This window comes from Raphanus sativus, chromosome 6 (assembly GCF_000801105.2).
Source record: "Raphanus sativus cultivar WK10039 chromosome 6, ASM80110v3, whole genome shotgun sequence".
NCBI classification, from domain to species: Eukaryota; Viridiplantae; Streptophyta; class Magnoliopsida; order Brassicales; family Brassicaceae; genus Raphanus; species Raphanus sativus.
This window is the reverse complement of record NC_079516.1, coordinates 46,668,595-46,729,542: the sequence shown is the minus strand read 5'-3', so window position 1 is coordinate 46,729,542 and position 60,948 is coordinate 46,668,595. Positions and strand designations below refer to the sequence as shown.

The 60,948-nt window shown below is 34.3% G+C and overlaps 5 protein-coding genes and 3 long non-coding RNA genes across 16 annotated transcripts; 5 read left to right on the top strand and 3 right to left on the bottom strand.

Moving 5' to 3' along the window:
* Positions 1–1,068: 1,068 nt before the first annotated feature.
* Positions 1,069–4,771, bottom strand: LOC108806965 (protein trichome birefringence-like 45). The gene is made up of 5 exons (XM_018579188.2): positions 4,323–4,771; positions 3,469–3,640; positions 2,705–2,886; positions 2,430–2,588; positions 1,069–1,522 (listed from the first exon to the last, which is right to left on the bottom strand). The coding sequence occupies exons 1-5, from the start codon at positions 4,664–4,666 to the stop codon at positions 1,174–1,176; spliced, it is 1,206 nt and encodes a 401-aa protein (XP_018434690.2). The 5' UTR covers positions 4,667–4,771; the 3' UTR covers positions 1,069–1,173.
* Positions 4,772–18,384: 13,613 nt separating this feature from the next.
* Positions 18,385–19,448, top strand: LOC108810597 (LOB domain-containing protein 12). Its single transcript, XM_056987990.1, has 2 exons — positions 18,385–18,650; positions 18,884–19,448. Exons 1-2 carry the CDS (start codon positions 18,489–18,491, stop codon positions 19,289–19,291), a joined length of 570 nt encoding a protein of 189 aa, XP_056843970.1. The 5' UTR covers positions 18,385–18,488; the 3' UTR covers positions 19,292–19,448.
* Positions 19,449–22,181: 2,733 nt separating this feature from the next.
* LOC108808691 (UDP-glycosyltransferase 87A2-like) lies at positions 22,182–24,277 on the top strand. Its single transcript, XM_018580802.2, has 3 exons — positions 22,182–23,001; positions 23,172–23,600; positions 23,912–24,277. Exons 1-3 carry the CDS (start codon positions 22,503–22,505, stop codon positions 24,244–24,246), a joined length of 1,263 nt encoding a protein of 420 aa, XP_018436304.2. The 5' UTR covers positions 22,182–22,502; the 3' UTR covers positions 24,247–24,277.
* A 4,627-nt stretch (positions 24,278–28,904) lies between these two features.
* On the top strand, positions 28,905–31,240 carry LOC108809614 (uncharacterized). The gene is made up of 7 exons (XM_018581756.2): positions 28,905–29,269; positions 29,472–29,845; positions 29,927–30,218; positions 30,311–30,541; positions 30,628–30,785; positions 30,872–30,958; positions 31,050–31,240. Exons 1-7 carry the CDS (start codon positions 29,029–29,031, stop codon positions 31,089–31,091), a joined length of 1,425 nt encoding a protein of 474 aa, XP_018437258.2. The 5' UTR covers positions 28,905–29,028; the 3' UTR covers positions 31,092–31,240.
* Positions 31,241–38,378: 7,138 nt separating this feature from the next.
* On the bottom strand, positions 38,379–39,258 carry LOC130496098 (uncharacterized). 2 transcript variants are annotated; one of them, XR_008935122.1, is made up of 4 exons: positions 39,012–39,258; positions 38,804–38,913; positions 38,546–38,700; positions 38,379–38,409 (listed from the first exon to the last, which is right to left on the bottom strand). It is a non-coding gene; the product is annotated as an uncharacterized LOC130496098 (long non-coding RNA). The 2 variants fall into 2 exon arrangements; XR_008935121.1 differs by having other exon boundaries at positions 38,546–38,913.
* A 7,173-nt stretch (positions 39,259–46,431) lies between these two features.
* LOC130496353 (uncharacterized) lies at positions 46,432–47,710 on the top strand. 2 transcript variants are annotated; one of them, XR_008935455.1, is made up of 4 exons: positions 46,432–46,866; positions 46,949–47,236; positions 47,324–47,475; positions 47,627–47,710. It is a non-coding gene; the product is annotated as an uncharacterized LOC130496353 (long non-coding RNA). The 2 variants fall into 2 exon arrangements; XR_008935456.1 differs by having other exon boundaries at positions 47,624–47,705.
* A 5,070-nt stretch (positions 47,711–52,780) lies between these two features.
* On the bottom strand, positions 52,781–53,916 carry LOC130495857 (uncharacterized). The gene is made up of 3 exons (XM_056987412.1): positions 53,911–53,916; positions 53,413–53,760; positions 52,781–53,350 (listed from the first exon to the last, which is right to left on the bottom strand). Exons 1-3 carry the CDS (start codon positions 53,914–53,916, stop codon positions 52,781–52,783), a joined length of 924 nt encoding a protein of 307 aa, XP_056843392.1.
* Positions 53,917–57,980: 4,064 nt separating this feature from the next.
* LOC108837598 (uncharacterized) lies at positions 57,981–60,649 on the top strand. Of its 7 annotated transcripts, none has more exons than XR_008935983.1 (7): positions 57,981–58,218; positions 58,306–58,435; positions 58,584–58,913; positions 59,019–59,073; positions 59,161–59,219; positions 59,306–59,975; positions 60,298–60,649. It is a non-coding gene; the product is annotated as an uncharacterized LOC108837598 (long non-coding RNA). The 7 variants fall into 7 exon arrangements; XR_008935980.1 differs by having other exon boundaries at positions 59,154–59,219; XR_008935984.1 differs by having other exon boundaries at positions 59,154–59,381; positions 59,474–59,975.
* Positions 60,650–60,948: the final 299 nt, after the last annotated feature.

Below are 60,948 nucleotides of genomic sequence, written 5' to 3'. Positions count from 1 at the left end.
AATATTCAGATATAAAATTTAAATTTTCTAACTAAAATAATATAAAAGCGGGTCATATTTTTTTTAATTCTAAAATCTTAGCATCTCTTATAAACAAATAAAATAAATTTATAAAAATATAAAATATATAAACATATTTAGAACTATAATTTCTATTAAAATAAATTTATTAAAGAAAATAATCTTGCGCTGTTGTTATTTATTTATAGATTCGACCCGTAACTGTATAAATATTTTTTTCACTTTAATTTTTTCTGTGTACTAATGATATATATATATATATATATATATATATATATGTATGTATATTAAACTCTATAACATTATTGTTAATATTACATTTTTAAAAATATTTTTTATTTATTATGTTAAATAATTATATTTTATGATTTTAATTGTCTATTATATCACAGTATATCATATAAACAAATCCAATATTTATAACTAATTGAACTTATATTTTGAAACCACTATACTAATAATATATGAATAAATTATTTTATATTATATTTATATGTTATATAAATTGATTATGTTATGTGATTTTAATATTTAATAAGTTAATACAAAATATATAGAGAAATCGATTTTGGTTAATATATGATTAAGGAAATTTATTATTTAAATTAGAAAAATATTAAATGTTTAAATCTATTATTTAAATTCAAATTAGGAAAATACATTTATTAATCAGAAAAGACAACAATAATTAAGGAATCTAAATCAGAAAAGACAACAATAATTTTGGAAAACACATTAAATAAACTGAAAAAGACAAGCATTAAAATAGGAAACCTAATTAATTCTCAGTGGCATGCCATTGTAAACAAAACTGAAAATTATGGGGTATTTTTTATTGGGTACTTCTCTTTTAATAAGATAGATGAGCCCAATGTAAGAGAATTCTTTTGAAATCAGATTAGAAGTTTTAGGCTTAATGAATGGGCCTTTCATCTTTCTTTTGGATCTTAGACCTTTTATCTTAAGTGTTTGGTTATTCACCAAAACAATTTTTTTTTGATTAATTAAGATGCATTTCTTAACAACAATCAGTGAACAAGTGTCACAGAGAGAACCCGAGGATTATAGGTTGAGTTAAACGTAACAACTTGCAATAAAAACAAAAACTAGAATTCAATAGATACATTTGGATGATATTTGATTAGTCAAATCTTACAACAGCAAAGCAGCATAGAACAGTTGGTTCCAAGTATCGGGAAGACCAGGAAGACACCAATGGCTACAATCCGATGAACGGTCAGGAAATCTCTTTAGTGAAGGATTGAGATCTCCACTGTAGATGGAAGGATGACCGTCGATTCGTAGAGCAGAGAGCATAGATATATCCATCAAAGAAACATGAGAATTCATCTCTTTCACCACTTCATCAATCACTTTCTTCTGGTTCACGTATGAATTTGTTGGGTACGTTGTTCCACTAAACGGTGTCGTTTGTCCGTAGCAGCTTTTTCCTCCTTGAGCTATCGTTGAAGCTTTTGCTCTTGAAGTCCACTCATTTGGACTGCATCACATTTTCACATCAAGTTTGGATAAATTAATATCTACTTATTATCTAGATTTTAATTAAAGCTGCAATTTCGAAATACAAGAAGTTAATATCACAATTTGATAAAACATGACTAGATCTTTTATAAAATTATAGCAAGTGACTGTATTATAAATGACTATAGAAATGGTAGGATACAAAATTAATTGCTATGTTTGGTGGTACATTATATATCCAACTTGCAATGAGGAGAAGTTTCTCATTGGCAAAACTAAATTAATAGGACTGTTATTTGGGCCCTAAATAAACATACACAGCTCATATGTGGACCTGTATCAGCAGACTAGTCTCATCGTTATCCTATTTCTAATGAAATAATTGTTTATAAACACGTATTTTATTCACGTATAGACTTTTTTGGCTAGTTAGCAAATTTGAGACTCTATTTCATATTAGGTATAGTGTTAGCTTTTAAATTTTGTTTTATAATAAGTTTCGTTTTATATTTTCAAGAGAAATATTAAATGTTTTTCAGTTTTTTGCATTTATTTTTAATTCATATGAAAAATTTTAAACAAACACTTGTAATGTAACGGAATGAGTATTAGTTTGGTACTAGATAGTATATACTGTATTTAATATGGTTTGGCAACATCTAGCCAAACTCTCAATTCAATGCATGTGTTTTATTATATATGTAGTTTTCAAAAGTTACTTCGCCGTTAACAACACGGTGATTTATTTATTAACTAGCAACACTACATGTGCTTATATATGAGGCAATCTCATCAAAGAACCCACCACGTCATATAATGTGAGTTACTAACTTGAACATAAAAATGGTGATATAAAACAAAATGAGCTTAGAAAAAGAAAAAGAGAGGCTTTTTCAAAAAAAAAAGAGGGAGAGAGAGGTACATACTTGTAGTGTGTGGGTGAGACGGAGAGGAAGAAAACTCTAGTGAGAGGAGACTTGGTATAACGAATGACCCAGTTAGACCATGTTCTTAGTCCTTTTGTTAGTGCCACCAACCTATCCATGTCGCCGTAATATCTCCCTCCTGTCTCCATCTGCTCCCACCTGTTTAACTCCCCCCAAAAATTTCACTTTTCACTCAGATTTTATTTACCCAAAAGATCTTTTCACCACCCCCTTGGCCCTAGCTACGTGAAAATAGAGGTAACAATTTAGCTTACCCTCGTAGAGACCCTGTATGGCTCCACCAATGACCAGTGTTGAACAGCAGAACGTCGGCCGTCCGCCAAGCGTCCGATGCATCAACAGAGATTTCGTCTAGTTTAAGAGTTGTCTTTCCGTGAATTTTTTCTATGTCTACAAGATAAGGAGCTCTATAGAATGACACTTTGACGTTGTAATCCTGCCATTGATGCATCCATGTATTATCAAAATTCGAAATTAGTAATCATTATGATTTGATTATACATAAATGAGACCCAAAGTTGTATTATCTTATATACCAATTAAAACTTTAGTATCGTAAACGTACCTAAAATATATATAGTTTAAAGCTAAAACTGATTTGCATAACATCCTGAAACAAAGATTAACTAAGAGAACATGTTTTGTTACATTTAGTTAGTAGTTTTCGTTCTAATAATCCGTATGTCTTCGATTTAAGTAATCAAAAATATAAAATATTTCAAATGCACACAGAACTGAAGAAATGTAAGCGAATACGATAATATAAAAGATAAGTGCTAGTGCATATTAGAATAGTAACTGATGTTTGGGTATCAGTTTTTTTCTTGTCCTTTTACTGGACCAGGAAAGTTCCACACCGACGACGTCATGTTGATCAGCTAATACCTTTTGACAACGACGTTTGTAAATATACAACTTCTGACTCAATTTTCACGAGTTATTCTATCCAATTCGGCCTACTCAAAAAAAGAAAAAAAGATTGATTAAACCGACGGTAGAAAGTAGTGCTGGAACTTACAAGGATCTTGAAGGTAGAGAGAGGATCTTCATGAATAAGATTTGTACGAATGAACGGTGCTGATGAAGAGATCATACACATCAACGACTCCCATTGGTTTCTACCCAACGAATCACCAACAAACATTACTGTTTTGTTTCTCATTTTCTGTAGAAACTTCACCCCATTGAACCTGCTTTCCAAAAATTCAAACTAATTAAATAATTACTGTGCCGACCCTACAACTAATAATGACTAATCATCTTAATCGCACCAAAACTTCCCCAACAACAGCAAATCAATTCGGGTTTGTTAATAAAAACGAATCTACTAAACTTGTACTTATTACTCAACTCGTAAAGGCGAAACTTCGATAAGATTTTTAAGTAACCTCGACTATATGTTTAAATATAAAAGTGTTAATAACCATAAGAAATTGTATGTGGTCAGTGGCGGATGTAGAGGGTTGGGAAGGGGGGCAGCTGCCCCACATGAATTTTCAAAAATGTGTGGATAAGTGTTAAAAAAAAAATTATTGCCCCCCGTAATTTTATGTCCGAACTTTGTATTGCCCCGGGTGAATCTCTCGGCTGGCTCCGCCACTGTATGTGGTTGTCGTAGATATATAATAATTTCTGGGACCACAGATATATATATGATCCAAATACTATTTATGATGTGAATCTTAAGAGTAAATTAATTTGTCTTTAAACATAAGTTTGGATGTGTTTAAATACTCGAGGAGAAATGATAAACTCGATAACAATGTCCCTCAAAGCAAAGATAATAAACAAACAACATTAACTTAAATCAATGTATTAGTCTAATGAAATAGCCTGCTAGTGACTAGTGACTAGTGAGTGAGTTTTGTTAACCTTGGGACGTCGCAATTGAAAGGTTTCCACCGGAACTTAAGATAGTCGGAGTCAGGTCTGCCGTAAGTCTGACAATCAAATCCCGGATCTATCATTCCTTTGCCGCATTCCTCGGTCCGGTAAAGTGGGTACGTCTCGTCCCGCACCCACTCGCCAGCGAACAAGTCGCAGCTACTTCTGTTCACCGGAAAAACTACTCTTCGTCGTGGATGCTTAGCGAAGTTGCTGTGAGTGCTGTTGTTGTGAACCGGTCTCCGGCGGAGAGGGAGGGGTGAAGCTGACGTGGCGTCTTGGAGAAGGAAAAGAAACAAGAAGAGGAAAGTGAGACACTGAAGGGCCGACATTAAAGAAGCTTGGAGAGAAGAAAGAAAGAGAGAGAGAGAAAAGGAAAAGTGAAGTGTTGTTATTATATGTTGTCCTTTTGCATGGAACTGCTACCATATCGTATATTTAAGCCTTCAACGAGCTAACATCTTTAAAGAGGACGAAAAAAACTATGGGGTCGGGTTTTTTACCCATAAATAACAGCATTAATGAGTTTTAGCCCTAGTGTCTTATACAATCGATATATGTCAATACGTTACGTTTATTTTTTTTTGAAAAAAATTAGCTAGTTAAGAGTTAGATATGATATCATATATGTAATCCAGATACAAAAATTATAGCTAGTTAACTTCTTTGTATCTGGTTCTTGAAATTCTGGATTACTTATACAGTCGAATCTTCGATTTCGTAATATAGTGTGTCTTAAGTGTTTTTTTAATGGAAAAACATAAATATGAAAACCTTATCCCAAGGTATATAGTTTGTGTCTATATATATTCTTTGCGTTACTTGGCGTTCATGTCTACAATAAAGCTACGTTTATCTGAAACGGCCACGTTCCGTATTTAGGCCCAAGCGTTAAAGCTACATTAGGCTGGTCAAAGGCAGTCAAAGCTCACGGCGCGGCCAGGGAAATAAAATTTGATATATTTAAATCAATCTGGTATTGAGACTGACGTTGGTCTGAACTATAAATGAAACCGCAAATTGCAATTTGATCTGGTCTAAATACGGTTACTGGGTCTGTTGGTTGGGCTTTGGTTTAAAATTGCTGCAGGTTTTGTTTGGTACATAATTGTATACAGCCCAAAATAATTGGACCGAACTAACTTATCTGGATAGTTGGTCGTTGATTTAAAATCCGACCCGATTCGTTTTACTTATCCTCCTGCTTCATTCACCTTCGTTCGTTGATCTTGGCAACATTCTTCTTGAACTCTCTTAACTCGTAAGTTCTATCCCTAACTAGGCTATCTAGAATTTCAATTCTATGTTTTAATTGTAAGATCGCATGGTATATGGTAGGCTCATATGCGCTAAGATTAAATGTGATGGAAGTGGTCATTTTGGTGAACACAGTAAATCCTAGTGTTATAGAATATTTATAAGTGGATATATCAGGTAGTTTCTAATTTTGACGAAAGCCGGGTTAGAAACTAATACTCTATAGATATGGATCAAATGTTCAGATGACCGTATAGATAACCGTAGAGTGTTTCAAAAATTCTAAAATAGATCATTAGAATTTTATTTATATTACATGTGTTTTGAACTACTCACATTATGTTCAACTGAATTTTTTTGTTGTTTGTTTCAGATTTTAGGAGCGAGGACGACGGAGGGGGTTTTATAATATTTGATTTGGATAGTGTTTCGTTTTTATAAAATTTGATGTAACTATCTATTATATAATAACAAAATTTATTATAACATTTTATTCTTGAACAGAAAGTTTTCTCTTAGGTTATTTGATATTTGGTTTTATTTGAAATTATTATATATACAATTTTATTATATCAAATATTTTAAATAAAAACATAATTGAAATATTAAATTATATAAAACATACACATTGTGTTATATATATTTGGTTAGATTTATATAAGCACAATCATAATTTTTTATTCTTTTTGAATTTTTTCAATTAAAATTGTATTAGTTAGATTTAATTTTGTGTGATGGGTTGTTGCAAAATTAGAATACTAAAGATGATGTGCCATCATTGGAAGAGAGAAAACACTAAGAGCATCTCCAACCTTACTCCATTTTCTACTTCAAACATCATTTTGGAGTAAAATCTTCTCCAACCCCACTCTATTTTCAATTCCAAAATAGAGTAATGGCTAGAGTTACTCCATTTATGGAGTAATCTTACACATTACTCCATTTTGGAGTTGAACTTTTTTTTATTTATGAAATGGTACTTTAAACTTTTAATCTTTTATTTCTTACTTAAACAATATTTTAAAATAACATAAAAACAAGATATTTTAATATTTTAATAATTTAATACAAAATGCATAACATAATTAAAAAACATAAATAATATAAAATAAAATAACATAAAATAAGTGATTTAATAATCTGGCAAATCGAAGTTGTAAGAGAAACTCCACTTCCAGAGGTTAAAACTGCAGAAGATGAAAATGTCTGATTTCAAAAAAAAATTGCTCGATTTAGGAATATTAAAGAAAGAAGCTCATTTTTCATTACGAAATGCATTAGTTGATCATTTGTGGGAAAATTATTCTAATGCTCATTATTGAATCCACTACAAGAAAACAGCACTTTGGCGAGGAAAATTAACGACGAAATATAATCCTCGTAACTTTACGACGACTTTACGAAGAAATTACAAAGAAAGAAGTAAACTCGTTATTTCCTCGTAAATTAACGAAGACAATATTTCGTCGTAAAACCAACGTAACTTTACGTGGTCTTAACGAGGAAATACACTTTCCTCGTGAAGACCACGTAAAGCTTGCATTATCTTTACGAGGAAAAGAGGAAATATACTTTCCTCGTTAAATCAACGTAAGATTACGTCACCTTTACGAGGAAATGATATACGTGAACTTAACGAGGAATTCTGAAGCACGTTTTTTTTGGCTACCTACCTATTCCTCGTAAATTCATCGCAAAACTTCAATTACCAGATTCAAAAAATTTCTATAAATATGGAAGTTTCAACATCATTTTAAACACACCAACAAGAAAAAAAAGAAAAACGTGAAAGAAAAAAAATGTCAGGCTCCGGGAATGTCTACGAGTTGCGGAGGTGGATGTATATGCATAGAGATGCTAACGGGAGAGTGACGAAAGAATATATTGCGGGACTGGAGACATTTATACATCAAGCAGATTCCACACCGCTCGCCCTAGAAAGCGGTAAGATGTTATGTCCATGTCGGAAATGCAACAATTCGAAATTGGCAAATCGTGAAAATGTTTGGAAGCATTTAATAAATAGAGGTTTCACGCCAAATTACTATATCTGGTTTCAACATGGAGAAGATTATAATAATTATGATCAGAATGAAGCTAGTAGTAGTAATAGCAATTTTTCAGGAAGAACCGGTTGCTCATCATTTGCATAATGAACATAGTTACCATCAGGAGGAGCAGATGGTAGATTTTGATAGGGTTCATGATATGGTAACTGATGCATTCGTAGCTCATGATGAAGATGAAGAACCTAACATAGATGCAAAAAAGTTTTATGAAATGTTAAATGCGGCGAATCAACCACTTTACAGTGGTTGTAGAAAAGGTCTCTCTAAATTGTCGTTGGCTGCTAGAATGATGAATATTAAAACTGATCAAAATCTACCTGAAAGTTGCATGAATGAATGGGCAGACTTGTTTAAAGAGTATTTGCCGGAAGACAATGTGTCTGCTGATTCTTATTATGAGATTCAGAAACTGATTTATAGTCTTGGGTTGCCTTGGGAGGTGATAGATGTTTGCATCGATAACTGCATGATATACTGGGGAAATGATGAGAAGTTAGAAGAATGTTGATTCTGCAAGAAGCCACGATTCAAGCCGCAAGGACGGGGACGTAATAGGGTACCGTACCAAAGGATGTGGTACCTACCAATTACAGACAGATTGAAAAGATTGTACCAATCAGAGCAGACTGCTGGAAAGATGAGATGGCATGCCGAGCATACTCAGACGGATGGTGAGATGACACATCCATTAGATGCAAGAGCCTGGAAACATTTTAACAAAGTATATCCGGAATTCGCTAGCAATATCCGGAATGTGTATCTCGGATTATGCATAGATGGATTTAGTCCATTCGGAATGTCAGGGAGACAATATTCATTGTGGCCAGTCTTTCTTACGCCATACAACCTGCCACCGGAGATGTGCATGCAACGGGAGTTGCTATTCTTGACCATATTAATACCTGGTCCGAAACATCCTAAAAGGTCGTTGGATGTTTTCCTGCAACCACTGATAAAAGAGTTGAAGGATTTGTGTGGTCAACAGGGGAGAGGACGTATGACTGCTCAACGAAGACGAATTTCACGATGCGAGCGATGCTTTTGTGGATCATAAGTGACTTTCCTGCCTATGGGATGTTGTCGGGATGGACTACACATGGGAGATTAGCTTGTCCATATTGTAATGGAACAACAGATGCGTTTCAACTGAAGAATGGGAGGAAGACAAGTTGATTCGATTGTCATCGTAGATTTTTTTCCCATTGGCCATCCGTACCGAAGAAACAAGACATTGTTTAGGCACAAAAGGGTTGTGAGAGACACTCCTCCTTCATATTTAACTGGAGAAGAAACTGAAAAGCAACTCGATTACTATGGAGCTTTGGAAACAGTTCCTCGTGGTGGTAATTGGCATGTTCCCCCTAATATGCCTGATTCTTACGGTGTTCATCACAACTGGCACAAGAAGAGTATATTTTGAGAGTTGCCATATTGGAAGGATCTTCTTCTGCGCCACAACATCGATGTGATGCATATAGAGAAGAATTTCTTTGAGAACATCATGAATACAATATTGAATGTCCCGGGGAAGACAAAAGACAACATAAAATCGAGGTTAGACTTGCCGGATATTTGCTCAAGAAGCGAGTTACATATAAACAGGAATGGACAAGTTCCTGTTCCGATATTCAGATTGTCTTCAGAAAAAAAGTCGGTGTTGTTCAACTGGGTAGCATCAGAAGTGAAATTCCCGATGGGTATGTTTCAAATCTGTCTAGATGCGTTGAAAAGGGTCAAAAGTTCTCCGGGATGAAGAGTCATGACTGTCATGTCTTTATGCAATGACTACTTCCCTTTGCTTTTGCGGAGCTACTTCCTACAAACGTACATGAAGCACTTGCAGGTATTATATTATATATTGCAGTTATTTTATATATAATGATTTAGTTTGAAATATATATGACTAATATGTGTATAATTGTTTTTGGAATATACAAGGCATTGGAGCATTTTTCAGGGATCTGAGCATCCGCACCCTTAAAGTAGAAGTCGTGGAACTGAACACCCGCACCCTTACATCTGTCGCAAAATGCACCCGCACGCCATTGCAATGATATCTCGAATCAACAAAAGAAAAACATTTTACTTGTTGTTTCTTTGTTGTTCCATGTCCATCCGCGAATTTATAGCAATTTAGGGTTTAAGAAACAACAAGGAACTCGGCAAACAGAAATGCAGAACCTAGACTTTTTTTTTTGCTTAAACTTTGGACCTAGACTTTAACCACTAAAAGAAAGGCATCATCATATTATGATGTTATGAGAAGGAATCATACGAGAATATTCCATGATCTCTGCAACATCCATATTTGAAGCTATAAGGCTAAATATGTGAGTTTACGTTTGCTGAAACTTTTGATGTTATGTAACCTTATATATTATCGAAGTTTATGATGTACGCAAGTTTTACATTTAACTTTATCACCATTTATTAATCAAATTTATCGGATAACTATGGAACCACACTATCAATAGCTCAGTTATATATGGCTATATATATAACCAGATCATGAATAGGCTCATCTGCTGATTCCCTTAACTATAGCTACCACATGAATTTCGAAGGGTTGACTGATCATGGTTGTGTGATATTATAGTACTATAGTAATTATTAGCAAATGCTGCTTTTAAATCAGTATTAGTTATATCCATTTGTTGCGTGGTATATAGCCGGGTATATAGTAATCTTGTACTATATCATTGACAAAATATTATTTTGCAGTTGTCTTAATAGCACTTGTAAGTTTTTCCCATAATCAACTATAAAATGTTAAAAATGTTAAGAAAAACAAACTATGACATGTTTATAAAATTATTCACACATGATAACTAAAACTAAAAAGACAAACCAACAAAAATAGGATTTTCATTCAAGTTTACATATATATATTAGTTCAAATTTACAGTATAGTTAGCACAAATAGAAAAACGAATGCCTTAAACTTACAAACAGTTTCAAGCCGATGAGAGGTATAACATTATAGTATTATAGCCTTTAATTGTTCATTGTACTGTTTTCGTTTATAGTACTGTCGTTATAATAGTTTTAATAATATATATATATATATATATATATATATATATTGGTTTTATGTATTTTTTGGTCTTGTTTGTATTTTAAATTCAAGAAAGAAAAAGATAAAGTTTTCGTTTTTGTTTTAGCTATTTCAACCCCTGAAGTATTTTTTGTTTTATATTTTTCTAACCTCTGAAATAGTCAGAGAATTGTTTTAGGTTTTTTTTTTTTTGAGAATTGTTTTTGGTAGTATATCGTAAAAGGTATAGAACGACTGAATGAAATGGTAATTTTCAAAACTGAAAACTAGAGTTAAAATTCTAAAATAACTAAGATGAGGCGGTGACTGCTAGAGTCCAAGTCTACGGATTAGCACGAAGGCCTGATGTTTCAGATATGCATTTTTTGTTTCTTACAGAATCTCACAGTTACAAGACTTAAATTTTTTATAGAAAAAGGTCTTTAATTTGGAGTTCCGCTAAAAAGAAACTCATTTTCAAAAAAAAAGTACTCCATATATAAGTAAAAACCCGTCATGTATTTTTAATTTCTTTTCAACCTCTTTAAAGCACAGAAGAGACTTTAATAGTTTTACCGAACTCGTCAAACATTGCTTCTTGTCTCCCATCGTTTCCAAAGAGATTTTAGTTTTTCCTTTGATAAGAAAATAGAAAGAAAAACAAAAGAGCAAATACCGAGGACCGAATCTCCCATGTCATTCGTAAAGCATTTAATGATGTGCATCGAGTCTCACATGCTTATTTTTCTCCGAGGTGCCCAAAGATGTTTGTTTTCTCCTCTTTCTTTTGTTCTCTTTTAAATTTTAAATTTTAGGTTTTCTTCTGAATGAATCTAAAAGTACATTAACAAGAACCACTTCCCAATGTGACAGTTCTAATTCTAAAATATATCCATCCATTACACCTAAACAATTTGTTCATCCTCTATATATGGTAGTATGTAAAAGAGATATCTCATTTTGATTAAACTAGTATGTAAAAGAGATATCTCCTTTTAGAATGCTATAATGCAAGAAAAGGTGATAAACTCTTCCACTAAGTACTTAAGGATTTTATGTTAGATAAACTTTGGTTAGAAAGAGCTTTTGAAATTTCATGACTGTAAAAATATAGAAAAGATTGTTTACCCAATTAGGCTTGTTAGTTTTCCTTAAAACTTCTTGTGTGTATACTATATTTATTATTTGTGAAAAAAAAAATACTATATTTATTATTTAATAAAAGTTCAACAACCACTATATGGCGTTAACACATATCTGCAAGAACTAAAAACCGAACACTGAAAATTCAAAGAGAAAAATAATCCATGGACAACTAATGTTGGCAATCAGATCAAAATAGTGTTATTCAACTAGTTGGAAACTCAGTAGAAGAGATCTATTCATTCATGGTGTAGTAGAAAATGACAGGTTTTGTAGGCAAATCTTTAGATGCGTGCTATTTTGATCATAGGAGTTGATCTGAGTTTGGAGGGGCAAAGCGACGATTCTGGATAAATCTAATGCATGATACATTGACTGTGGGTGCCCAACACATCCAAGTTGATAGATTTTCGTGAATAAAAGCTACTCATTGATTAACATATACATAAAATATATGAAATCGTGCTATCAAGCGAATAACTTTGTAGAGAATATAAATAGATAAAAAACTTTGTAGAGATTATATTGTGGGCGATGGTCACAAACTAGTCAAATGGTTTTTCATGCATGTCCCCGGCATTTTTGGTTTAAAAAACATTCCTTAGATGCACCACATGAACTGATATTTTATTAAGAATCATAACCACTTTCTAGCACTATGGTTTCTAGGGTTTTGGTATGGAGCATGTTTTTCTTAGTAGATGATATTTTATTCTTAATCCAAGAATTTTCTTAAAATTTTGGATTAAGTTCACGTACCATATCAATTTTGGTTGGACATGTATATAATTTTGGTAAGGAGTGGACATTTTATCCTTCGTTATCCGTTTCGGTTCGATCCACAAAATCTGGATATCAATAAATTTCTGAAACAAAATAAATATTAAAAATCACTATCCGCTAAAAATGAAGCCAAATCACAAATATTAAAAAAAATAGAGCCGTATATCCAATCCGCTTCGACTTTTATACAAATATATGTATATATACAATTAAATATAGAAATATAAATTTATAACTTTAGATAACTATTATTTTAACATTTAACTTTATTATTTTTATTTATAAAATTACTTATATAAGTATAAAATTAAGAGTTGACCAAAAAAGTATAAAATTAAGAAAGGAATATAAAATCTATAATTCTTCTAAATTTTATGTTTTATATAAACATTTAGTTAGTTTTTAAATTTTATGAAACATTAGTTTCACTAGTCTTTATTTCATATGTAAAATGTATTTTTGGAAGATAAACTAGTATGTTTTCTAATTTTCACTTGAATAAAGTAATAACATATCCGTAAATATTCGTAAATATCTGTAAATTTTCTAGATATTCGAAAAACCAGATATCTAAAGTTTTTCAAAGCAAATCAAATCGAAAAATTAGATATCCGTAAAATACAAAACAAATTTCAAATAATAAAAACTAGGTGACACTCTGATTCACGCTCACCCCTAATCCCACATGTCACAATCGTAACAACTGGAATATTGGGAACTTAGTTCAGGCTGATCATCCTTTTCTTCTTATGAAACATATAATAAGGCTGTAAATGAGATAACTTAGATATAGTAAATGAATTTAAATGGGGGAGAGGGAGTCCAAGAAAAACTATGAGAGTAAAAGAGAAGAGTTTCACTTCGGAAACAAGGATTAGAAAGAAGCTTGGACTGACGTGGTTTTCACTTAATGTGATGGTTGAAACTTCTCTTGAGGTTTTTATCAAAAAAACAAAAAAAACCATTATTTTAAGAATCTCTTCAGACATTAACTAGGGTTTTCTTTTAAATAAACTAACTTTGTGTCGGATCTTGTTTTGTGGGTTTTGCATTAATTTCCTTTGAAGTTTTTTACTCTATACGTATACAAAACACTGATGTTTTAGTTTTTTTTTTCTTGTATACAAAAGATTGATGTTCCAATTTAATTAATTATCATTTAAAATTAAAAAAAAAATTAAAATTTCAAAATGTAAGTTGTTGAATTTTATAGGAGATCAAATAATACTTTAAACTAATTAAAAGTAATAAACAAAAGAAAATATTTTTAAAAAAATATGTGTGAAAAAATTTATACATGAATCTTTTGCATAGAGAAGAAATATTATTTTAAGAGAATTATATTTAAGGCATATACTCCTCCGTAAGTTAAATTTTGAGATCATTAGTTTGAAAATGCATGATCGGTCTACAAAACGATCAATTAGAATATATACTTTAAAGAGGTATTTTTCATTTAAATTTATCATATTAAGAATTTTTTTAGTATTAATATGTGAATAAAATTTATAACTTTTGATGATAGTAATATTTATGAGATACTTTAGCAATATTTATAGAATTTTCACTGATAAATTTATGAGATAGTAATTAAAATAAATTAAAATTTTTGTATAAACAATTTTAAGTAAAATTATGATTGACTATAGTCAGATGTCTATAATAACATTTAATAATATTGCTATACAGATAACTTAATGAAATTATCTTCACCAATTACTAATAAAATATAATTTGGTTTGTAAGATATTTTTGAATATGTATAACATCATCATAAAGTTGTAATAAAACCTTCCTAAATTTGATATCTAAAATTTATAAAGACACTATACATATTTAAATATGAATGTAAGTCAAATTCAGGAATGTTATACACATTTATGAAGACTTTTCTACATATACATATAAGTTATACTCAAAGTGTCTAATTACATGTTATGAAAACATTACTGAATTTGAGTTTTTTACAAATTGATGAAGATATTTTACATATTAAAAAGGTTTTCCTAAACTTTTTTAAGAAAAATGTTTCCAAAAAATAGTCGGAAATTTATTTTTTAAAATATATATTAATTTTGTTGTTTTTGGATTTTTATATATATATTTATTTTCATATATTTACTAAATAATTATAAAAAACCATAAATCAGGATATAACTGTTTTTACCATTTTTATGAAACCTAATTTGATTATTTTGACTTTTAGGTTATTTAAATTATTTAGAAGATTTTTCCTTGTTTTTATGTATCGCATTTAAGTATACTAGATAACTATAATAAGATAACTGAACCGATATATTTAGAATGAATTTAATAAGGAGCATTTTACAAGAACAAACAAGATTGTGAAATAGATATCAACATTCAGCTGTCCTATTAGATATTTTTATTGACAAAGATCTTTGTGTTTTTGGTACGTAGATAGGCATTACTCATATAGCTAGCAAATCGAAGAAAATGTGCACAAATACTTGTTCTTCTTGGATTCAAAAAGGTTAGGTCTTTGAATACTGTGTAAAGAAACTACATCTACAATTTTTGAACGTTAATTAGGTTATTAATTAGATTGTTCAAAAAGATGCTGAAGGTCTGTCTTGTTGCGAATTTGTATGGATTAAATATTATCCCCATCTCCCATTATATTAAGAGTTCTTATATTAATCACATCTCCAAACTTCACATCCATATTATTAACGATGTCATTTAACTTTGTGGTGATAGAGTCAGATAAATGTATTTATAATGTCTAAAACAGAACTTTAAATTACTTATATTGTTTTTATTTTTTACATTTCCATTAGTTAAATTAACCTCGATTAACAAGTCGTTAAGGACTTTCAATGTATTTATGTGCAAAAAGTTAGTCTTGATTTCGTCCCAATGGTAAAAGCAAGACCACTTTTTGACTACCATCGTACAACCACACGCATTCGTTAATGCTATATAGACATTAATCTCATTTGTGGTGCCATTGTGCCAAGAAAAAACATTGGGCATCATTATCTATTATAAAATCTTACCTTAAATATATTTCAATATTTAAAAATGTTAGCCATTCCAAAATGACAAACGTTTTAAAGTTTATAATGAATTTGATAGTTACCATTTATAATAAGAAATACCATATTTAGCGGAAAAATCATATGATAACATTTTTTCGGACAAATCATATGATAACATTAAATACTTTTTTGTTCCAAAAATAATATACAGAGAATTTTGTATTTTTCAAAATCTTATTAACTAAATTAGAAAAAAATGGATTTGATTTTAGTTATTAAGATTTAGTATTACAAACATGGTGGTGTTAAGGTAAAGATCTAGAGTTCGGAGAAATAGTCACTTAAACATTTAATTAACCCTACTTTAAATAATATTATTTGTATGTTATCTTTATCATAATTTTTGTGCTATCTAAGATATTTTCCTTTTAATATATTATAATTTTATTATAAATTTTTTAAAGCCTTTAAATCTTAGATACTAAAGAGTGATGCTATTTTCTCTCTTCCTCTTCTAGTTTTTCTATTTTTCAAGATTCAACCAAAAAAATTCCAACAGTACTGATGGCCTAAATCTGGTGTATATTATTATTTTTCTCCTGTAAAACAGTTGAATGAATAAAATAGTTGATGCGTTTACCATGGTTTTGTCTTACTTTGGCTTTAGTTAAATAAGACAAAGGTTTATCACCTAAGATGGAGTTTATGAAATTTTATATTTCGCTCTCCGTAATCCGACAAAAACAAATGTTGCTTTTCACGCTTCGAGGGCTGTCCTAAGATGCTTCGCAGAGATTCTGTCCTCATGTATTTCTCTATCTTCTGTACAAGGAGAAATAATTATAATTATCCCAAGTTCTTAATTTAATCAGTGTTTTATCATGAAAAGTCGGGCCTCTCCAACATTGTTATTCTCATAATCCCTTCACAGAGTTTAAAATAGTATGAGATGAATTAAGTAATAGTATAAAGAGGAAGTGTTCTGTGAAGGAGAGATTGGTTGAAGTTTTGATGTGAATGTCTTTCAAGCCAACAAACATTCACATTGGAGGCCAATTCTTAAGTGTTCTCGGTCCTAATTAGGGTTTCACGTCATTCTCACTTCCATAGTGTATTATCCTAACATTAACCACTTCCTCTCTCTTGATTTTATTCCATTCTTATATTTATTAATTAATTGCCTAACTAACTTTTTTGTTTCGGTTTTCCTTTTGTGTTAGGAAAAGTCAAATATAGGCCGTCATATAATTTTTTTTTTCAAACCATGAAATAATATATATGCATTATATACTGTTAATTGTTTTGGTTATGTAGAAGGTGAAATTTGTTTTAGTTTAGTATTAACAAATAAATCGTTTTAAAACCATATTGTGTAAGGAATGTGTTTTTTTTATATAGTATTGGTTCTTTTCACTTTTGATATATAAGATCTCTAACTTAGTTTGTTCAAAAAAAAAAAAATCTCTAACTTGTTTTCGTCAGTTGACAAAACATTAGTATTCATGATTTCGTTTCAGATCAGTTATATCTATTAGGACTACTATGATAGTATATAATTTAAGGTATTAACGATTTTTTCTTATGAAATTTACTTCGAAATAATACATACTTTTTTTTATAAAACAGAAGAATACAGGGTTGCTTGTATAGTATCAGCTCAAAAGCCCATATATTATTACACAATATAGTAAAAAAAAGTTTTTGTAACCCACCTTCCTCGACTTTTTTTAAGAGAGAAGACTGAGACATCGAGAACCTATTAATATTGTTGACATATTTTTATACATGATAATAAAGAAATATAAGAGGTTAGTATACGACTGTCGTTGTTAAAGAAAAGAGAAGAGTCAAATAACAACGTGGGGATCCTTCTCAAAACTGCATTGAGCGCCAACCTATCACGCGCCTTTGCGGTACTCACTCCGTTTTCCTAATTCACCGTATTGTTCTCGCTCAGTAACGTCATTATTGAACACGTATATTTTCAACACCATCGGTTATTAACGTGTAATGTGTATGTATTCGTAGTCCAAATTATGGATGTTTTTATGGATGTTTTGAAGAAAAAAATACAAAGGATATTCAAACTCTGCATAAATCAGTAACTTACGACTAATTGTAGAATAAAATACATCACTAGGTTGTTAACCCCACTTATATCATCAAAGTTACCATTTATATGAAACTTTTTCTCTCAAATGATTTTTTCTCTCAATAACTATATATCATCAAAGAGTATGAAAGTTGAATATAAAAATATCTGTAAAATATGTACGAAGGAGAGAAAAATTATTAAAAAAAAAATCACAGGAATAATGTAAAAATGATAATTAATTAAGATACAAATTTTTAAAACATATCATTTATAATAAAAACTAACTAAAAAAAATAGTGGACCAATTTTCTGGCCAAATCCTAAATGGATCCAGCAAAAGAATATAGCAAAAACAAATTATAAAAAAGAAGAGAAAAGAATATATAGCAAAGAACGAAAAAATAAGATAAATGAAAAAAAAAAAGCAATATAACTTTTTTTGTAACTAAAAGCAATATAACTTTGTCGCAAAAGAAAAAAAAACTTTTTCGCAAAAGAACATAAAATTGTAACTTCTTATTTAGACACTATTATAAGCGAAACATTTAAAGTTAAAATTAAATGAACACATGTGAACACCAACTTAGCTTAGTACTCAACTTAGCTCGCTCCCTTATAAATACACGCCTCTCGGACTAATCCCTTTAACTCTAAGCTTTCATTTCTTCCTTCTATATTCACAAACTTCAAAAGAACTCTCTCCTTAAGCTGTAACGATTTGACTTAATTACTTTGTTAACTAAGACCGGCGTGACCGTGATAAAAGTAGACATGGGCGGTCCTGGATCATCACCATGTGCTTCGTGTAAGCTTCTTCGACGACGCTGTGCAAAAGATTGCATATTTGCACCTTATTTCCCTCCTGACGATCCTCACAAATTCGCCATTGTTCATAAGGTCTTCGGCGCAAGCAACGTCAGCAAAATGTTGCAGGTTCTATTTCGTTCTTATTTGCCAGTAACTATATAAATATTATTATTTTTTCTTCCATGAAAATTTATTCCGTTGAAAGCTTTCAACATTCTTTGCATATGCTTCTTTAATTATATATTCAGTTGAACTGGTTGACGAAATATGCTTAAAAACTATATGAAGACATAAGAATTAATAATGGCAACTTCGTTTATATACAAAAATGGTTACATGGTTGGTATAAATTGTTACAGGAGCTACCGGTTCATCAAAGAGCTGATGCGGTGAATAGTCTGGTTTTCGAAGCAAACGCACGAGTTAGAGATCCTGTATACGGCTGCGTAGGAGCAATCTCTTACTTACAAAATCAAGTCTCACAGCTTCAAATGCAACTAGCAGTGGCTCAAGCCGAGATTCTCTGCATCCAGATGCAACACGAGCCAACTTTACAGTCTCACCATCAAGTACTTGAACTAGACCAAGACGATAAAGCTCTCTTGCTACACAACAACATCGATAACTGCTGCAACAACAATAATAACAACTTGGGTTATGCCATGTCTTCTGGGCAGTTCAACTCTAACTTTGCTTCTCCAAGCAGTATAATGCAAATGCAGATGCAAATGCAAGACCCTCTGAAGCAAGAATCTCTTTGGACTTGACTTAAGCTATTACTATAATATTAATCTTTGTTGTTTGGAGAACTCTGTGAAGTCTCGATAAGTTTGCTTCTTGGCTATGTTGGAAAAGAGAAGATGGGAACAAGTTTCGTGTAAGGAAAGTAATCGTATAAGTCAAAAACTTAAATACATGCATGTGATGGTGATAAGATTAGAAGCTCTACAATTAGAGATCTCTTTTTATTTTTCCCTCTTAATTTAGTTACACCATTTCTATTTTTCATCTTCACATCGTTTGAACAGTGAAAATTAGATCTCTTTCCAAACCCCAGTTTAATTTTCACGTCTTCAGGACTTTTTATGATTTGTCATTTTGCTAAAGAAGTCTGCAATAAACCAACTACACTACTTTTTCTCAAAAAGCGACTCAAAACTTTATAAGCGTTCAAATTACGAAATTTACATGATTTAATGGCTGGTTTAAAGAAGAAGATAATCGATGTTTATCTAATAAAATTATAATATAAAACCAAGCAAATAACTTTTCACTATATATAATATATATATATGGTTCAACCTTTACAATTTGTTTGACTTACTATAAATTTAACCTACTTGACTTACGATGTAGATTTTGTTTCTACTTGCGACAAAGTGAAGTTGAAATTGAAATCAACATTTTATTCAAAAACAAATCTACATGATTCAACCTTTACAATTTGTTTGACTTACTATAAATTTATTCGACCGACCGATTTGATTAATCATAAGCAACACGTCAGAACATAAAGTCGCCTGTGCTGTTTCTTTTGTACTAATTATTTTTTAAGCATATGAATTTTAATTCACAAATTCGATTAGAAAAGAGGAGGTGGTGGGTTGAATTTGATTATGTTATCTCCATTCCTAGTGTTCATGTGATCAGTAGATGAAAATTTATAATATTGCCTGTCGACACGAAAAATGAGAACCCTTTCTGCAAAAGAAAAAATGTTCTCTTAGAATTGTAGATGTATACGTTAGTCATTTACTCATCTATATTATTAAAATAAAAGTACACTTTAAAAATGTTCCTAAATTTTTAAAGTTATTTACATTAGAATGTCACTGAATTAATAAATTAATTTTCCTTAATTATAGTTGTCTTTTCTGATTTATAAATGCATTTTCCTCAATTATAGTTGTCTTTATTGAACCTATATTTAAGTATGTTTGTCTTTTTTCAATTTAAATAATAGATTTAAGCATTTAATGCATTTTCTTAATTGAAATAATAGATTTTTTTAATCAAATCTTTACAAAAAATAGATTTCCCAATATACTTCGTTTTAACATATTTTTTTTAATATTTATTAGTATAAATAATAAAATAAAAAATCACACATCATAATCCATTTATATAACATATAAATAAAATATAAAATAATTTATTCATATATTATTAGTATAATGGTTTCATAATATAAGTCTAATTAGTTATAAATATTGTTTTTGTTTATATGATACATTGTGATATAATAGACGTCAAAATAAAAAATATAATTATTCAATGTAATAAATGAAATTTGTATGTTTTAAAATGTTCTATTAATAATTATGTAATACATTTAATTTATATATATATATATATATATATATATATATATATATATATATATTATACCATTAGTACAAATAAAAAATTTAAAACGAAAGCAAACATTTATACCGTCACGGATCAAGCTCTAGAAATAAACAACAACAACGCTAAATTATTTTTCATTAACAAATTTATTTTGATAGAAATTATAGTTCCAAATATATTTATACTTTTATATATTTATAAATTTATTTTATTTGGGATGCTAAAATTTTGGAATTGGAAAAAAAAATATGACCCACCTCTATATTATTTTAATTAAGAAATTTAAATTTTATATTATAATATTTTATTAAGCTTTTAATTTTTATTATAACTGCAAAAGTTAATTTTCAATCTGGATTTATGTGTAAATATTACAAATTCATCATTTAATATAAACAAAAAACTAAAAATAGAAAATTGGGCGGGTGAAGGTCTAGTTAGATTTAGAACGCATGTATACATCTACTTAATTACACATAGATGTGCATGTGCTCCATGCACATGCTAAATTTATAAAAGGAAACATCTGTGAAAGGAAAAGAAAAAACAATTTTATGTAAACTTGTACTACCTTTTTCATAATAAGTCACTTTTTTCAAAATAAATATCGTTTTATAATTCTAATATAATTTTGTTCATTAAATTTATTTTACTTTTTTGAATAATTAATAAATTTTTATCTAATCATTCTCATTTAATTAATTATACATTAAATAGTAATATATTAATTTATTACACAAATTTCTATTTCCGTGAAAAATATCAAAATGACACTCATAATAAAACGGAAGGAGTATTTGTTTTGGTAAACCTGAAATTTTATACTGACCATGTCTTCTCTAGTATTTTCTTTGTCTGTCAGATCTAATCAGCTAAGATAATTAAAGAAAAAAACAAATACTCCAGATAAATGGTTTGATTACGGTGACGGAAAAAAATGAGCTTTACATATATTAAAATTAATTTATACAGACTTCAACGAACTTTCAGTTGGATCACGTTTTGTAAATTAATGAGAAAATAGTCAGAAAATTCTTGGTTAGAGAGTGGTAGAAATTTTCCAAAATGTCTAAAAATAGCTTTAATTATAATATCTAAAACATAAATTTATTTATACCAAAAGAATCATGAGAAAAATAATCAGAAAATTCTCTCTATAAATAATATTGGTTGATGGTGGTGAGAATTTTCCAAACATTCTAAACAAAGCTTTTTTCTCATTAGATATATTTTCAAATTTAACCACATCAAAAGATTTGCAGCAAGTATAGTACACTCATCCGACGACGATATTTATATTTAGGAAAGCCCATTAGTATAGTATTGGGCCTTAAAATATTACATCAGATATTGCTAGCTTTCATATTTTTCCAAATCTTTAGACTCCGTTAGTTTTTAGGGTCTGACCTTGTCTCTGTACTGTATATGTAATAATGACATTCAAGAAAAGACCAATCGTTGCCACGTTGCCAAAGCTGGCCCACACAAGAAGATTTGTTTGTCTTATCGAAAGAGGCAAAGTCGAACTTTGTAATGACTTCAAAAGTGCTCGTGTCCAATGACTTAACGTAAGCTCTGGTCTCACACGGTGACAGTGACCATAATCTCTCACTTCTCAGTTCTTGCCCTATGGATCCGACTGAACCTCAGCTAGTCGAAGGACTGCGACACGTGGTGGCCATGCCTTGGCCCGGGAGAGGCCACATCAACCCCATGACGAACCTCTGCAAACGCCTCCTCCTCCGAGACCCTAACCTCATCGTCACGTTCGTCATCACCGAAGAATGGCTAGGGTTCATCGGATCAGACCCGAAACCCGACCGGATCCATTACGCTACTCTCCCAAATCTCATCCCTTCCGAGCTCGTCCGTGCCAACAACTTCAACGGCTTCGTAGACGCCGTCCACGACATATTTGAAGAGCCGTTCGAGCGGCTTCTTGACCGCCTCAACTCTCCTCCTCCGACGGTGATTATCGCGGACACTTACGTCGTATGGGCCGTTCGTGTTGGGAAACGGAGGAATCTTCCGGTGGTTTCTTTCTGGACTATGTCGGCCACGATTCTCTCCCTCTTCCTTCACTCGGATCTTCTCATAAGTCACGATCATGCTCTGTTCGAACCATCAGGTAGCAAACCAAGTTTTTGATAAAGAAAAATTAATAAATATTTTCAATATTTAGATAAAATTAAAATGCATATTTTTATTTCAATGGGCCCAAAATCTTAAGACTAGCTCTGATTAATAATACCATAGAAACTCAAAAAGATTTGATGTTTTAACTGCTGTTGAATATAGAAGCAAAAGAAGAGGAGATCGTAGATTACATACCCGGTTTATCTCCGACCAAACTCCAAGATCTTCCGCCAGTATTCAGCAGTAACATCCTCCATGTCTTCAAGAAAAGCAAGTTATGTTTCGATGAGCTTCCCAGAGCTAAGTGCCTTCTCTTCACCACGGCCTATGAGCTCGAGCCTAAAGCCATTGACGTTTTCACCTCCATCCTCGATATCCCGGTTTACGCTACCGGTCCTTTGATACCATTCCAAGAACTCACCGTTGAAAACGAACGTAACAAACCTGATTACATCATGTGGCTTGATGGGCAAGCGAAAAGCTCTGTTCTTTACATATCTCAGGGTTGTTTCCTTTCAGTCTCGGAGGCTCAGATGGAGGAGATAGTTGGAGGAGTGAGAGAGAGTGGAGTTCCGTTTCTTTGGGTGGCTTGTGGGGGAGAGTCGAAGCAGGGTCGGCTTAACACTATTAAAGGCCCTAGTGCAAAAAAATCTTTTAGACCTTATATTATAAAAAATATATTTAGACCTTATATAATGACTAATTTTAAATATATTTAAGTTACTTTTACACAAATAAACTAACATGTTTTAATTTGAGTTTTTATTAAATTTTTGTACTCACATTTTATAATACTACATAAATTTAAATTTAGTATACTATATATGTCACTAAAAAAATTAGAAAAAAAAGAAATTAGGGTGGGCCTTGGGGCGGTCGCACTGACCGCCCTCCATGCTAAGCCGGCACTGAGTCGAAGATGAAGGAGGCTCTTGTAGGTAGCTTAGGTTTTGTGGTGAGCTGGTGTGATCAGCTGCGTGTGCTGTGCCATGCAGCTGTAGGTGGGTTTTGGACCCATTGCTGGTTTAACTCGACTTTGGAAGGGATGTATTCAGGTGTGCCAATGCTGGCGTATCCGTTGCACTGGGATCAGATTCTGAATGGGAAGATGATTGTTGAGGACTGGAGAGTGGGAATGAAGATTGAGAGGAGGAAGAAGACGGAGTTATTGATAGGGAGGGGGGAGTTCAAGGAAGAAGTGAAGAGATTAAATAAACATATAAATATTTATATATGATACGAATTTTAACTATTTTCCTATATTTTCCTAAAACATCATAAATAAAAAAGTAAAATATATAATATTTAAAATATATATAACTTAGCTTCACAAATTCTGTAAATGCAAATTCTTTTTAAAATCTACTTCTTAAAGATAATAATTATTTTACTTTGAATATATTAACTTTAATATATTTTATTGTTATTGATTTTTTCATAATAAGATTTTACTTAACTTTTAAATCTAGTTCCCACTTTTGCAGTAACAAATTTTAAAATAAAAAGTAATATTTATAAAATATAAACATATACATTTTTATATATAAACAAATCTTATTTTTTTCTATTTTTTCTCAAAACCCATAAACAAAAAGTAAATTATAAAAACTTTCACTATATATATATGTATATATAATGTAGCTTCACAAAACATTTTAAATAAAAATTATTTTAGAAGTCTTCTTCTAAAAGATATTTATTTTTAATTTGAATATAATAACTTCAATATATTTTATTGTTATTTCGTTTCTTAATAAAATTTTAATAAGATTTACAACCTAAATTTCCTTTCTTGAAAAGTACATAAATAATAAAAGGTATATATATAGTAGAAAATATATAGATTATACATATAAAATAATTTTTATTCTTTGTATTTGTAAAAAACATATACAAAAAAATTATATAAACTTTTACGAAATATTTAAAAAATAAATTGAAATTTAAATAATATATATTCTTATTCAAAAATAATAATTCATTTAAATATTTTTTATCGAATGATGTCTTAAAAAGTACAAAAAATTAGATTTTGTGACTATTTTAAAAGCAGATACATATTGAAAAAATTGTGAGGCTAATAAACAAGATAAAATAATATTTTATGATAAATATTAGTTTGACTAAATTATTATAACATTTAATAACAAAAAATATTATATAATATAATAGTCGTTTTTTTGTTTTATAATTACTAACTTAAAACTGAATTAACACTAAAAAAATGTTAGAGTGACAATTAAACTTATTAATATTGTTTCGTTTGAACAGAATATAAGCAACTAATAGTGAGAAATTTATGAGTTTTTGGCATTACTATCTTATGAATTTCTAACACCTCAATATTTAAATTTTATTGAAAAAATATATATCAAAGTATACACAATCTTACAAAATATATTATTCAAAATATAACTAACAAGGTTATTCTTATTTTAGTCTAATTGTAATAAAATATTTTGATTCATTAAAAAAACAATATACCAAAATATGAATAACCAAACTACTCAAGATATGAAGAATCATATCAATCAATTGTTATGATTTAATTATTTATATATTTATAAATGTGCATGAATTTTAAAATATTAAAAGTTATGGTAATCAGTGCAACTTTGATTTCATATATTTATCCTATTTTTCTGAAACAACATATATCAGATATACAAAATTTTAAATATATGTGTAAATATAAGAGAAAGAATCGAACTATTTGAAGTTAGAAAATAATAATTCAATCTTAATATAATTTAAAAAGAAAAACAAAATTTTTTGCTTGATTTAAAAAAATAAAAGTAACTCAACCAAAAATAAATATTTGAATTAATACAAAGTATTATATTTGAATCACGAATCTAATAAGATGACAACAAAATAATACTTAATACTGTTATCTATTTATTTCATATACATATAAATTACAAAATAACATAATACTTATAAACAAACAAAATAAAACATTTACTACTTTTATAATTTAGTTATTTTATGTATTGGGGTTTACATTAAACTACATATGAGCCCGTTGCGTTGCAACGGTTTTGTTTGATGTTTTAATTTAATAGAAAACATAAAATAATAATCATTTTATTATAGTTTTATGATTGTTTGCATATGTTGTGTGAGATTTATTTTATAACTAAAAATAATTTTCGTTCAAGTTAAAATTGTATTTTATAATAATGGTACATAGATGAATTGTTATCAACTTTCTACTTGGATTAGAAAAAATATTATACTTAAAATTTTCAATTAAACCCAACCTAAAATAAAAAATTGAATGAAAAATAAGAAAAATTGAAAGTCGAAGAATAACGTCAATCAAGTAAATGATAACATTTTCCTTTTTTTTATGTACTAATCTAATGTTTTATTAAATAAGTTCTTAAAATTTTATTTTGCTAGAATTTTTTAAAAAAGGAAAATTTTTCTATTTTATAAATATCCTTTTTATTTACAATTAAAAATAAAAACAGTATTAAATTCGCCTTTACATTTTGATTAGGATTTTATAAATAGAAAATTACTGTTATATAACCTTATACAATTATCTTGTCTTTAGAATTTTAGAAATAAATAAATTGCTATAAAATAATTATTTCTAGTTACTAATAAATAATTTTAAAATTACTCTTTTACAATTTCTATCAATACTAATTTTACACTTCTTTTTTAAATTAATAATTTTTAGTATCATGTTCATCATCAATAACTTAATAAATTTAGATAATACCTTGTTCGAAAGTCGGAAACTGAATCAAAATCATTGTTCAATAAGAATTTTGTTCCAGATGATGCCGACAAATAAATTTCATCTTCATATGTATTCACCAAAACACTTGTCATGATAAGAATAATATTTTTACTTTCTACATCACGATACTTATCTTCAAATAACTCTGCTTGTTCAGCTCATAGTGTTGCTTGTATCTCAATTCCTCTGTTTAAGATAGAATATTTAATGTAAAAGAGAAATAAAAAAATAAAAAAACGAAATTGATTAATAGAATTGAAATTGATTAATACAATTGAAACTGAAATATACCTTCCTAACAATAAAGTTAGAATAACTCTTCGGAGGATAGGTTTAGTCCGACTACGAACATCTGATTTCTCCATGTTCTTGATATATCCGATCACATTTGTAACAAAATCATGTTATATAATAGGATTATTTCAAGGAAAATTAATTAAAAATAGGCAATAGGTTGAAAGAAAGATACAAAAGGGGAGATATATAAAAAAAATAACTGACCAAAAGAATCTTACCATATAAATCGTATGTTGAGTCTTTCACGTGGTCTAAATCTTAATAATTTCAGAATCAAAAATTTTCAGACGGTATCTGAGGTATTTGTTGAAATTTATGATCTGAAACTCTGTAGTTTCAATTGCAATCTTGCACATTAAAATTGCAGATTTCAATGACGGCGTAATCATTCTCCAAACTTTTCAATAAGAGAATGATGCACATAACCTGGAATAGTATTTTCCTATATAATAACAAATTATTTTTAATAATAAAATTATATAAGATTTAAACTAAAAAAGTTAAAAAATTAACCTTCTCATCGAATAGGAGAAAATTCATTCCCATAAGCTCATTATTCTTATTTAAATTTCTGGCCTCCCACTTTCTAGAGTTAAATAACTTGCTGAAACCATTCTTTCTTGAAAATTCCTGGTAAATAGTTATAATAAATAAGCATAGTTGAAACACACAGAAATAATAAGCATAGCATCGTCACCCAACACAACATAAATAAACATATTATATAAGCATAATCACAACTAAAAGTCATAAAAAATAGGACGAACACAACAATAACCATAATCACAACTAAATGTATTAAAGAAGAACATGCCAAGTTCGGGATATAAAACCTAACCTTGTATATTTCTTGAAGCAACGCTTATTTTTGGTTGTCTGAACAAATATGAGAGAGCTTAGTTCTATATATAGATGTAAATAATCATTTTTCCTCTTGGGTTATGATCTTTTTAATTAGGGTTTGAAATCAGTAAAATTAACATTAAACACTCTTTCACTTTAAAAAAAAGGAAAATTAGCATTTAATATTTCTTTACAGTTGTTTTTTTTTATTATTTATTTCTCTCATAGTTATCTTTACTTTTTATTTACTTTTACTTTTTTTTAAATCGCTTTATATGTAAATAATTTTTTTTGGGTTATGAGCTTCTTAATTAGGATTTTAATACAGGAAAATTAGCATTAAAAAGTCTTTTACATTTTTCTTTTCTATATAATAATATATTTTTTTGGTTTATGACCTTTTTAACTAAGATTGAATAAAAGAAAATTAGCATTAATCAGCCTTTTACATTTTTTGGTTTAATAATAATTGTTTTTAAATCGTTTTTAAATGACAATTTTTTTTGGTTATGACCTTTTAAATTATGATTTGAATAAAAGAAATTTAGCATTATTTAATATTTTTAACAGTTGTTTTTTTTTATTTCTTTCATAGTTATCTTTACTTTTTATTTACTTTTACTTTTAAAATTTTTCATATTTAAATAATGTTTTTTGGGTTATGAACTTCTTAGTTGTGATTTGAATACAGGAAAATTAGCATTAAAAAGTCTTTTAAATTTTTCCTTTTTATATAATAAGATTTTTTTTGGTTTATGACCTTTTTAACTAAGATTTGAATAAAAGAAAATTAGCATTAATCAGTCTTTTATATTTTTTGGTTTAATAATAATTGTTTTTTTGTAAATCGTTTTAAATGACAATTTTTTTGTTATGACCTTTTAAATTAGGATTTGAATAAAGGAAAATTAGCATTTTAAACAGTCTTTTAAATATTTTGGTTTAATCTTTAAAAAAATAAGATTGATATTGTACTATTTATACTTAGCCTATGAGGCTTTTACAAAATCGAGGCGACAAAAATTTCGCAGGCTTTTATTTCGTCTAGGGAATATATAAAGAAACCCTAAGAACGTAAGGAGGAGGAGGAGTTGTGTGTGTGATTAGTTAAAAAGGTTTGACAGGATGGTGGCGACGGAAGAACACGCTACAGCTAAGATAGCGGTGTGGTGGGACATGAAGGCCTGTCCGATTCCGAAAGGTTATGATGCTGGTCGGGTCCGACCGAGCTTAGAAGCGGAGTTCGAGGAAGTAGGCTACACTGGTCCAGTCTCCATCACTGCCTATGGCGACCAAACGCAAACCCCTGGTCACATCCTGCAAGGGCTCATTTACTCTGGAGTCTCTGTAGCACATACCAGATCCGGTTAGTTATCCTTCTCTGGAGTTTTGTGTAACTTTTAACAAAATAAAAGGAATATTATTTTTGGAATTTAATGGAATGGAATTAGCATTCCATTTGTTCATGAACATTTTTTTATTTGGAATGATCAGTCAATATGTTTATTAGTTTGGATATCACTAATTAAGTACCTTTTCTAAATTTAAAAAAAAAAAAACTGTAACAGAAAGCACAAACTACCTCATGTATCGGGATATTGTGGAATGGCGAGGTCAAAATCCTCCTCCGGCTACAATGATGATCATATCAGATGAGGTGCAAGGTGTCTTCGATTGGGATCTGCTCAGGCTACAACAACGGACGCCATACAACCTTTTTCTGGCTTATTCAGATAAGCCTGAAGTAGCTATCGTCCTCTCCACTAGTGAAGAGTGGTGCTGGGGAAGTATACTATATACTGAAGGAAGTATACTATATACTGAAGAATGCGAACCAGTTGTTGTTCAGGGTGCCAAGTTGTACTGCAAATCGTGCAATTTCGATTGCCAAAGCGTGAAGAAATTCAAGAAGCATCTCTCGAGTTATGAGCACGTACGAGAAGTAAGCTTCCTCTCTCTATTTGATTGAGATTTTGTGTTAAATAAATTTTGGAAACTATCTAATAATTATTACCACTCGCAGGAGGTTGTTAACCCTACGTACGACAAGGTCGTATGTGTAACGGAGAGATGGGCAAGGAACTACAAGGCTACCCCTGAATTTGCGACAGCTAAAATACAGGTGTGGTGGGACATGATGTCTTGTCCGATTCCCGAAGGTTATGATGCTCGTCAGGTCCGTCCCAGTCTAGAAGCGGCATTCAAGGAACTAGGCTACTCTGGTCCTGTCTCTATCACTGCCTATAACGACCATAATCATACTCCCCTGCAAGCTCTCTCTTCCACTGGTGTCGATGTTTTTCATGTCGTTCCCGGTTAGTCCTTGGATTTTTTGTTTTTTTAAGTTTCTATTTCAAAACTGAAATTAATGCTTTCCATTTTATTGATTAATTGATGGATGATACAGGTTTCACATACATGTATTCAGACGTGAATAATTGGCATTATGATAATCCTCCTCAGTCTGCTGCTATTATGATGGTCATATCGGATTTTGTGGAATCGATTTCACATGGTCTTGTCTGCTTACTACAGGAGAATAATTACAACCTTTTTCTGGCTTATTCATCCCGGCCTTCCAAAATGTCATTCCTTCTCACTTCTGCAGAATGGCTCTGGGAAAGCTTACTACTTGCAGGTTCTCTCTCACATTCACCATTCATGCTGTGTCTGTTTTAAGTTATAGTCAGTTATATTATTGTATTTTTTGTTTCATTTCCACAGGTTCACAGAAAAGACTACTTCTTCACAAGTGCAGCAGTGAGAGTGAAAGCAGCGAACCCACCGCAACAACATTGTATTGCAAACTGTGCCACTTTGATACCAAAAGCATTGATATTTTCAGGACGCATCTCTCAACTGATGAAGAACATGCAAAAGAAGTAAACGTCCTCTCTCTCTCTCCATCTGCTTTCTATAAATAACTTTGTCTAACCCTGTTTGACTTTTTAACTTTTTCCACTCGCAGGAGACAAGACTTCTTGCGTCTCGTAGCTCTAGTGTTGACGAGAGGCGTTATCGAGTAGCCGAGTACGATAGACAACATTTGCCAGAGGCAAGTTTTTCCTTTTTTTTCTCCTTTTCTCTCTCTTATTTATAAATGTATAAAAGATTGAATAAAAAAGTAGTCGCATGTGTCATTGTAGGTGAAAAATTATCGAAAAACCAAACGTATGAAGAAGACCTAGAGCGGTGAATTTGTCACTACGTTTTCAGCTGCAGCTCTTGCTTTTCATTTCTGGTCTATGTTTTAATTTAATATACTTGTTTTTCATTTTGCTTTACTTGTTTAATACCATGGTTTTATCTATTTAAGAAAAACAACAAGTTAATCTTATTATTCAATGGTTTTATTCACTGATTGTACTAATTGTTTAGTAGTTCTTTTCATTTTTGGATTCTCAATATTATTTGTTAAATCATATTTAGAGTTTTGGACTACCTTAATCCCTGCCGACTATATATTTATGATCAATACCTGGCCTAGTGACATAAGTCACAGTCCTTTCGGCCAATTAAATTGACATATCATCTAAACTAATTAAACATAACTAGATCTTAACCCGCCCAACTGGGCGGGTCTTTTTGTTTATGTTATATATAAATCTTAACCAAAAAATATTCATGGATAGAACCTCTAAAACTCATATATTACTGTGGTAAATAATATTACTTGGCCTAATTAGAAATGTACTAATCCAAATGGACGATAATAAAAAAAAAAAGTGGCCCAACAACAGGTTAACTATTTTTTCCGAGAAAAAAAATCTGTTTGGTAAAACCTAACCGATTAACGTGCTGCTCCTTCTCTCTTTCACTCGTTGGTCGATATTGGCTTGATGCTTGCGAAGAGAGAAAATATAGTTATATAGAAAGTTTACGTTGAACACTTTTGATGTGATTCCTTTTGCATGTAGCATGAATCTTTGAACCCTGCAAAATAAGCACAATAAAATGCAATTTAGCTATAGACAGAAACATACGAGAAATGATGATGTAGGCGACTCAAAATTTACATGTTCATCGGTTAGGATCATCTGAAGAGTCTCTCCAGCGAATGAAATGTTTTGTTGCCAGGAATGTAGCAATTTAACCTGAATTCGCCATTTTGTCTTGTATGGCTTCAAGTCTTTGACAGGGTTGAGAATCACACTGGTCATCATTTTTTTTCTTTGGTTTTGATTGCAATGTGAATGTTAATATTTTTAACATAGAACGAAGTGTATATGTAGATAAGTAGGTGAGATATTTTTGATAAGTAAATCTTAATTAGTAAATAGAAAACTTGGTTAGCAAGTTGTGTGTAGATAAAGAATATACTTAATGTATTCAATATTTTTTTAAAAAAATTGTGTTTAATTTTATGATTATGTAGATTAATAAGATATTTATATCGTAAAATATTTCTAATTCTCGATTAGCAAGTATTTAGGTAAAATATGATTTGCAAGTTTCGAATTGCAGAATATTACGATTTTGTTAGTTAATGACTTTCCTTTGTAAAGGAATAATTGAATACATTAGGAAAAATGAATTAATTGTATTTCTTGTTATGATTTATTATTTGATTGATGCGAGAAAGTAGGATACGTTTTGGGAATATGAATTTATTAAGATTAATGAATCAATTATATTGCTTGATTGATATGCTATTTTTTTTTAATTCTTGTTGGAAAGTAGGAAACGTTTTTTTCAAGGCTATAAATCCGTGATTAGCAAGTATCTTATGATCTAAATGTGATAATTTTACGGTAAATTATAATTATAATATTTAATGTTAAGATATTTGTAGATAAAACCTCGAGGAGATCAAAATGGTAAAAAATTCAAATTAGATCTACACCAAACATTTGAAAAATATTTGATAAATAATTATGATGTGAACTATATACATCTATATTTATGTAATTATTTCAGAAAGAATTATGATGATAATTGTATGGCAATTAAGTAGCTGCTATGTTTGATAATAAAATCTAATGTGAATTATACACATAAATATGAAATAATTATTTTAGAAATAATTTAGATGATAATTGTATGGCAATTAAGTAGTTTTCATAAATAACTATAACTTACTTATCATAAATAGTTATCATAAATAAATATTTCAGAAATAATTTAGATGATTATTGTATGACAATTATGTTTGATAATAAAATCTAATTATACATGTGATAATAATAAATAATTAGTTATATTATACATGTTACAATAATAAATATTTATGTTGATGATTAAGTTATATATAAGCCCAATCGTTTTTTTAAACTTAATGCCGCCTATTCATTTAAGCAGAGGCCCATCCGTAAATCTGTTGTAATATGCTATCCTTGTTTCTAAACATAAAATTATTTCTAATAGATATCTCTGTCACCAAACAAATCCTTAATAGATTAGCCAAAAGGCCCATCCGAAAATCTGGTTTAATATATTATCCATGTTTCCAAACATAGGATTTTTTAATAGATATCCTTGTCACCAAACAAATCTTTTAGGTACTTCTACTTTAATAAGATAGATGCATGTCTTAGCGTACTGTTCAATCTCCTCAACATCCACAATATCTAGCTCGTCTACAATCCCATAGATCCGGGGTTAGAAAAAGCTTTCTTGAATTCTACTTCAGGGAACATGGAAAATCAGCCTTGGTGAATATTAGTCCTGCGCATTATGCCTAAACCGGAGTGAACCGAATCGACCGAACCGATTTGTTCGGTTGTCGGTTTCACTCGGTTTGAGACTGCAAAACCGATCGGAACCTTTGGAAATATATTTTGGTTCTCGGTGTGGTTCGGTTCGGAGGTCTCAAACCGATCGGTTTCTTCTCTCCATCATGCATTCTCCATCATGCATCCAGTCTCTTTCCTTACATCTTGTTCATCTGTTCGTCACTTTCTTCTCAGAGTTTAGAAACCATCGTCGCTTTGTCGAAACCTAATTAATTTTTACTAAGCTTTGCAATGAATGGGTTTTAAATGTCCATTTAAAGAAAAAATATAAAACCCAATACTCAATTAATCTGACCCAAAAAACACATATAAAAAAAGAAAACCCAGAACTAAACATCAGAGCCTCTTCAGCTTCTCTTCTCTGACACAAAACCAGGAGCATCTTCGGCCTTCAGTTCTCTGATTCCTCATCTTCTCACCGTTTTATAATTTTTGTGGTTTCTTTGCGCAAGCAATTTGCTTTTGGGCCATAAAATCGAAGAAAACAAACCGATAAATATGAAAAGTCTGGTTCAGTTCGGAACAGATTTTTTAGCGTGTAACTGAACCGAATAAACCGATATCCGAGCCAAACCGAACAGAAATATAATTCGGTTTAGTTCGGCGAGCTTTTATCTAACCCGTACTTGCTTTTGTAATGCTTTTTTTTTGCTAAACTGTGAATATCATAAATGAAAAAAAAATTACAAAATAGATTTTAGGTTCGAGTCATCTTGACAGAAAATAAATAAAAAACAAGATGGATCACTAAAATTTCAAACAACAAACAACCAATTTATCTCAGCCACATAACCATAGAAGACCCGAGTGCTTCCTGAGTCTTCTTGCTGAGATCATGTTCCTTATCTCTTTGTCAATTCCATGGAAGACAGAGGTAGTCGTGAGCGATGTCTGATCGTGAATCAGGTTGTTCCTCTGTTTCCATAGATGGTATACAGCAGTCTGAACCGCTATCTTCCTTAGGAGAGATAACTCCATTGATGAAACAACTCTGATCCATGATAAGAGCTCAGACCAGTTAGTGTACATTGTGTATGGCGGCAGGCATCTGAGAAGCACTTCCCTCTAGACATCTTGACTGTAATCGCAAGAGAGCACTGTGAAGAGTGCTTTAATTTCTCCTTAAGTTTCTTTGATGTCTTTACTACTTTTGAAGAACATATGCAATTACCGAAACTCTCAAACATGTTCAAACGAATTTTTTTTAGAGAACTTTCTCACCATTTTCTAAATCCAGCTAGCTGCTACACAGTAATGGGATTCATCATTTTCCAGACAAGCACTTACCTAACTAAACAGCTTTACTAATATTACTTACATGTGTTAATTAATAGTGTCAAAGTTGTTCCCATCTTTTTTATAAAACCGTTCATGGTGCAGCGATCTAAGCCATCTAACTAACTTGCTACCGACTGAAAGCTTAGCCCATCTCACATACTCCCACAACCCAACTTTAACTTTTGAACTCAAGAATAAGTAGATGTACACCATACTTCAATATTTTTGATGCGGCACATAATCTTTATATAACAATATTTTGATTTGAGTTTTGATAATATGCGAAGGGGCAAAACACAAACTGATAAACAAGAACTCAAGACCCTCTAGTAATTTTATGCAAAACAATTTTAGCGCGAGATTCATATTTTAGGTTCAAGGAAAACATGTGCTTTGGAACAACATACATGTAATCTAGATTGATTAATTAGTATTCGATATATTGCTATATTACGAACCATATTTGGTAGTAGACATCTTCTTGTGTCATCTTTGAATTGTTTGGAATTTGGAATCCATAATAAAGCTATCCACAATAAAGAGAATGCTACTACGCGATATGATGATGGGTTATTGCAACAAACAAAGGTGGGGCTAAGATAGATTTACATTATTGAATTTAACAGACAGATATTGATAAACATAGATAGAGAGAGGGAGATATCTAATTACTACTTAAGGAAAGAAATAGAGAGCATCAAAGCATCGTCATAGTTCCATTAGGGGAAGGTTTTTTTTCTTCCCCACTTGTACTATTCCTTTTTCACGCTTTGGCTCTCCTTTTACCCACACCTATTTCTCTTTTGCCTTTACTACTAAACACATATTTAGAAATATTAGCTTTTTTTTTTTTTGAACTTAAGTGTTTCTTAGTTGTTTCTTTGGTGTCTTAAATATTCGCTTTTCTTTCAATCTAACCCTTGAACTATTCATAAGAATTTCATTTTTAATCTGGCCAGTGGACACTCTCTTCATCTGTTTTTTCAACTTGGACTTGCCTTGTAAATGAAACAATATCGATATGATTTTGAAACAAAAAAGAAAAGGAAGGGGTTTGAAATGATAAATATGTAGATGTATGTGTAGCTATGTTGCTATTTATCTAATCAAATTGAAAATGGTGTAAAAATAGGAAGGATGATTAAACAGTTCGATTTCCGGCAATGGATAGAAGAGAAACTTGATTTGCTGTTTGATAGGGGCATTTTCTCGCTCGTTACTTCCACGGGAAGCCTCTCTACGACAAAGCCGTCCTCGTCATAAAATGTTTCGCCGCCGGCGTGATTCTCTCGTCGATTGCCAGGTGTCATCTCGGCATCCGTGGAGATATTTTCCGTTTGCTGGTTTGGTGACGTTGATCGGAGTGATCACAGCGTTGTTAGTTGATTTAACGGCGAGTGAACATATAGGACACAGCACAGCGGTGGTAGTGGTGGAGGGATGGAGTATATACCAGTTAGTGATGCGGTTGGGGGTTTGGAAATGAAGGAAGGAAAGTTTGGGGCTGATTTGGAAATACAAGAAAGTAGTGAGGAGGAGATTGTGAAGATGAAACAGAGATTAGTGTCTCAAGTGCTTGAGATAGGGATTATATTTCATTCGGTGATAATTGGCGTGACCATGGGAATGTCACAGAATCAGTGTACCATTACACCTTTAATCGCTGCTCTTTCGTTTCATCAGATTTTCGAAGGCTTGGATCTTGCTAGTTGCATCGCTCAGGTCAGTTTCTTTCTTCATCATTCTTTTCTTTCTTAAACTAATTAGTGCAAAATTCTACTGTATTTAGAGTTGAAATTATTAGGAGAACATTTATGATACAGAGAAAACGGATGTGTGCTATGCTAGTGCTGAGTCTGCTGGCTTCTAATATATTAAGTACTACTAGATGCGCTGTCCGCGCTAGATTTTAATGGTTTATGATGAAAAAGTTCTGAAAATATAATATTTTGGTAAGTTTAACTAATTTTCATGGATAAGTAAAAAAGAAAACTAATTTTACATGGAATTTTTTTTTGTATCCATAACTAGTTATATATTATTTAAATTTTATTTAAAGCTTTTTCGTAATTTTTGAACAATATATTTTATGTTATTAGAATACTTAGCAAATTATTAAATTTAATAACATTCTGGCAAAATACACAACCAAAATTAGTCGGGTAAAATACACACATAAATATAGATACACACTTTTTTAATTAGAACAACATACAAATGCAAACAATACATATTTTAGTTAATAAATTATATTGTATGTTTTCGTTAAGCTAGATTAATCTTTGTAAATACTAATACAAACACGACGCATATATACTACGAAAACTATGGTTTTATTTTCTCAACAATCGTAAACACAACCTTCATTTATCATACCAAAGCCAATAACCCCTTTCCTCTAATTCATTGGTTTTGTTCCCTCCATATATTAACTTAAAGCTCCTTCTTTATCACTCATTTCATCATATTTCTACTACAAATTTTCAGAAGCAGAAAGCTCAAAAAGAAACTCTCGATTTCATGTTATTTGGTGGAACTCTATTTAAAAGACTTTATGAGCTGTGTCTTTTAAAAAAAATTATAATCGTAAAGGCTGTGAAAATAAATAATACATAATCAACTACTTATATATAATTGAGCAATAATCTTCATGGACTATGAAGTATATATTTGTTTTATATATTTTGTTGAACTATGAAGTATATAATTTTAATTTTCATATCAGCATCAAAATTATGGTTCGAATAAAATATTATAACCTTACTCTGTTCACAATACTTACAGAATATATTTATTCTACCATTAAAAACAATTTTGATATAATTTTTTAAAATGCTTAATTTATTCTTAATCATATGTAACAATAATTTTAAGTATTTTATAACGGCTTTCACTATTTTTTTTTGTAAATTATATATGACAGTGATTAATTTTCTAAAACAATACTGATTAACTTTTAGAAAATAATTTTTTAACATTGACCTCATAAAACATATTTATCACAAACATAATGATAACCATCTTATATCAACTAAAAACATATTCATGTATTAGTAACTAATAGAAATAACATTTTGTAAATCACTTTTGGAACATGTTTTACTTGTTTTTTTTTTATGATAAACAACTCTAACCACAATCTTGAATGTGAAGCGAGTTAAGCTACTGATGGAGATCAAGTTATTCCCATCTTCCTCTCATAAAAAATAGCCTTCACCTATCATGAAACTTTTTCCATTTTCCAATCCCACTTTTAGGCACAATTGTTGGGCCACCTTCATTTCCCTTTGCCACCACCAGCTTCGCCTCTGCTTTAACCACCTCTCACAAAACCTCCATGTTGGTTTTGGCTGCCAATAAGTATGATATAATTAGATGATAAAAACCGCCACTATGTTGATACGGAAGCGATCTTAGTCAATAACACTTACATTGGTAGGTATCTCGCATAAGGAGTTATCCGATATTCTTAGTATTCCTCCCCCAGCTCAAATTCCTTGATACACCAATACAAATGATGCACCACAATCAGTGGCTTTAAATATTTTTAAGTGAAATCGTCAAAAGAATAAACTCTCAAACTCAACTATTCTCCTGTCAACGAAAAAGACCAAACATATAGCAAGACTTACCCAATGTAAAACAGCTAGGGAGATCAGAGATGGAGGTACTTGATACACCAATACAAATGATGAACCACAATCACTACATCATATGGGTTATGCAGTTCTTAAAAGCTTCAACTACTATCTCACTCTCCATACTTTTCTGGATGGACCAGCATTGTCTAACAAAGCTTACAAACTCAATATAAGTTTTTCTTGCTTATGAGTATCCAGCAACTAATAAGGTTGAGAGACATTCACTTCAATGAAATAATAACACATTACCTTTCCTATATTCTCGGCTAAGATAAGCCATGTAAGCCCACAACTGAGTAGTGGTGACTCCGATTCAATAACCGAGTAACATCATCTGACATAACTCCATGCACTATAGACTGCATAAAATGTGATGATATGTAGTGAATATTTAATGGTAAATGCTGTAACAGTCTGACCCTTTAGGTTGTGAAACAAACAAAAGAAGCATTTTTACCTTTTATAAAAAGTTATTTCTTTGATTTCTCCATGTCTTCTTTCTATCTTCCTCATCATTTCTTTTTATGGGCTCTTCGGTTTCACATCATCATATTTGTGCTTCTTCTAGACCTGCTAAAAGACAAACTGGTTAAGATTTCCGGGAGAGGATAAAACTTGCAGATGTTTCACTGCCAATACATTCAGCTCACCATAGCACCGATTATCTATAAATACTAAAATATATCGTCAAAATGCAGGTAAAAGGAGTATTATGAGGGCATCTCCAACCCCACTCCATATTTTACTCCAAAATTGAGAATGAAGTTGGAAATGGAGTGGGAAATGGAGTGATGACCAGAAAATAAAAGCATTACTCCATTTATAGAGTAATGCTTTTATTTTTTGGTCATCCCTCCATTTTCCACTCCATTTTCAACTCCATTCTCAATTTTGGAGTAAATTATGGAGTAGGGTTGGAGATGCTCTGAATACGCTATTTACGTAGTGGCTGGTATGAAATTCCGAGACCGTTTAATCTAAGCGTTGCCTTCAAACCTGAGAGAATCTCCGATCTAAAACGACGAAGCTCTGATCTCATCACCACCATTCATTCTCTCCTCTCTCACTATCTATTACTCTCACATACTCTCTGCCCCTCAGATACAAAGTAAAAACAAATCAATGAAACAATAGTTTATCATGATCAATCAAGCAAGCTCAAAGATGGAGTCCAAGAAGAGAAATACTCACATATATTTATACAGTAAAACACCGCCTTGTAGAACGAAAAAACCATTGAAGAAGACATCGTGGGGGGGGGGGGGGGGGAGTGAATCAATGGAGTAAACACGACGCCATTACTCGGACTGTTTCAAATGGTGAAGTGGCTCGATCAAAACTCAGTTTCAATGGTTTTCAATCGGAGAAGACGAACTGTTAGAGAGGATAAGATATCGTCTACTCGGTCGTCGGTTTATTTTTTTTATTAGACAAATACCTAATGAAATGAAGCCCAAACATAAAAGTCTACTAAAATAAATAGATAGATTTGGAATCAAGCCAAACGGAGAAGCTGTCTGACGTGGTCAAAGAAGAATACTCTGATTGGTTGATTTAATTTGCTGAGTTGGACACTCTTTCCATTGAGAGTATTTATCTTTTAGTATAGTATAGATTTTAAAATAAATAAATAAATAAAAAGACCTTGAAGAAGTATATTGTTAGATAGTATATGTATAGATGTTAACTGTTGACATTTTGCATTTCACATAATGTCAACATTCTAAACTAGAGATATTGCATTTTAAATAATGTCAACATTCTAATCTAGAGGTATTCATTCCCTTTTTATTTAACGACTAAGATATTATGGGTTAACATTCTAATCTAGTAGGCTTTTGTATATTCCTTATGCCGAGATCCAAATCATTTAATTTTCTTTCGAGAATACGGTCCTTCTCCAAGAGAGCTTGAATATGTGACCTCCAAAATCATAATTCATGATTTTTAGCTACTAGAGCAACTTGTTGTCATGATCCAGCCTCAAACTGTACCAAAAGAACTCTATCTAAAATCTGAACCACAGAGAAAATAAAACGAGTTAAATACTTAAATGCTCTGTTTTACTTTTAAATATGTTTTTAAAAAGTTTCTTTCTTAATTATCGTATACTATATGGTAAATTGGTAATACTGACAACCAATAAGGTGATTCTAAGAATATAAACTATATATGATCATGCATAACGATCTATATATTAACCTAAACAAGCCTTTATCAAACCAAGGCAAACGAAATTCATGTGTCATTTTGGTTTCTGTAAATCAAAACCGAATCAAAATTTAGATTGGTGACCCTGCACTATCACAACATTTGGGTTTCATGTATCGTTCCCGCTACAGTTGCTTTTTGTCGTGACATTTTATAATGAACAAAAGAAGTTACATGGTCAGCAGCGTTAGTACCCACCACTATAGTTATGGATTGTTTGTTGATGCCAAAACAAATGTTATGGGTTGGTTTTGATTAATTTTTTTAATAATTATCATTCCAGGCGGGGGGGTTTAAGGCAGGGACAGTGGTCTACATGTGCTTGATGTTTGCAGTAACAACACCTCTCGGGATAGTACTTGGGATGATGATCTTCGCAGCGACCGGTTACGATGACCAGAAACCAAACGCATTGATAATGGAGGGTTTATTAGGATCACTATCCTCAGGGAGTCTAATATACATGGCCTTAGCTGACCTAATTGCACTTGATTTCTTCCATAACAAGATGCTGACAACGGCCGGTGAATCAGGTTCTAAGCTGAAGAAGCTTTGTTTTGTGGCCTTGGTCTTGGGTTGGCTTGGCTTCCGATCACAGCTGCGAATGTATCTATATATGATGAACACTGGCCAGAACACAGGCTCTGGTATTGCCTTGTAGAAGCTTCTCTGAATGTCTTCATGGTGTTTGGAGGGAAACGCAGCTTCGCCCATGTATGCAAGAATCAAACAAGGGTATACAAAGAAGGAGAATGCCACCTGGTTTCAGAACACGTGTTACTACTTACTACTAAAAGAGGAATGTTTTCATTTGAATCAAAGTTAAAGGGCTTTTATACCTTTATGGACAGAGAAGAGAAGTGGCCTAAGTCAGCAAACATAGTCTCAACACCTAAGGAGAATAATAAACACAGTATAAGAATGAAGGACATGATCTTTGATGATGTGGTGATTAAATGATTAGTAACTTTACCAGTGATTGAAAGAACAACTCCTCCAAGAGAAACCCACCCGTTTCTGAGGAACTTGTACATGTAAACCGGTGAAAGAGCAGAGACTATATGAGGGTTCCATTTGATAGTGTTGTAAATTCCAATGCTGCTGATGGAGAGAAGCCAAGCTGTGGAGATTGGAGCGAAGATGATGAAGGCCACTCTATGAGTACCAAAACGTTGGACTGAGAATATCGCCACCAAGAGATGATCACAACATAATCTGTTAAATTGAGAAGACATTAGCTTTTGGTAATAATAATAATATGTGTATGTTGTCAAAGTAAGCTATAAGATTCAACAGAAATACTCTCGTGAAGTTGTGGAATCATGAGTTTGACTCCAGAAACAGCTGAAAGAACTGCAAAGAAACAAAAGTGTGTCAGAAATTGAATTCTAAAGAAGGAGACTCTTGCCTTAAAAGGTTTTAATGAAAGCACCTGAGATTGTTGGAGTGAGGACACTATCACCAATGGCCATACATGTCCCTAAAAGCACAAAGATCAACAAACCCTTTTGGGATTTAGGATGCTTCTCAAAGAATGACTTAACCGCTGCGCTCTGTCTTGTCTCTCCAGGGCTTCCCGTTGCGTATGTTGACAGCTTCTCATCCATTTCTTGATGATTTGGTAACACTCTTAGCTTCGCATACCTGCAGAGAAGTGCGTCCCACCTTCAAACAAAACAAAAACAATCAATTAATCATAAGGAGACATATCATATAATAAAAAGGGTTTAAGACTTTTTTTGTTTACCTTCTCCATGATGGCAGAAGCACTACGGGGCACATATTTTATCTCAACGACTCACCAATTACTTGGTGTTCTCAGAAACAAGAAACAGTTGCTCTATCATCATGTGAAGCCGAATTTATGGAAGTATGATCCTGTTCATTTTCATCTAGGAGTTGTGTGATCATGTTCCTCGCCCTTCACTGCTTTACTAGTGCATGGAAGTATTTAGAATTCCTGTCATCTTCTCTTAGCCAAAGTACTCTACTTTTCTGTCTCCAGAACATCTCTTCAGCCTTAAGAGCATTAGAAAGTTCTTTTAAAGCTTCTGCTATTTCTTCTGAAATAGCATCATCATCAGAATATAGTCCATCCATCTTTTCTTTAAGTTCCTCCACTGGCTTTGCTGAATTGACATTGTTTTCTCTTCTCCATTGACTCAAAGCTTTCCGGTAACTAACAATATATTCCATTATATTTGCATCCTGAGGTAGATCCTCTGATTTCCATCCTTCTAAAATGACTTGCCGTAGTTCCTCATTATCCAACCAACGCTTATCAAATTTAAATTTTTTAAGCTAATAAAGAGAGTTCTTTATATTGAAATTTTATACATACTTTTAGCTTATAATATATATATATATATATCGTTATTTTCTGTTACGGTCTAAATTATAGATTTAGGACACTTATAAACTAGGAGTACACCAATAAAACACACTAATAAAATGATAAACAACGAACAAAAGATGAAAGAGATATTGACTGATAAACAATATATATTTTTCCAAATCATGATGTATTATTTATCTAAGATATATATATATACTAGTATTACCCCCGTGCTCCGCACGGAACAATACCACTGTCTTTCAAATTATTTAATTTTTTTCTTGCTGGTCAAAAATTTAATGACTCAAAATACCAAAATAAATTACTATTCTAAACCTAGATAAGACATTCACACAAAAATTTAAGAATATTTGCATTCAAGCGAAGTGATTGGAAGCACTAAAACAATTTGTTTTAACTGTTTCTAAAATGAGTCAATCACACATGCTTGAAAGCTTGCTTATATAAAAAGGTTAAAAGTATGGTATAAACTTTTTATGGTATAAAATATAATATTTGGTACATTTGATTTTTATTTTGTTTGTTAAATAAAACTCTCCAAAATGTAAATCTTTCCATGTCAAAATACTCACGTTCGTATTTTAAGAATGGGAAAAATACTGATCTTAGATAATAGTTCTATTTTTGCCAAAAAAGATAATAGTCCTATATACTCCCTCTGTTTTTTTAAGATCCATGTTCTAGAAAAAAAAATTGTTTTAAAAAGATACATTTTTTACTTTTTCAATGTATTATTTAATGAAAATTTGTTAACTTCAAGAAAATTAATTGTGTTTATTGGATTTTTATTGGTTAAAGATTATGGAAAATTGTTATTCACAAAAATCAATGTATTTTTAATGTGATTTCTTAATATATGCGAAAAGTCTAGAATATGTATCTTTAAAAAACAGAGAGAGTACTTAATTACCTCGGTTGTTGACAAATTACGATGCTTTGATTTTCCACTATTCTGTTTGAAGAATTATGCTCTGTAACAGTAGAAAACCCAATTGACATCTTCGATCTGATTCATGTAAAAAGTAGCTATAAACCTGTATCAATTTTTTCTTTGCGACACTCAAAACCCAAAAAAAACATCTTGATGAAGAAGACTATAGCCAAGAGGAGAGGGAGAGATCAGATAAAAGAAGCAAGATAGTTAACTGAAATTTTTTTACAGATGTAACAGTTTCAAGTCGTGCCATGATTTGGTGGTTGAGGATTACATGTTTTACTTTTGAACTTGGTAGTTATTTGAGAAAATTTAGGGATTTAAGTTTTTTTGTTAGAGAGTTTTTATTTTTACTTTTGTTCTTTTTACGTTTGTGTAATTTTTATTGTCTAGTTTAATTGTTCTTATTTTTTTAGATATAGCTGATGTGTCATAATATTATTGGATGTGTGACTTGTGCTTTAGTATATAGGGATATATACTAGTGATTTTCCGACGTTACGCGCCGGATTCGTATGTTATAATTTTACATAAATTTATAAATTATTATATGATCTTAACAAATAAAATATTTTAAATATGAAAATAAAAATATATTAAAAATGATATTTTCTGATCTTTTTTATAGTTGTTAGTGACCATAGTGCATTGCTTTGTTTGAAATTGTTTAGTTCAAAATGTAATAGCATAAGTGGTTGTTAATAATCGATTTAATAAAAATATAATAAAAAGTCGATAGTCATAACAAAATTAATTTAGTTAGAATTTAAACATAAAACAAAGTTGATGTTTTATATAGAGAACATACTTATATTATTAATTACTAAAATAACTATATATGAACTATTAAACTTTTACTAATATATTTAGTTCAAATAATAGAAATATGGAATACATTTTAAATTTTATAAATTTTATAAAAACATAAGGGTGAAGTGTCAACTTTTGGTAAAATAATTGGTGAGTATCTAATATATATATTTTAAATTACCATGTTGACTTTTAAAATATAGAGGTGCGATTTGTATGTGTTACTTTAGTTTCAAAGTCTCTTAAAAAGATGTATCTTAAAATAAGAAATATAAAATTATTTTCTATATTAGTTTTGTTATAATGGAAGATTTTGTGTGTGTTTATAACGAAATTCTTGTTTGTCCACCCTTATTTAGAAATATCAACGAATCTTAATATGATCTAAATATGTTTTTTTATCTAAAAACTATAAATGGTTCCTAAACTTCTCTATTTAATGGACAACTTCTATTTTAATCAGAATGGAACAATTTCACCAAATCTTCCTAGTAAAAAGTCAATTTGTTAATTAGTAAATGAGATGTTAGCATCTATAATGATCATGAGAAAGACAATTTCTAACTATCTGTGACATTCGGGTTTACTGAATTGTTGCATTTAGTAATGGTTTTGATAGTAAATGGTTAGTGTGGTACAAAGGATTGATGGTGAGGGTGGTTTGTGGTTTACATCAATTTTAAATAACTTTAGCAACCTAGCAACGTTTTTCACGGTTTTTAAAATGTAAACACGGATATCATGCATCAGGAAAGTTATTGGTTTCCTTGCACACGGTAACATATGAAGATACCATAGAGTTTATGTATCAATACCAAAAGACCAAATGTTAGTCTTTTGGACTTGAATCGCCATCAATTACTAAACATTATTAGAGTGGGCTGAGTGGAATTTCTAGATTGATTATATGACGGTTACGTCGATTGCGTTAAAGAAGGAGAATCGTAGAGGCTCAATTCTCCATCGTCAACATCAAATACAAAGAAACCCTATAAACCAGTGTTTTGACACCCAATCCGGACATTGTACCGAACGATTTGACGGGTCTCTGGATCATTGGATCAATCGTGGGTGAACTGCGGTCTAGTAAATGAATTAGTTTTATTATATAATAATATATTAGTTATGAAAATAAATATATAAAAACTAAAGTTAATATTTTAAATATTTTCAAACATAAAGTAATAGTTTGGATATGTATCTATTTTATGTTTAATTTTTTTTTGAAAATACTTAGCTCTAGTTTCTATTTTTGTATTTTTATTTGACATATAAAATATTAAGAAATAGTTTAAAGTATTTTAAAAAATATCTAACATAAGAGTTATGAAATCAAAAAAAAAAAATCAAGACATAAAATTCATAATAAATTAAACTTCAATCCAAAATTAAAATATCATCTATATATATCTAATACAATAAAGTAGAAGAATCTGCCTTCTTAGGCTATCCACGACACCAAAGAAGGATGGGGCATTTTGCGACACGTGTCGCGACGTGATTGCTCTATTCCTTTTTTTCTAAAAACGCGCTTTCTCTTTGATTGTGAATCAGGCCCATGCCCATCTCTCCAGCAACCCTCTTCCTGTCGTCACTTCGTCTTCCTCACATCCCTGCGATCTCCCCGATGTGATCCTCAAACTTCAGTCGGCGGCGTTGATCAGTAACGTCTCTCCTTTCAATTAATCACCTCTTTACTCCGACTTTAATCGTTTGATCCAACCCGACTTAAAAGTACCTCTTTGTCTTCCTTAAAAACCCAAAAAGGCTTTCCTATAAATATCGGTCTCCTCCTGCTGCGATGAGCGCACCTCTCACAATATCAGAAAGGATTCTAATTTCCAGCGATCTATTTCCATATCTTCATACACTCTGCTTGCTGATCTCAGAGCCGGCCGATACTCTAACACCACGGAGGTGCATCTGCTGCATTTTTGGGAGGCCAGAAATATCACCAGTGAAGACCTCATCAGTGTTGACATGTTGCTCATCAATGAGAATGTAAGAACTTTTCTTGCTGTAATTTTTTATTTCCTCAAAATCTATGGATTTCATAATCAATTGTCTCTCTGTTTTTCAACAGGCTACGATGGTTCATGGGTCTGTTACTGCTCTTCGCCAGCTCAAGTTCAGGCAACAACTGTCTGAGGGAAGTGTCTACCGTTGCTTATGAATCTTTCACCCTCCTTACCGATCTGAAAGCTGGGTGCTGCTCCAACACTGAAGAGGTTCGTTTTCTGAGGTATTGGGAGATATGCAACATTTATAGAGTTTAAGGTTGGATCCTTTTCTTAACCGGCTATTTAGCACGTTGAGCTGGACCATCACTGAGTTTTCAGTCTCGGTGCGAGATATGCAAGAAAACAATCAGGTTATAGTTTTAAGCTTGGATCCCTTTGGTTAGTTTCTCTCTGAATGATTGTGTTGTGTGATCTGTTTTGGCTTTGTCTATATGCAGGTAATGGAGTTTCAGCAAAGGAAATGTTGCGTGATATTTGAGCTTTCAAGCAATCTTGCAAGGGTTTCTTGATGGGTATAAACATTTGCAATTCTGCAATACCACAAGCATTTCTTGATGGGACGGACACAAATCTTCGCAGGCTCACTGAGGTGAGTCTTTTCATCTTGAATCACATGACCTCGGCAGTAGATGAACAAACTATCCTTTGTTGAAACTGTTGGTCCTTTTTCTTAATGTGAATTTTCTGAATTTGCAGCTACTTACAATATATAATCTGTGTGTTCCTTACCTTATTAGCAGGAAGGTGCAAATATTCCTGAAGTAAGGCTGCCTGAAGTTGTGGCACCATGAAGAGATGACAAATATGGTAAGTGGTAACTGTTGGGGTCAAAATCGGTCAAGACGAAATCGATGTCCGAAAGTCTCGGAAAAACATGAAAAATGTTAAAGCAACCTCGAGAGACCAATTGTTAATCGAGAAACCTTAAGAAAAGATTAAGTTCGAGATTCATCGTCTCGAAACCAACTACTAGAAACATTTTCTACACAAGGAAAGACCTACGGAAAACTAAAAACACGAGAAACACGAACACGCCGAAGGAACCGAGCAGCCAACACCGAACATGGCCGTGGCCGCCGGGCGGCTAGCCCCGTGCTGGCCGTGGCCGCCGGCGGCTAGCGCCCATGCTGGCCGTGGCCGCCGGGCGGCTAGCCCCGTGCTGGCCGTGGCCGCCGGCGGCTAGCGCCCGTGCTGGCCGTGGCCGCCGGGCGGCTAGCCCCGTGCTGGCCGTGGCCGCCGGCGGCTAGCGCCCGTGCTGGCCGTGGCCGCCGGGCGGCTAGCCCCGTGCTGGCCGTGGCCGCCGGCGGCTAGCGCCCGTGCTGGCCGTGGTCGCCGGGCGGCTAGCCCCGTGCTGGCTCGGGTCTTCGGACGGCTGGTCTTCGTGCGTAAGTTCCAAACCTCCGGGTCGCCAGAAATCCGTGTTTCGCGACTTTCCGAGTCCTTACAAATAAAACCCTTTCTCTGTTCCGGGATTTCTAAAAACCCCTAAGACGTCAACGGATAGGAAGACTTCGTATAAAACGGTGATGGTTATCTTACAACGCCATTCGCCTTAGCAATGAATCGAAGATCTTCCGAAAGACTTGACACCCAAGTAGGAGCATCCTTTCAGAGAAATCGTGGAAAAACGGCGGAAGGTCGGAATACGGCCCGAAAGGGGCCAACTCCGATCGGACAGCTAGTTTACGATTTTCTAAAAGGATGGATGCGGCGGTTTACGATTATCTTTGCCTGACAAGATAAAAGTTAAACTTCCAGAAAAATAAATGACAACTTTCCGAAAAGATAAATGTCAACTTTCCCGATAAGCACGAAAGCCGACGAAAATGGAAAAAGTCCAGCCCACGGCAGACTCAGCCCATCAAAGATAGACCGTCCTATGGGAGTATATAAGCAATGCTAGGAGCAGAGGAAGGGGGATCCGAAATCAGAGAGAAAAACCACTCCAGAGCAATTTAGAACTTAGGCGCTTATTTCCTTTTTAGCGAGCTGCGACTCAACTAGGTTAGATCTAGGTTTCGAGACTAGCGACGATCGACAGCTCTTACAGCCGAGATCTCGACCTGTTGTCCAAACGTTCTCCGCAGATTTGGAAATAAGATTCTTTCTTTTTGCTCTATTCATTTTATGCATTTATTCTCGAATTAGACTTGTTTTAACTTTGTCGTGCGTGGCCCAGCAGATAGCCGGGATCCTCGGGGAAAACTAGGTCAACTTAGTTTTCCTACGTTTCAACTTAACTAAAATCGACAGTGCGAATTTCGGTTCCCACAGTTTGGCGCTAGAAGGAGGGGGATTCACGGCTTTATCTTTCTCGCAAACTACGCACGCCCAGTCAAGCATGTCTGTTGACGCAGAAAAGCAAACACACGACGGACCAACCGTCGATGTCAACGCTGAGAAAACTCCTGCTGGAAACGTATCAACGGTCACTGCCGAGGCAAACACCGCGATGCTGGACCAGATGAAGGAACTGTTCGCCACCGCCAGAAACGGTCGGAAGAACAGGAGAAACTAATGGCTTCACTCGCTAAACAGGTCAATACCTTAACGGCGAAAAGCAAACTCCCGCGCGGATCCACCAAAGTGAGGCGTGTCAGGAGGCTTGACTTCGGAACTCCCGGAGATCAAGAAAAAGATGCTACCAGAAAATCCCCGGAACTCATCCCCGATGATACCACTCCGACGGGACAGAAGAAAACGACGGACAACCTTCCACCTCCCATAAGGGACAACGAAGGAGACGACGTCGAAAGAATCAATCTGGATGTCAGCGATCAGTCGGATCCGTCCGACGAAGACGCCGACGTCCACCACAGAAGGACCCGAAGTCAGTCAGCTCGACTAGCGGCAGCCTTCGAAAAACCCATGACAGAAGAGGAAGAAGACCTCTACTGGTCAGAGCAAGAAAGGCTGGCTGAGGACCAGACTCGGGCCTATCGCCGCCAGCGTAGACAAAAGAGCGCAAACGGCACCAGCGAGATTCACGATCTGCGTGAGTACATCGCCAAAACTGCAGCCGAGGTGAAAGCGGTAAAATCGCAGATTCACCACGCGACCAGCACTGCCCCCGAGATCGACCTGCTCCTCGAGGAATCGAGAAAAACCCCGTTCACCTCTCGAATCACGGAGGCGCGAGTCTCGGATCCTGGGAAAATAAAGCTTCCCACCTACGATGGAACCACAGATCCAAAGGCACATCTGCAGTCTTTCCAGATTGCAATGGCAAGGTCTAAACTTCCGGAGCGGGAAAAGGATGTCGGCTGCTGTCTCCTGTTCGTCGAGAACCTCAGAGGTGCTGCGCTCGAATGGTTCTCACGCTTGAAAAGAAACTCCATCGGAAGTTTCCGCCAGCTTGCTTCAGCTTTTCTGAAGCAATTTTCCATGTTCATGGACAGGGAAACTTCCGACGTGGACCTTTGGAGCCTAATTCAAAAGGAAGACGAACCGCTCCGCGACTACATAAAGAGGTTCAAACTCGTGATGTCCAGGGTAACAGGCCTCAGCGATAGAGTCGCCATCGACGCCCTGAGGAAGAACCTCTGGTACAAGTCAAAATTCCGAAAGTGGATTTCTCTGGAAAGGCCACGCACCATCCAAGATACCCTCCACAAGGCAACGGATTTCATCATCATGGAAGAAGAGATGAAAATCCTAGCACAAAAGCATGGACCATCGAAAGCGTCCGGCAAGAAGAAAACCTCTCGTAACGACAAGTACGTCCACCACGAGGGGAAGACGTCCAAGGCGAACATAATTACGCCGTTAATTCCGAACAAGGAAGGACCTCCGGAAACACCTGGACGCGGAACTCGTACAAGGACAATTCCAGCTGCGAGTTCCATCAGACGAGAGGTCACTCCACCGCCAACTGCAAAGTCCTCGGCGCTAGACTCATTATGAAGCTGCTCGACGGCAAACTAGCAACGGTCAAGAGCATGAAAGACCTGGTCCTAGATTCTGACCGTCCGCCGAGGACCGACGGAGCCAATCCCAATAACGCTCCTGGAACTCAATCGGGCGAAAAACGCGAACGGAGACAAGACGGCGAAGGAAACAACAACAACCGCCAAAGGATCAACATGGTCATCGGAGGATCGCATTTTTACCAGGACTCTGTGTCGTCGATCAAAGCCTACGGACGGAAGGCCGAGACAAGCCCCGGATGGTGTCCGGAGGACGACGTTCCCAGTCACGCGATCACCTTCGAGGAACAGGATACAACCGGACTCGATAAACCCCACTACGATCCTCTGGTCATCGACTTGGTGATTCAAGATCTCGAAGTCGGCCGCATCCTCATCGACACAGGAAGCACGGTGAATATCATGTTCCGCGATACTCTGCAGAGGATGAACATACCCCTCGGAGAAGTCATCCCAGAGCCAAGACCACTAACTGGATTCTCGGGCGTCACATCCATGACCCTCGGAAAAATCAGACTCCCGGTCATGGCTAAAGAAGTCACGAAGATTGTCGAATTCGCGGTAGTGGATAACCCGGCTATCTATAACGCCATAATGGGAACTCCTTGGATAAATGCCATGAAGGCAGTCCCGTCCACTTACCATCTCGGCGTCAAATTTCCAACACCAACTGGAACAGCGGTAATCTGGGGAAGCCAAAAACAGTCGCGACTCTGCTTCCTAGCCGAACACAAACTTCGCAGCAATCGGAACGCCCCAGTAGCTAACCCGAAGCGAACAAAGAAGAACCTGAGTACCTCCGAGAACTCAGCAAAAAGCAACTCGGATTTATCCGAACAGGCCACAACTCAGGATACTGGAAAAATCCTCGAGGCCGTCGCCGAAAAAACGGATGATCCAACTCCCGACGCGACCGCCGACTTAGCTGAAACAGTCAAGGCGCCGGAAATCGTGGAGTAATAACAACCGTGATAGAAGCAGAACTACGAGATGGCTTGATCCTCGCAAGAGGTACGTAGGCAGCTCATCGCAACCCGATGAGTTCAGCTATCCCCCTCGCCAAAAAGGGGGGGGGGGAAGATGGGAACGGATATCCTTGTACTCCCGCAAAAACACTTTTCGCATGTAGTCTACATTATAAATGATAAATCCTTTTGATTCAAATGCTTACTCAACGCATAAACATTAAGGAAAACGAAAATCACATCTTTAAAGAACGCGAGACGTCGTTAGTTCCCAAAAGGTCTCGATTCTCCATTTTCCTCCAAACAGTCCATCCGCGACTCTAAAAACTCCACTAAACAGTCCATCCGAGACTCTAAAAACTATTTCCGTCGATTGGCCCCGACGGAAAAATACAGAAACGTTTCACTCAATCAAATTCGTAGTCCGGCTTCTAACGGAGTCCTTTTTACATCCGACAAGGATATCATAGCGCGCTATACAAGAAATCCAAATTTTGGTTAGCTCTTCGTAAAGGAAGTAGCTCGACTCGTATCCAAACGAATCATATAAGCCGATAAGCACTTCGCAGATTCTAGAACGGTACGAGTCAGGTCGAAATCGCAAACAAGCAAAACGAAAGCCGATTTGTCATCGCACAGCTTCAGTCCGAAAGTAGACCTAGGTCGTGCCCTAAACCCAGCCTTGCTGGTATCTAAGACATCTCACAGGCATAAGTATCCAGAATACGAGATCCCAAAAGTTGCCTCTTATCGCTTACAAACCTAACGTTCGCTACAAAGTAACCTACGGACCTAGCGACAAAAAGAAGAGATTGAATGCGAAGTGACTACGCGTATTCGAACCCTCTACACTTGACGAAAGTATAAATCAAAACGCATAGCTCGTAAAAAATATTTATAACAGGGATCCGAAAGCCACCAACGGCCGATCCCCAAAAACATAAAGTCATGCGACCTCCTAAGGATCGCAACACATATATACAAACGGCCACACTTGGCCAAATCATAAGTTATAATCAAATTCATAGCAGTCGGTTAGAGATATTCCGAACGAAGAGTCGGGCTGATCAACCTCCTCATCCCCGTCGCCTGCGTTTGGACCCTCTCCTACATCCGCCGTATCCTCCGAAACCTGGATAGGATTCCACAGTTCTCGGATTCTTCCTTCAATTGGGGGAACAAAGGATTCGGCGTTGGCACATATCCTCATCGAGCTGTCCATCGTGGCGAGTTCGCCGGAAATAGAGAAGCCCCCACGCTGCATCTTGCCGAGGGTACCGACCGAACCACGGCACTCGCGAAAATCACCTACAAAGTCCTGAGCCTCTTTGTAAGCTTCGAACTCAGTAGAAAAAATTTCAGCCCTTCGGTTCATTTCGGCGGCAGCTCTTCTCCGTCCGCTCCTCTCCGCGCGAACGAGGGCTCGAGCTTGGATTTCGGCTTGCCGGCGATTTTGCTCCTCCATTTCCAATCGATACTTAGCAAACTCCCTTGCCGTTTCCTCCGCTTTAAAACGGGCCAACCGGGCGGTGCGGAAACTCCCATCAATCGATGCATTCCAAACTCTCACGGCCTGCAAAGAAGCCAAGGTCAAATAAAAAGAAAAGAGAAGTAACTCGAGTTTCGAGAACAAACCTCGTTGACCAAGCGAGCACCCTCCGCAGTCACTTTGTCCCTTTCCTCGTTGTCCAAAGACTCGTCACGGGAAAACGCCGGAGGGAGTTCGTCAAAGAAGTCACCCGGAGGAGGAACATCCCGACTCTCCGAGGTAAAGCCGGGGTCGTATCTCGGCGTCGCGCCATCTCCCGACGAGGAATCAAAAGCGATCCCTTTATCTTTACGAGGTCTCCGCCTTTGCCTTAAAGGGGCAAAAACGTAGGACCTATCGTTGACGCAGGGACGAGTACCACCTCGCGATCGAAAAGCGCGACCGCCCCTCGAATCCGGTCGAGAGTGAAGGAGTTCCAGGAACAAGGCCTCGACCTAAAAAGATCCCTCCTCACCGCAAGATCGGAGGGAACATGCGCGAGACACCTGTTCTCTAAAAAAAAAAAAAAAAAAAAAACACACACGTTCAATACTCGTCTTTTGAATGTTAAAAGAAGGGATGCAATAATTTTACCTCGCTGGTACAGCCATTCCGTCGGGAATAGATGGAGAAAGCCTTCCTTAACAGACTCTCCGTCTATCCTCACAAAAAAGAAACGATCGACATAATCCTTGGCGTGCGAGGTGACTCCATGGATCACCGAAAAGTTGGTCCTCGCCTTCATGGAGTAAACTCCATTGATACTCGTCGCCTTGGAGTTCCATAATCCCTCGAAATCGGCAGGGCTAAGATCTATCCCTAACTCGTAACTCAGAATCACCACGCCGAGCCAGCTCTCCAAAGCTGACACGTTCAGCTGGCTGATTGAGATTCCGAAACGGCCAAGGGCCTGAACGATGACCCAGGGATTGGAACCACAATCGACATAGCGTCAAGAACGCCTCATAACAAGTAAAGTAACCCTCCGGAGGATGCTCCGAACTCTCATTCCCGCAGGGAATGCGGAACACGACTCCCTCCGGAACTCCATAATACTCTCGCAGAGTTTCGAGATACTCGGGAGACACTTCGCTCGGTGAGTCGATCTCTCCACGCGCCCTCAGGGGTCGCCGGGGAATCGGGATCACGGGAAGGGGAGCATCAGTGCCAAAGACAGCATCGCAGTACGCGTTCCTGTTGATCTCCGAAACCTCGGGCTTCGGATTTTCTTCCTCAGCATGAAAACTATCCGAGGACGAGCGAGACTGCCTCTTCGAGGTTTTCAATCTTGAAGTCATTCTTTTCTTAAAAAGCAGAGAGAGAATTTGCAAGAGAGAGATTGACTTGAGAATCTTGGGTGAAGTAAGAATGGTAAAGAATTCACAAGTCTTTATAGGCAAAATTTTTACTATTCACCCCGACCTTCGGCACGATTTCATCTCCATACTTTCCTCACGAGCCATACTGCAAGCTAGGACCTACGAACCCTACGGCTCCTAGCTAGCTGGGGGGCTAACTGTTGGGGTCAAAATCGGTCAAGACGAAATCGATGTCCGAAAGTCTCGGAAAAACATGAAAAATGTTAAAGCAACCTCGAGAGACCAATTGTTAATCGAGAAACCTTAAGAAAAGATTAAGTTCGAGATTCATCGTCTCGAAACCAACTACTAGAAACATTTTCTACACAAGGAAAGACCTACGGAAAACTAAAAACACGAGAAACACGAACACGCCGAAGGAACCGAGCAGCCAACACCGAACATGGCCGTGGCCGCCGGGCGGCTAGCCCCGTGCTGGCCGTGGCCGCCGGCGGCTAGCGCCCATGCTGGCCGTGGCCGCCGGGCGGCTAGCCCCGTGCTGGCCGTGGCCGCCGGCGGCTAGCGCCCGTGCTGGCCGTGGCCGCCGGGCGGCTAGCCCCGTGCTGGCCGTGGCCGCCGGCGGCTAGCGCCCGTGCTGGCCGTGGCCGCCGGGCGGCTAGCCCCGTGCTGGCCATGGCCGCCGGCGGCTAGCGCCCGTGCTGGCCGTGGCCGCCGGGCGGCTAGCCCCGTGCTGGCCGTGGCCGCCGGCGGCTAGCGCCCGTGCTGGCCGTGGCCGCCGGGCGGCTAGCCCCGTGCTGGCCGTGGCCGCCGGCGGCTAGCGCCCGTGCTGGCCGTGGTCGCCGGGCGGCTAGCCCCGTGCTGGCTCGGGTCTTCGGACGGCTGGTCTTCGTGCGTAAGTTCCAAACCTCCGGGTCGCCAGAAATCCGTGTTTCGCGACTTTCCGAGTCCTTACAAATAAAACCCTTTCTCTGTTCCGGGATTTCTAAAAACCCCTAAGACGTCAACGGATAGGAAGACTTCGTATAAAACGGTGATGGTTATCTTACAACGCCATTCGCCTTAGCAATGAATCGAAGATCTTCCGAAAGACTTGACACCCAAGTAGGAGCATCCTTTCAGAGAAATCGTGGAAAAACGGCGGAAGGTCGGAATACGGCCCGAAAGGGGCCAACTCCGATCGGACAGCTAGTTTACGATTTTCTAAAAGGATGGATGCGGCGGTTTACGATTATCTTTGCCTGACAAGATAAAAGTTAAACTTCCAGAAAAATAAATGACAACTTTCCGAAAAGATAAATGTCAACTTTCCCGATAAGCACGAAAGCCGACGAAAATGGAAAAAGTCCAGCCCACGGCAGACTCAGCCCATCAAAGATAGACCGTCCTATGGGAGTATATAAGCAATGCTAGGAGCAGAGGAAGGGGGATCCGAAATCAGAGAGAAAAACCACTCCAGAGCAATTTAGAACTTAGGCGCTTATTTCCTTTTTAGCGAGCTGCGACTCAACTAGGTTAGATCTAGGTTTCGAGACTAGCGACGATCGACAGCTCTTACAGCCGAGATCTCGACCTGTTGTCCAAACGTTCTCCGCAGATTTGGAAATAAGATTCTTTCTTTTTGCTCTATTCATTTTATGCATTTATTCTCGAATTAGACTTGTTTTAACTTTGTCGTGCGTGGCCCAGCAGATAACCGGGATCCTCGGGGAAAATTAGGTCAACTTAGTTTTCCTACGTTTCAACTTAACTAAAATCGACAGTGCGAATTTCGGTTCCCACAGTAACACTTGCAATGTTGGAGAGAAGCCATCTACTTCTAATGCTTCCAGTGCCGGACGTTCTGCAACGACCAAAGAACAACTTGCTAGGTTTTATTATCTTTTTCATTTTCGCTTAAATCTGTTTCCTTTTGTTTAAAAAATTAACGTGATATAGTTGCTGTTTCAATTAATTAACAATGGCACAAACTGCCTTATTCCTCTGAGATAGAACTTGACTTATCACTTCGGTCTTCTGTTTGTGTTTGACTACCGTAACGTATCTAATGGAATTGATTATTTGACCACTCATGTTGAACCATGTACTACATTGGAATTTTTCATGAGCTTTGCTTTCACTTTGTCTCATGAGACGGATAATTCTCTCATCTGACTCTTTTTCTGGGAAAACCTTTGAAAGCTTGATGTTTGCGTTGTTAGCTTTCTTTTTTTTTTTTTGCTTTGTTTGTATTTTCTACATTCTAAATTTTAGTACAACGCTATTATAACAACAATTGTGTTTCACTTATTCATATAAATCATTTCCTGTTAGTTATCTTTTATGCAGTTTGACAACATAGAAATGTACATTTGTGCACTTGCAAGAAGAATTATGGACTTATGACACTAATTACTCGCACTTCTTAAAAACACCTGGTTGTCAATTTTATTACATACAGTACATGTGTTTGTAGATAGCCTGATGTTACAATAAATAAAAGAAAAACATGTAAACTCCTCGGAAACTTTGAAAGAAACTATTCAAGGAGGTTACAGATTTTCAGCACCTACTCTCCTGGGTATTCAAAGCAAATATTTTTCATACAGAGCCGAACATACGAAGTGGTTTAGCTCAACGAGACAGAAGAGAATAATAATTGTGGTGCGAACGTTGAAAAGATGGAGATGGTTACAAGGAAGAAGGATTTAGGGTTCTTCAAGTAGTGAGCAGGAGGAAATATATTACCTTCACTATGTAGTGAATAAAAACAAAAATATAATATTTTCAGAGGACTTATGTTTGTGTATGTTTATGCATCGTGTGATATATAAAACTTTGGTGAGTATATGTGTCTCTGAGATGTGATGAGTGTGAACTCTTTTCTGATCTGATATAATAAAACAGAATACATTCAATCTATGCAAACATAATTATTAAAAAGTCTTAGCAAAACAACAAAAACTAATACATAAAATTATAAAATATTTTATGTGAAGATTAATACGACTTTCATGCATATATTTAAATATTACTAACTATTTCATTTTTAAAAAAATCTCATAATCAATGATGTAGGAGTTAAAACTAAAACATTTTTATAATTTTGAAAAAAAATGATAATAAAAGTTGATATATTTACTTAAATACATTTTAATATTTAGATTATCTATTTAAATTATTATAAAAATCCGGCGCGTAGCGCCGGCAAACCACTAGTACTATACTAAAAGGTAAATATGAGCACCAAAGAGGCTATCCACGTCACCTGATTTAATCAACCAATAGGAAGGATTTGTTTTTCCATGTCACCATCTTTTCTTGGGCCTGATTTCACTGATCTGTTAGAATTTATAATTGGTCCATTACAATTTAGGCCATAAGCCCCAAATGATATTGCCTCGATCTGTCTCAAACGTCTCGACTCTTCCTCTATCTTCTTCGTTTCACCCCTTCTTCGATCTCCTTAACCTTCACGTTTCCTTTTCTTTAAATGATCGTCGATCAATCGACGCATAACTCCTTCTTCTATAATCAATCCTTCATCACATTAATGGCTTTGTTTGGCCTTTCTCCATCCAAGTCATGTCGAACGCTGTATTTCGAATACTCCAACAGGTATCTTAAGATCTTGGCTATTCTGCAATTGTTTTCGGATTTTTTGAAACTCAAATAAACATTTTCGGTTATCGTATTGTATTGTAGATTAATTTGAAAAATACCGTGTTGAAGACAAATCAGTAGCAAATGTTTACAGAAAACCGACAGCTTACCATAATCTTCTGGTATCTCTTGGTTTGTCTAACAAGGTTGTTTCTGACATGAACAGAAGAAGGTACATTTACAGTAGAAATTTAAATCTTTAGCTTTTCGTTTTCGGGGAACTCTCTTTGTAGTATTTGTTATATATGCAATAATTTTTGTGGCATATTCTACTGCCTTAGAGGGAGATACTAAATCCGGGTTTCCAAATCTTTTAACAGGCAGAGAGATGAGCAAGTTAGAAGCGACACAGAAGATGCGGATGATGAAGACGAGGAAAACAGTGCTTCTGAGGATAGAAGCTCTACAGATGGAGAGGATGATGAGGAAGAAGATTCTGAGTGTTCTGACACAGACGAGGAGAATTAGTTGAGTACCAATGGCCAATCTTCTGTAGTTGCTTCTTCATCTACCAGTGCATTTAGTGAGCACATTGGCCATACTTTATTAAGTGAAGAAGTGGAAACACGTCTGGAGATTTAAATGGAAAGCACCTGCCATTGGCATGCCAAATTGCAGCTGGAAAGGAACTAGACAAAAAAAATTTTGATGTATGTATTCTTATAACCTTCTCTAGCACAAAAGTGTTGCTGCAGAGTGATGCACCCTATGGCACCAAGCCTAATTTATTTGAGCACTGGCTTCAATTGTACAAGGAAGCTGGAGGGGAGAAGTTTGGCTCATCTGCAAGGAGAAGATTCTTCTCCATTTGTACGTATTGGTTTCTTGCAATCAACCTTGCTCTTTTTTTCTCTTTCTGTTTTCGACTATATATTATTTCATTTTTCTAGGCAACAGCTATATGGATATTTTGCATTCTAACAAGAAACCCTTTTACAATGGAGACCGTGGAGAAGGTTGATTACTGAAGTTCGAAACTTGGAACATGAATCTGTGAGTTGTGTCTAAATCTCGATGCTTTGTTCGTTTGTTTCGGTGTCAGACGAAATCAAGGCTACAGATGTTGATGTGATCCCCAAGATACCGTTATTTTGATCAAAATCGATCCGACGACTTCCGTTAGTGACGTAGCTTCATCACATATACAAATATCATGCTACTTAAATATTCCCTTACACAATAGTGATATGTTATTTCTTTCATTCTAAAGTTTTTAGTTTTAAATGAAAGACACCTTATGGAGGCTGTTTCCGAAAGGGTATGGTGCCAGGTGCCAACACATCACTCCCATACCTTGATGCTTACCTTCAGATCAGGCTCTGTTTTTTTTCTTATAAAAAGGATTGTCTTTTAAGTGTTTATGCAGGATGAAGAGAAGCTTAGAAACATCGAAATCTGTGACATGCTTTCATAGCAGCGTCTCATCGCCTTGCTGATTTCATCTTCTCGCCTGGCAACCATTGCCTGCAATGGAGTGACAGAGAGAGAATAGACGTTAAGCTGTGATGCTAAAGTCAGAGTTCTTAGGTTTCTCCGACCGGTTTGTACAGCGAGATGTGATGCTAAGGAGTTTAATGACGTCATCCAGACGCTTGGGTTTGTTCGACACGAGAACTTGGTTCCTCTGTTGGGTTTCTACGGTGGAAACAGAGGAGAGAAGCTTATGGTTCATCCTTTCTTCTCTTCCGGGGATCTCTCTGACTTCATCAAAAGTAAGCATTCTCTGTTTCTTTATTTACAAGAAAGTTGATTTTTTTTATAAAGTATCAAACTTTTTTATTTTTCCCTACATATTCTTGCTTTTGGTTTTTTTTTTCTCATTAACAAACAGAATCATGAGATTATATTTTCCCGGGAAAAATGGTTAGAAACTTTTAATAAAAACTCATGAAAGGATCTGATGTGTACAGTTTTCCATGATGGTGATGTCACTTCACATTGAGCATCAGACATGTAGAAATCTATAACATATAAAAGAAAGAGAAAAAAGAATGTGTTATCATACATTTATGGTTTAAATTGATTGGGGCATAGGTTTCTTAGGTGTTCCACTAGACTGATGGACCCTGGAGGATACCTAGAGGGAAAGATGAAGTAGATGACATCAATGGTTAGGAAGGTGAGTTCATGATGGATGATTTATTGGAAGAGCGAGGAGATGGAAATGACAAGGAAGGTGCACTGATAATGCAGAAGCAATGGAAGCCGACATGAAACATTAGGACGTCAAAGTTTGAGTTAGAGAACGCTGAGATATATTGTATCAAATATTACAATTTCTGTTAATCGATCGGTCACTTTTATTCGAAGCAACCAATTTTCAGTTATAGAAGTTTTTTTTGGTAATCGAGTAAATGAAAAACATAAAGTCAGACTGTTTCTTATCTATTTTCTCTGTCATCTTTGGTTTCTAATTGTTAAATGAGAACTGAAAGATGTTAAATCTGGTCTAATATTTAAATCCAATAAATATGTATTGAAAAATTTATACAGTATAATATTTAAAATGTATAATTTTATATTTTCCAATTAAGATAAATATATTATAAATATAGTTTATACATTTATAAATACAAAATAGAATTTTTTTGATTTAAAGGAAACATTTTGAGAAATTGCTTAAACGAGCACATACTCAGTAGTATTTTTCATGTTTATCTTAATTTTATTTATCTTCAGTTTAAA

Coding starts and splice junctions, on each gene's coding strand:
- LOC108806965 (XM_018579188.2), bottom strand. CDS start 4,666: ATGTCGGCCCTTCAGTGTCTCACTTTCCTCTTCTTGTTTCTTTTCCTT. Junction 3,641..4,322: donor TTCAATTGCGACGTCCCAAG/GTTAACAAAACT, acceptor TTTGGAAAGCAG/GTTCAATGGGGTGAAGTTTC. Junction 2,589..2,704: donor CATACAGGGTCTCTACGAGG/GTAAGCTAAATT, acceptor GGAGTTAAACAG/GTGGGAGCAGATGGAGACAG.
- LOC108810597 (XM_056987990.1), top strand. CDS start 18,489: ATGGGCGGTCCTGGATCATCACCATGTGCTTCGTGTAAGCTTCTTCGA. Junction 18,651..18,883: donor ACGTCAGCAAAATGTTGCAG/GTTCTATTTCGT, acceptor AAATTGTTACAG/GAGCTACCGGTTCATCAAAG.
- LOC108808691 (XM_018580802.2), top strand. CDS start 22,503: ATGGATCCGACTGAACCTCAGCTAGTCGAAGGACTGCGACACGTGGTG. Junction 23,002..23,171: donor TGCTCTGTTCGAACCATCAG/GTAGCAAACCAA, acceptor TGTTGAATATAG/AAGCAAAAGAAGAGGAGATC. Junction 23,601..23,911: donor TCCGTTTCTTTGGGTGGCTT/GTGGGGGAGAGT, acceptor CTCCATGCTAAG/CCGGCACTGAGTCGAAGATG.
- LOC108809614 (XM_018581756.2), top strand. CDS start 29,029: ATGGTGGCGACGGAAGAACACGCTACAGCTAAGATAGCGGTGTGGTGG. Junction 30,542..30,627: donor GGAAAGCTTACTACTTGCAG/GTTCTCTCTCAC, acceptor TCATTTCCACAG/GTTCACAGAAAAGACTACTT. Junction 30,959..31,049: donor ATAGACAACATTTGCCAGAG/GCAAGTTTTTCC, acceptor GTGTCATTGTAG/GTGAAAAATTATCGAAAAAC.
- LOC130495857 (XM_056987412.1), bottom strand. Junction 53,351..53,412: donor GTGCTCGCTTGGTCAACGAG/GTTTGTTCTCGA, acceptor GCTTCTTTGCAG/GCCGTGAGAGTTTGGAATGC.